The sequence below is a fragment of the Melitaea cinxia genome, chromosome 28 (assembly GCF_905220565.1).
Source record: "Melitaea cinxia chromosome 28, ilMelCinx1.1, whole genome shotgun sequence".
Taxonomy (NCBI): Eukaryota; Metazoa; Arthropoda; class Insecta; order Lepidoptera; family Nymphalidae; genus Melitaea; species Melitaea cinxia.
The window spans coordinates 6,662,272-6,734,360 of record NC_059421.1 but is presented as its reverse complement, the minus strand read 5'-3'; the positions used below and the strand labels follow the sequence as shown (position 1 = coordinate 6,734,360).

Sequence of the window (72,089 nt, the reverse complement as noted above, 5' to 3'; positions counted from 1 at the left end):
TACATTTCATTATAATGGTATTACAGCAAGTAGTCCAGATAGTATAAGCCAGTTATACTCCCAGCATTTCAGATCAGTTTTTGGACCAAACAATGTTCCATGTGACTTCGACGTAAATAATATTTCTGACGTTAATGTAAATTCAGATCTTAATTTAACAGATTTATATATATCCGAAACCGATATCTTGACTGCATTGCGAGCCTTGGATGTCACTAAAAGTTCTGGTCTGGATAATCTACCTGCTATTCTACTTAGGTCCTGTGCTTCCGTCTTGTACCGCCCGATACATCATTTGTTCAATTTAAGCCTAAGTGAGGGCGTTTTCCCAACAATTTGGAAGTCCGCTAGAATCACACCAGTCTTTAAATGTGGGGATAGGTCAAATGTTGAGAACTATCGACCAATATCAATACTGCCGGCCCTGTCAAAGCTCTTTGAGAAACTTGTTCATAATGCCATATACCCTTCGCTGCACAACATAATAATTCCTGAACAGCATGGCTTCGTTAACCGTCGTTCAACCAACACGAATTTGTTAGTTTATACAACATACTTATTTAAAAGCATTGATGAAAATAAACAGACCGACTGTGTTTACACAGATTTTAGGAAGGCCTTTGACAGAGTTGATCATAAAATCCTTTTAGAAAAGCTGGCAATCAATGGCATTCGTGGTAATTTATGGCGCTGGTTTAAGTCTTACATAACTAATAGGACTCAAAAAGTTGTTTTCAATGGTGGTGAGTCAGAATTTATTTTGATAACGTCTGGTGTTCCTCAGGGCTCGATAATGGGTCCCTTACTCTTCCTACTATTTGTTAATGACATAAAATACTGTTTTGAGTTTTGTAATATCTTACTATATGCAGACGACTTAAAAATTTACCATACTATAGACAGTTTTAATGATCACATCAAATTTCAAGCAGATCTTAATAGATTTTCTACTTACTGTATAAACAACAAAATGGAACTTAGTATAAGCAAGTGTAAGCACATCACTTTCACGAAAAAGAAATATGTTAGTCGCTTTCAATATGAGTTATGCAATGTACAATTAGATTCTGTTAAATCCATCAGAGATCTTGGAGTCTTGATGGATTGTAAGCTACATTTTGATATGCATATTGAAAATATTAGAAGTAAAGCTTTCAAAATATTCGGTTTTGTTATGCGAGCATGCATTAATTTTAAACAGACATCCTCTTATATTACTCTATAACCAACAACGCACGTACAAACGCTGGTAGACGATCTCCACTGCATCGAATACTTAGTTCTTATAACGATCTATTTAACGCAATCGATATTGCTGTGACGAGTCCCCGCACTTATAAAAAACTTGTATTGCAATGTTTGAATTAATTGGATTTACCTTGTAATTATAGCTGTTTGTCTTGTAACTGTGATCGACTTATTTTTAATATTTGAGGTAATCCGTGGTAAACGGTGTTGGTATTACGATAAGTACTTTTTGTATATATACTGATGTTGTTGATACCCATTGTAATACTGTTTGTTTTCCCAAATAAAAAGAAAAAAAAAAAGTATAACTTAACATATAAACTTAGAACCGTTATTAAAATAAGAATTCTGTATCAGGGATCGGGAAACACACAATGCACAAGCACAATTGGGCAATTGCCCAGATTCGACAATTATATATATACAAATATTTGTCAATATATAAACAAAATCGTAACAACTTCTCTAGCCGGTTGCTAAGAAGACTGCGCCAAAGGGATGTCGGTGTTTTTAAATTTTATTTTGGAAAAAAAATGTGACGTAAGCATTAACCTTTTGTGAAAAAATTATGAAACACGCTTAGCAGCATGTTGAATTGTAGTCCGACTCTTTTTCTCCACAAGTGTAAAGAACTTTTCCCAACGGGGAACCCTCCCAAATTTTTACAGTAACAGTTAAAGTACTAATGACCATTCTCAGATTAAAAAGCTGTCCACTAATTATAAAAAAGTAAATACATAAAAGCTCCACACTCAACATCCTCAAATAGGATTTTCCATGTGTCAGAATTCCAGAATCACACAATACAAAATCACAAACGCCCAGACCATGACAAACATCTATATGGCCAATACAAAAGTTTATCATGAGCAGGGATCAAGCAGTACTGTGACCGCTGAGCCAATACGTCCTCAACTATTAAATAGTCAGATAAAAATTTAAATGATTAAATATTCTTCATCATTCTATCTTAGGACATCTTTTCTTCTTAATAAATTGAGGCTCCATCAATTGACACCTTTAATTTTCAATTTGTAGCGACATCTATCTCGCCACATACAAACTAAAACTGACATAGTCTACAATGCGATATTAAAGTTATCCGAGCAATTGACGATATATCCAAGAAGCTGTAAAACAACCGTGGGGGCAGTAGCCCACCAGACGCAACACCCGTCTGGTTGGAGGATCCTCCCTTTTCAATCGTGGATGGGGTGACTTTAGACCCTATTCCTCACATTCCCAAAAATTGGTGGAGCTTTAATTTATAAAGAAGAAATGTCAATTGTTTTAAAGACTAAAATTCATGAATAAGCAATCCGAAAATCTTAACAAACATTAAAATGCTTTTTCAAAAATGGAAACCAAGATTAGTATAATAAATTATTCAAAAACTATTTGGTATGAACACTATTCAATAATTGACAGAATCTTTTTGTAAGGTCCTACTCCTGTGCAAATCTCCTAGTCCGGATAAGAGAATTGGAGCTTAAATCACCTTGTTGTTCAATTACAGATAGGCAGACAATTGTCTAACTAAAATAGTAACGATCGCTATCAGGTGTTTATTAGAACAACCGGGACCACTAAACGTCTCTGAAGCACAATGTGGCCACTCATTAGAACGAACACCCCAAGCATAAAACAATTATTTGTACAAATACATACAAAAGGACATAAACTACTGATATCGAGTTCAGATCACAATTATAGCTAAGTAAATAACTTACCTTCTTTCTACGAACATCTTCAACATAGAGTTGAGAACCATTCAGAATAAAGCCATTTAATTTACTTATAAGTAAATTAGCGTCGCTCTCATCTGCTACACCAACAGTAACACGTTTTCCTTTGCCGTCGTTGGTAAGATTATCCAAAATAAGTTCAGTAAAACCACATCTGTCACGTAGCAAATTCTTAATATCGGCATAACGCAGCTAAAAGTTATGAGATATATCAATAGAACCAGAAAATGTCATACTACCGTTATAAAATATGACTTACATTATGAGGTAAATTTCCTATAGTTATAAGCATCTTCGTAGGTAAGTTTTTCGATATATTTTTATTGAATTAAACGTTTATAACTTTCACTGGACTGGAATATCAAGAAGTGAAAAATATGATTGTAGTTTACATCGATAGATAAAAAAATACCTTAACTTCGTAGGTACCATAGATTATACACTTATATACTGGTCATCGTACTCTTTGAAAACTTACCAAAAGGTACCTACCCCACCCCAGCCTGCAAAATAATGATACTTGTAATAAAAAAAATACTAATCGATAGATTTTCAATAGCTCAATTCAACTACGTTGTCCTTTTAAATTGCTCACCTTAAATTATTTAATTAAAAATTAAAAAAGTCGTTGAAAAATATTCATTTATCAATTTTTTCAAACTCATATTTCTTTTGATGTATACAATATTTTAAATTGCTCAAAGTGTTAATAAACTGCTCAAGTTGCATTTATAATTGCTCAAGTACAGTTTGGAACAGTTCCACTTCCCTTCATTTTTAAATAAATATATATAGTTCGAACAAATTTAACGTTTATATCATAAGCCAGATGAGCGCTGCGGATGCGCATAGACAATGGCAATGGCAAAAAAATTGCGGATATTCGTAATAAAAAAATACGAATCGATAGATTTTCAATAACTCAATTCAACTATATTGTCCTTTTAAATTGCTCACCTTAAACTATTTAATTAAAAATCAAAAAAGACATTGAAAAAAAATCATTTATAAATATTTTCAAACTCCTATATCTTTTGATTTTTTGATATGATATTCAAAAATGTTTAGAATTCCTAATGTGTGGTAACACAAAAATAAAATCGTACATATTAAAAATAGCATGGTGTCGTCTCCTGTCAAAGATTTTCATTGTAATATGAAACTTTGAATAGTTACGGGTCTCTGTAAAGAACTCACTATAGACGGCGCCACGGTTCGCTTAAACCGAAAATAAAAATCATCATATCAAAAATTTTGCTCTAGTGGATACATCGTTCCATAGCTTAATTGGCTAGAGCGCCGACACGGTCAGTCGGAGACGCGGGTTCGAACCCCGCTGGACCGGTCAATTTTTGATATGATATTCAAAAATGTTTAGTTAACTAAGTTAAAAATCAAGGTATTTAACATATTTATTTTTAAAAGTCCTCTCAGTCGCCAAGAATTGAAAATAATTCTTTACCATTCATATCTGTCTCGACCATCAAATTTTGACCTACCGATGATGATATTGACAGCAATATGGCAGTAGATGCATCACCTTCTTCTTTTGAATATTTATAGGAATACTTTTTATTTTTTCCCATTTCCACAATTACTTCTTCTGAGAGTTACTTCTTCTGAAAGATTACTCAAAAAGTAGTTATCAGATCTCGATAAAATTTATACGTGACCACATGATAAACATCAGCTTTCGATTAAATTAAAAATTATCAAAATCGGTACACCCAATAAAAAGTTATTGCGGATTTTCGAGAGTTTCCCTCGATTTCTGTAGAATCCCATCATCACATCCTGGTTTTCTTATCATGGTACCAACCTACGGATATCCTCTTTCCAACAAAAAAGAATTATCCAAATCGGTACATCCAGTAGAAAGTTATTATGCGGTATAATACAACGTAGGTCGACCAAAAAAGGGTCAAGTAAAAACGCATTATTAGATATAACTCGAAAAGCAATTGTTAGATCTCAAATAAATTTAAATGGGACCAAATAACACACACCATCTTTCGATCAAAAGAAAATTTGTCGAAATCGCTCAACCCAGTCAAAAGTTCATACATAACATACATAAAAAGTAAAAAATAAAAAATAAAAAAAATACAGTCGAATTGATAACCTCCTTGTTTTTTGGAAGTCGGTTAGAAAAACGAGTAAGCTTTAGACTACACGACTGAAGCGTTATGAAACATAAGTCTCTTTCTTTCTACTTTCACTAACTTAGGTGTCCCTCTCAACTTCCGTTCGCCTCGATCGATCACACTTTTCGTAACACTCTCATCACGTATTTCCCAGTTTACTCCCCAAGACAAGCGTGTGTAACGAAGTTTTACTTCAAAAAATCGAGTGTCGATATTTGAATTTCATTATCGAACTATCGATAGATCGTCCAAAAAAATATTAGTAATAAATATCGATATTACTAAATAATAATATCGATATTTCTAAAAAATAATATCGATATTTTATCAACAGACCTAATGTGAGATTTGTAACCAAAGAGTAAAATAACTTGTGTAATATACTCCATAGATAAGTATAATATGGTGTAATATACTCTGCGCCAATGGTACAATTGAAATTCTTTAAACTTTTAAAGCATTTATCCACGGGGGTGACAGCTTTAGTTCCAACAGAACAGTTTTGGCGCTGCAGTCGCCACATTCTAAGCCTGCCAAGTGGTTTATATGTGTGTGTTTAAAGTGACATTTAACATGATTGGCTGATTCCTGACATTTGTATTTTGAGAATTGACATATTGTTAAAATCTTGAATTTATTCGTTGTTGTATTTAGAAACGATACATACTTGCAGTATTTAATATCAGGGCTTCCAAGTAAGAGTACGTAAAAATACTCTCCTCAAAAACCAGGTTTTAAAATACTTGAAAGTATTTATTAGTAACAACTACTCTGCTATCGCACGCAAGAATGGCGGCGTTCAAATACAAGTGTTGTGTTGGTGATTGTGATGCAACAAGCTCCAATTATAGACTTTTTTGCATGCCCTTAAATGTTAATTTAAGGAAACTATGGCTATCGCTATTGGTTCCGACAAACCCTAATTTACTCGGACTAACCGAGAACCAGCTGTTAAAAAAACGTGTCTGTGAAAGACATTTTGACGAGACTCAATTCGATAAATCTGGCGTTAGAACCCGCTATTCATATCCATGTCTTTTTACGGAAATGGAAATTGCTCATGGCATACCTCTTGCTAAGGGTAAGCATTTATTACTCCTAGCTTACAGTTAGTTATCACCTTTCAGATATTGTCTTGCAATAGCAGTCTTATTTTCTTACTACAAGAGGTACAAAAAATGTTCAGCTTACTTTACATCCAATCTTCTATTATACTTTACTAATTTATGTCATCGGCCTTTATGCATTCACTGCTGAATTAACCTCTTTCAATGAACGCCAAGTCAGGCAATACTTTCACATAATAAATCATGAAATAAATTTATTTAGTATGATTAAAGTGCTTTGTGAATAGAGACCTTGTAGCTTTTCTCCGTAGCTGATAAAGATGGTTGATCCCCTACTCATAGCATCAACTCAAATCAGCTACTACTCGGATGTCTGTGTTGGTTTGAGTTGAATGCTAGAAATCATCCAAAATGAATCTTCATGTTGTCTTGTACTTCATTATATTAATATTAATGTATATATTAATTTTAGGTTGGAATTTTATGGATGACCATAGTTACTGTCAGGGCTATGAACAAGAATCTGATAATTCAATTGGTGAACCAATTACAATGACAGGTATGTAATATTAATAACCATTAATTTTTTTCTATATTTAGTATAAGGTAGTTAGGCTATTACTGCATCGCTGCTGAGGCTGTGACCTTGGAAGTACTCGCTTAGCACTGTTGTGATCGCTATATTGTCACATTTTGTGAAGTTGGCACAACCGAAGAATGTTTCTGGTTTGTTTGTACCACATACATATGATATATATATACATATTATAAAGTTTATTTAACAACAGACACATATTTGTGTGTATTTTCATATTGTTATTGTTCTAATAGCATTTATTTATAATTATGTTTTCACATATTTCTATCAATATTACTTGTGCTAAACAAAATCTAACATTTAATTTCAGGTAATATTTTCGACATGCATAGGTATTCACTCCCATCAACCAGCTATTCAAAAGAAGTTATAGCACAACATCAGGAAATAGGTAAGTGTTTTTTAAATGCTTTAATTTATTATAGGGTTTTTACAATTGGTGGTTAACTCCCAAAAATTAAGTGTCTGAATAATGTACTGAATGTATTGTATCTTAATGTCTCATATTAATTATTGTCCTATACAATGATTTTGTACCCTGTTTGTAAATGATTAAGTAATAAGACTGTATTTTAGGAAAGTTAAATGTTTTTACCATTGTGTATATTATATCTTTGTTACTTTATGAAGAAAATAACTTTTATTAAGAGCATATTTTATTAAACATACATACATATTTTTTAGTCTACCTTCCATCAAGCAGCTGCTTTTTGAGTTTACCTACATGTGTTCAGAAATTAACTTAATATAATAAGACCTATTAGGGTGTTTATTAAGGGATATTGTGAAAATAGCTGTTTGTAGTTAAAACAAACTTGTGGATCACATACAAGTTATAGAGATACATTCCCAGTGATTATGTCAGTATGATAAGTTCAAAAGTTTTATTTAATTGCCCTCCTCAGTTTGTATTATTTTTTATTATAGATGTATCCTCTGGTATGGTTTCTGTGACTGAGAAAAATGAACACAAAGTTTCCAAGACACAAATGAGCACAGGTATCATATTTCTTTCTTTTTTGCAAACAAGGTGTCTTATCACCTTATATTGAGTGTCTACTGATTCCCACAGACACCCCTACAAACAAAGATTCATTCCCAATTTTTTAAAAAATCATTACCAACTATCTTGTCTAATGAAAATATATTCCTAAAATCGTTGAGAATAAAGAATCTTCATAAATATTTGCAAAGATTTCACAAAGTTTTTCCAATATATTATTAGCATTAAAAAAAATATATTTATTTCAGGAAAGTCACTATGTTTTAATAAGGAAATTCGCAATTATGTTAAAAAATGTAAAAAAATTGCTGTAGATAATCAGAAGAAGACAAATAGTCAGATTCTACAAAGTGCACAAAAACAAACTGAAAATCATTTGTTTATGAAAAATTTTTACAAACTTAATAACAAAGCCCAAGCATTCTTGTTATTGCAATTAAAACTTGCAACTAAAAACAAAATGGCAAGAAGATTTAGTTTAGAAGACAAATTATTTGCCCTTGCTCTGATGAAGCAAAGTCCAAAAGGATATAAATTACTGGAAAAGATGTTTGCTTTGCCTAATAAGAGGACACTAGTTCGAATCTCAAATACTATTGATTTGGAATGTGGTATTAATGAAAATATTTTTGAATATATAAAGAAAACCACAAAAGACTGGACAATTAGTAAAAAGCTTTGCTCAATAGTTTTTGACGAGGTGGCACTGACACCACATCTTACATATAATGAAAGCAAGGACAAAATTATTGGCTTTGTTGAAATAGCAGGAGAAAGAAAGCCAAAGTTAGCTGACCATGCTTTGGTTTTCATGATCAGAGGCATCTGCTCTTCATGGAGACAATGCATTGCATATTATTTTTGTGAAGGAACTGTTTCTGCTGCAGAATTGCAAAACATCTTGCATGAAATGATCCCCGTTATCGCCAATACAGGCTTAAAACCAGTGGCACTTGTGTGTGACCAAGGGTCAACATTTAGGTCATGCTTTAAAAGGCTTAAGGAAGCGACTGCTAGACTACGTAGTAATCAAGGAAGAGAAAATGGTAAGTTTCTATTTGTATCAACTGTTATTACTTATGTATAAATATAATTTTACAAGTATTGATGAGTTACAGTTATTGATGAATGTCACCACCAGTTTGGTTTTTTTAGGGTTATAATAGTGAGTCTCTACACCAGTGCTCTACTACTGTACTCATTGAGTTAAAGGACGGACAGAATTTGCGTGATTGTCTGTTACCTATTTGTAATAAAATTAATTTGTAAAAGTATCTGTTGTTAAGTTGTTGATTGAGGGACATAATATAGGAAACACAAGAAACAGGGATTTTATAATGAGATTGATTTTAATTTTGTGCTAACTTTAGATATTATATATTTAAAAACACTATTTTTTTATCCATCGCAATCCCTTGTTCATCACTCTAATTTTCATTGAGGATTTTAGTGATTATCAAATGGATCCTTCTAAACTTCCGAGTTTTGAAACATTCATGTACCTACTGATTTTTTTTTTTCATCCTATGAATAACCATTTTGTTTCAACTGCTAGCTGACTCGGCACTCGTTGTTTTGCCATATAAATTATTCCCCCCCCCCCTCTTATGACTTAGGGGGATGAAAAAGAGATGTTGTTTGATTCTCAGACCTACCCTTCTCATGAAATATGCACACAAAATTTCATGAGAATCGGTCAAGCCGTTTCGGAGGAGTTTAACTACAAACACCGCAACACGAGAATTTTATATATTAGATTATTATTGTATTAGTTAATTATTACCGAATTATATTAGTTAAACCCAGTTGTATATATATTTTATGCTATATTATGTTGTTTACAAGCTATTATATTATATATTTACTATTTCAGACCTAAAACACATTGGTTTTTTAAGAGCCATTTCACAAAAATCGGTAACAATCCGCGAAATTGTAATATTTTGACGTCGTTAATCTCAGTGTTGGATGCAATAATGTAATTTATATTCTTGAAATATAATAGAGCAACCTTTGTTGTAGTCCATAGTCCGATCAGAATTTTGATTTATATTATGTGTATAAAATTATTAACCTTTTCATCAGCCTCCTCCCTGGGTAAACGGTCGCAATGTATACTTTGAAGTCCTACTTTTCAATAACCTCTACGCTGAAACCATTTTAAAAAAATATCATAATATGTGGAATATAATTTTGTTGTCCACTATCATAGATTTTTATTCCATTTGTATCTCTATTAAACGATAAAAAAAATTTAAAGTTACGAATATTTTCCAAATAAGTACAATTTTAAAAGCGATATTTCTCTTAGAAAACTAAGAAATTTTAACGAACTATCTTCATCAAAGTAAACTTACATCATTAAGGAATACAAAAAAAAAATAATTATAAGATGTAATTATTTTTAATACATTTTATATTAAATAATAAAAAGATAGTATATATTGCCACGCATCAAGCCCGGTAAATCAGTCGAGCGCTAGCGCTCTTAGAGGTAAGGTCCACGCCAAATTCTGCGCAGCCGTCTCTTTCGCTCACACGCGCCAAGCGCCTGTTGTTATAGCGGATAAAACGCATTTGATACTTTCATAATAAAATATAAATAAAATAAACATATTACGAAAATGACTGTAAAATAATATAATGATAATTTCTGTAAACAAATGTATAATTTAATTTTCTTTTCTCACACTATCAATACAAATAGGCATTTCAATCTGTTTGTCTTGTTATTTGTTAATTAATATGTTTGTCGGTGTCGATGTCATTAAATGCTTTTTTATTCATATCGTAAATATTAGATTCATTCGTAAACTGAAAAAACTAAATCAATTTAAAAAAATTGTTTCATAAAATTGATTTTTTTAATTTTATTTTAAATTTATTGACTGTTGTTATATAACATACTTGAAATTTTTAACAAATTAATTATGTAAAAAACATTTTATACCATAGTTATAATTTTTATTATACATCAGAAAATGATCACGATGGTCTTTCGGTTGTCACACTATACGTACTAACACAAAGATCGCGCGGCTCGTACGACTCGCGCGATGCGACCAAATTTACCTAAACTTGCAGAGCGTAAAATTGTGAAATGGCTCTTAAATGCACATTTGCCTTTTTTAACTAATAAAAAAAATTGTTTCAGATTGTACAATTCACATAGCTGGACAAGATCTCTTTCTCTTTCATGATCCTCCACATTTACTAAAAGGTGTTAGGAATAATTCCCTAACAAAAGATATTATGTATGAGGGCAAAAAAGCGTCATGGTCAGATATATTGTATATATATGACTTGGACAGCAAAGGGGGGCATACCAAGGCAATGCCAAAATTGACTGCACAGCATGTGAACCCTAAATTAATAAATAAAATGAAAGTTAAAACAGCTGCCCAAGTGCTAAGTGCCCGTACAGCTGCAATGCTTAATTATACTCATGCTCTTCGTAAGTGTATATTTACTAGTTTTATGTTTGATAATTAAGATGCTTTTGATCTACAGTGAATAGAATGAGTCGTCATGGGTTTCATCCTGAACCTATGCACCATTGAAAAGAACTTTCAAGAGAACATTCTGTAGATTTTTTTTTATGTATGCAATGGCACAAGTGCAGTAGGAATAGATGTGGCTACCAGACTTAGGCAAAACCTTAATACCTTAAATTTAATCTTCAATATTGTAAAATAATAAATCATTACTGTACAAAATACTCATGGCATTAACAAGAAATATAGTAATATTCATACAAAATAAAATGTTTCAGATAAGAGACTCAACACTCCAATGGAGACTATGAAAACAACTGCAGATGTGGTCGAGTTTTTTGACAATTTGTTTGACAGTGTTAATGGATCTTCAGGTGGCACAAAAGGAAAATTAAGATGTGCTGTTAAACCTTCTTCACCACATCAGCAATTCTGGCGGAAATCTATTAAGATAATAAAAAATATTAGATATATTGACACCAACAGTAAATTAGCCAAACAGGCAGCGAAGCCTAGACATGTGCGCGTTCCGTCCTTAGATGGATGGAATACTACTCTAGAAAGTTTTCTAGGGTTAGCTAAATTATTATTCGCGCAATATGAGATTGAATTTTTTTACCCAAGATTATTAAACCAAGATCCCCTAGAGAATTTCTTTGGACGTATAAGAGCGATAAATTACCGCAACACTAATCCCGACGCCAATACGTTTGTGTACGCCTTCAAATCACTAGTTTTAAGTAACATATCGAGCCCTCACTCAAAATTTTCAAATTGTGAAGAAGACGACGGTGCTACTCTGATAGATTTAAATTTTCTATTCCATTCATTAAAAAATGATAATTATGATGAAAATACATTTCCTTGTCGAGAGTTAAACGCACCGCCCTCTTCAAAAAGCCCCTTGGACACAGAGGGAAATATCCTTCAAAATGTTATAAACGAGAAAGTGAGGGTTCAAACATCAGCGTACACTGCAGGATACATCTGCAGAAAGCTAACAAAAAAATTTAACTGCAGTGTATGTGCTAAAACCTATACTACTAAAGAAATCCAGGGGATTCATAAATACATTCAATATAGGGAGTACAAAAGATTAAAAAATAATAATTTAGTATACCCTAATGAACGAAGCCTTAGATTATACAGAGAGAATTCCCAAATTATTCACAATTTTTTAAATACATATAGCTACCAAAATAAAATAAAGAAAAATATTAAATATTTTATAGAAAAAAGCGACATGTCTTGGTTGGGATGTCAAAAACATTACAAAAATGTAAGAGAATATTATGCTCGATTAATAAATCGCCTGCAGTGCCATAATTGGTGCAATATTAATAATAAAATATTGTGTGGCAAAATAGAAGAAAAGTATGTTGTAAAAATGCATACAATGCAGCAATTAATGTTAAAAAAATATAAAACCCATATATTAAGGCAAAAAAAAAACTAATTAAAATATGAAATGAACTGATTTTTTATTATGATTGTAATTATATTATTAGATTAAGAGACATCAATGTATGTAGTCCCAATTCAAGAGTCATCCAAACTTGCCTACTGATTTCCTGATGAATGAACAAATGAATGCTTGCTAAATAACAAGTCAATTCACAATATAAAATATATTGATGGCTTTTAATCTATGAATTTATTCCTTTTCATATTACTGTCTTTGCTTTGAGCGTGAGACGGGTTTTATAATCAGAAACGGATGAGAAGTAGTAGCTGTAAAAACAGTCTTGGGATTCAAACAAAGATAATAACAAACTAAGATACTAAAACTAAAGTAACGTATTTTCTTATCCTACTCATCAAGAATAAACTGACTACTAAATTAAAGAAGCTAAAAAAAAGTTTATTGCTTCTGAGAAGTGGAACCAAAAAATACGTTGAAGACAAATCTAGATCTAAAGGATTTTGTTTGTTAGGAGTTTTTTAAATTGGGCTTTTTATTTAATAGGATCAGAAAGTATATCAACGGCTCCAAATCTACCAGTATATTTGTTTTGTTTGAATCTTGTACCAATATTATCCAGAAATCGTACAAAATAGATAGTTGAACAAAGCGTTCTCAGGATTCAAACAAAGATAGAAATAAATGAACAAATATACTGGAAGATTAAGAGCCATTAACCGATTTCCTTACACCTAATTTAAAAAATCCATCTCATATCTGCATATCTCTCCATCTCGTCTCCAAGTTTTCAAAGCTAAAACAATAGAATTAACTTTAAAAATAATAAATCATGAATCTAGAAAAATCAGTTACTAGACACAACTCCATTGAAGAATAATTCTATTGTTTAAGTCGCTGACCTTTTGATTAAATAGAAGAAAAAATGATAATGTTGTAAAGTTTACAAATTAAACCGATAATTATAACAATGGAATTTAAAAAATACAAGTAAGAGTATAAATTGAAATAAAGGATTATAAATTGAACTTGTTTTATTTCTTATTATTTTAACTAATATTTACTTTCTGGAATAACTATTAAATTATTAATCCCTTTTATCGACATACTGTACATCACTAAAAATATCGATATCGACAATTGGATACCCTTGTCAAGCACTACGTCTTTCCATGTGTGCGTAAGTCGTTTACGTATACAGAATTTATTGACAGACGACAGCAGCGCCAAAACTGTTCTAATGGAACTAAGCGAAATTTCACTGTCACATCTGTAGCTAGCTACATATATACTAATCTGTGCATTTATCCAATCAATAAATCAAAGATTGCTTTGTTATTTATTGAATGTTGAAAAAATGTATTTCTATTAATTACTACCCTTAAATCTGTTTTTTCATAAAAAACATTTCAAGATGATGATCACAATACACGGATTACCTATTACTGTGAGTAAACGACTTAAATACTAAACAGTAAAAATGTTATTGAAACTGTTGCTAATAAAATATGTAATGTTATTTGCAGACTAAGTATCAGGATTTGAAAATATTAATCAAGAAAGAATGTGATATAAATGATTTTATCCTCGATTGTCTGGTTAGTGAAAACGATGGAACGAAAAAGGTTAGAGTCGGGCTGACGGACGACTCCGACGGGAATCATGTTATGAAATGTCTTAATGGCTATCGGATGTCCGGAAATATTCTTAAATTAATACCCGTGGGGAAATCTGCTGTAAGTTATTTTATATATTTATCATGTATTTGACTCAGTAACTGCAATAGAATGTTTAATTCTGACTCTTTTATCTAATCGGTTTGCCAAATTGAACTGATACTCAGCTTTTACTAATTTCGCACTGAAATACGAATGGAGTGAATTTATAAACAATACAGTAATAACAGTAAATTGTTATAGGAATGAATTAATTTTGGTTTTTTTTTTTTTGTGTAAATTAATCTTGAAATTTAAGTAAAGATATGATTATTATTATGATACAGTTTTATTAAAAACATTTAAAGTATTGTTGTCATTAACACTTGTTTATATAGAAAATAGGATATTTATAATGTTGTTTGATTAAACTTCCAATTTTACAGTGATTGCAGTAATGCACTTCTTTTAAAAAAATATTCTGTTTTATGTATACTTTTTTATATATTTTGGTAAACTAAAATAATTTCAAATAAGTCTTTAATCATTGCTAACATTCCCAAAATAGTCTGCCAATATACCACAACAGAGATCATTTGAAGCAAGGGATATTTACCAAGCAAGGAATGAGTATCCGAGTCAAGGATTTAGTGACAGGAATAAAGCAGTTGAGCCTCGAACAGCACCTTGGGCAGTTACTAACCAATGGTCTAACCAACCCGCACATTCTCAAATACCGAGTAGTTATAGTCATCAACAACCTACAAATACTGCTTATGGACAACAAGTAAGGATTAATTTTAATTAACTTACAATTATTATTTCTAGTCTTAAAAATATTATTAAGTTTGTAATCTCAACCTCGCCAAAGAATCTTTATGAGCCTTCTATGTCCTATTGGACACTGGCAAACACATCCATTAATTCAAACGAACGAAACGAATATTTGAATGTACTAAAAACAGTTTTTCAATCTTTAATCTTGATATTCTGGTATGGCTAAATAAACTTGTCGAATATAAATTGTCAAAGTATAGTACTTTTTTCTCATAATATATTTGAAAAGACTCATTCATTAAAAGAATATTGAATGTTCAACTGTAACAATTTCAGATCATCAATATTTAGTAAATTTTTCCTCATAATTGTTTCTAACACAGTCCACTTTTTAATTATTATTTTTTACTTTCAGGCAAACCCAACAATAAAACCTCAATTTGAACCTAGAATAAATATATCCACTGCCCAAGTACCACAACAGGCTCCATCTTATGGTTACAATCCTAAAAGCAACTTAATTAGTTTAGGAGTGAGTACAAAATATAAATAAATATAATATTTTGAGGTTAGAGCACAGCAGGAGGATATATCCTGATCAAAATCTGGAGTGGCCCGACTGGGGAAGTACCTCGATCTTACAGAAAATCACAGCTAAATAACACTGTTCTTAAGTAGTGTTGTGTTCTTGTGTAAGTAAGGCGACCAGAGCTTCTGGGGAGAATTGAGGGTAGGGTCAGCACCATGTTTGTTATGCTTCTGGTGTTGCAGGTGTCTATAATCTAAGGTGTTACGGTACGGTACTGTGTGGCTACAGGAATAAAGAATATAGCCACCTCCTTTCTTCCTGTGAGTGTCGTAAGAGGCGACTAAGGGATAACACAGTTCCACTACCACCTTGGAACTTAAAGCTAACCGATGCTAATGGCAGTATAACCATCCAACTGATGGCTTTGAAATACACAGGCTGAAGACTGGCAGCAGCGTCTTCGGTGCGACAAACCTAACCCTGCAGTCACCAACCTGTCTGCCCAGCATGGTGACAATGGGCAAAACACATGAATTCACACTATTTTTAGCGTGAACTTGTGGAGGCCTATGTCCAGCAGTGGACTGTGATAGGCTGAAATGATGATGATGATGATGATGATGATAAGCTATGGTAAACCCTTATTGTCATGTGAGCGGTAGACAAAAAATTGTTAAACATACTAATAGCCATTATTTCTTAAGGTTAAATAACTTAATACCCGTGTTTTAGGTAACAGCCAGCTTTAGTAGATCATTTTTTATTTTATTTTTTGATTATATGGATTAATATATTTTTTAAATTTAAGGTATTTTTTATTGATTTTTATTTTAATACAGCCTCAAAGAAACTTACCACCTACACTGAGAGAAGTTCCAGAAGCAAATCGACCCATCCAGTCCAGATACCCAAACCAGAACTATGAAAATCAGTCTGAGAAACCCGTATGTATCTAATTTTTCATTTGATTAATTTTATCTAGAATGTTAAGAGGAAATTGTTGTGTTGAAGATTCGGAGAAATCTAAATTGATTTAAATAATTATTTTACAAATAAAAAATTTAATTACATAGTTTATTTACTTACTTATTAGTTACGACGACCGTAGTGTAACGGTGCTTGTGTCGTGTCGGCAGCGCCTAAACACCGAGGGTTGTGGGTTCGATTTCCACTCGAGAAGGATATACAAATATTTATTTCCGGTCTTAGAGAGCACGTTAGGCTGTTGATCTGGTTTGTTATCATATACACCTGATAGCGATTGTACTACTCATAGTAGGGACTACGTCTGCCAACCTGCATTGAAGCAACATAGTGGATTAAGCTCTTATCCTTGTCCTACACTGGGAAAGAGTTCTATGCCCAGCTGTGGTTATTACAGGTTGAAGCGTAACGTAGGAATAGTGGTTGTAAAATATGACTGCAAAGTACACAGCAATAGAATCATTTCGACACCAGCAATTTATATTAAGCTAACTCATAAAACTGAACTTTACAATAGAGGCTTATAATAATAGAGGAAAAATGTGATAACTTTGTGATGTGATTAATTAAGAAACTTATTTGAAATTTGGTATCTTTAATAGTTAATTTATTCATTGCAATTTCACATTATTTTTTTTAGTACAATATATATGAAAACATTTATTATCAAGTTTGGTTAAAAAAAACCAACTTATCTAAAATTCGAGTTGGCATAGTATAAATCGTTGGTGTCGATTTGTGAAGTAAGTCTTTTTTTTCACAGTAATGAAGTTATTTTATTGTTATTGTGTGTAAATCCAATATTTATTGAATACCAAAATGTCTTTTTATTCCTATACTAAAAATTATTCATAATTTTTTTTTTATTTTATTTAACTACTGTCTTTATATTAATCTTGTCAAGATATAAATAAATTATCCTATTTCCAGTATTATTTGAAACTGGCTACAGATACATATATCAATTCTAAACATATTCTAGGTAGTTTTGTTAATGATTATGAATTATTTATTTTTATTGTTTACTGTAGGTAACAATAATGAAAGACAACTTTCAAGGACCTGCACAATACAATGTGGCTCCCCACAAACAAGGCTCAGGCACCTATCAGACTCATAATCAACCATCACCGTGGGCTTTTCAGGTATAACCTTCTTTTAAATACATAAATATAAACAATAAAACACATAAAATTAACATATTGTGACTGATTCCTTACTTAAATTTTTTATGTATTCCATTTTTGGTACTCTGACACTACTAAAATTGTACTAATATTTTTCTCACAAAACGTCTCTGAATTCATTCTCTCATTATGAAATGAAATTAACAAAATGCAATCGCTATAGATTTTATGTTATGAAATTATTAAGATGTGAAGCTTTTGTATGGTCTTATACACTTACTCATAGTTAACTCATGTTATGTTAAATTATTAAGAGCCATTTCACAAAGATCGGTAACAATCCGCGAAATTGTAATATTTTGACGTCGTTAATCTCAGTGTTGGATGCAATAATGTAATTTATATTCTTGAAATATAATAGAGCAACTTTTGTTGTAGTAAGATAGGTCAGAATTTTGATTTATGTTATTTGTATAAAATTATTAACCTTTTCATCAGCCTCCTCCCTGGGTAAACGGTCGCAATATATACTTTGAAGTCCTACTTTTCAATAACCTCTACGTTGAAACCGTTTAAAAATATAAATCGTTTTATGTGGAATATAATTTTGTTGAATACTAGAACAGGTTTTTATTTCATTTGTATCTCTATCAATCGTAAAAGTTACGAATATTTTCCAAATAAGTACAATTTTAAAAGCGATATTTTTCTTAGAAAACTAAGAAATTTTAACGAACTATCTTTATAAAACTAAACTTACATCATTAAGGAATAAAAAAAAAATTAAAATATGTAATTATTTTTTATACATTTTGTATTAAATAATAAAAATATATATTACCACGCGTCAAGCCCAGTAAATAAGTCGAGTGCCAGCGCTCTTAGAGGTAAGGTACACGCCAAATTCTGTGCAGACGTCTCTTTCCCTCACATGCGCCAAGCGCCTGTTGTTATAGTGTTATAAAGCGCATTTGATACTTTCATTAAAATAAAAACATATTACGAAAATGACTATAAATAATGTAATGATAATTTCTGTAAATAAATGTATAATTTAATTTTTTTTTTTCTCACATTATCAATACAAATAGGCATTTCAATCTGTTTGTCTTGTTATTTGTTAATTGATGTGTTTGTTGATTTGATGATCTACTTTCATCCAAATTCATATCGCAAATATTAGATTCATTCGTAAACTCAAAATATTAATTATGTAAAAAACATTTGATACCATAGTTATTAATTTTTATTATACATTAGAAAGTGATCAAGATGGTTTTTAGGTTGTCACACTATACTAACTCGCACAAAGATCGCGCGGTTCGTAGGTACGACTCGCGCGATGCGACCAAATTTACCTAAACTTGCAGAGCGAAAAATTGTGAAATGGCTCTTAACATAATGTACAATAATGTTAAATTTCTTTAACATTTTTATTTATAGCAAGCACATAAGCAACCAGCACTGTTAGATAAAAAACCATATGATGATAGAAAGTATCCTCAACCAAATCAAATGAAACCAATGATGGAAACACCGAAAGAAAGTGCATACCAAGGCTATGATAAAAGCAGACAATATTCACCACAACGCAGAGCTTATGAGAGAGATATACAGCCAGAAAGACGAGCTTCATCTAACGAGAGACATACCTCACACTCTGGCCGAAATACTATGCCAGGCCGAATGTCGCCAACTAACAGAGAAGCTTACGATAGATCTAGACGAAAAATTTACTCTCCAGATAGACAAATATCACCTAATAGAGCAATGCATCCTGGCCATATTTCGCCATCTACTAGACACATGGTAACTGATAAACGAATGTCGCCTTCTGGTCGAAGAATTTCTCCTGGAAGACACGTTTCTGTTTCTGGTAGGCAGATTTCACCTTCTGACAGAAGAATGGCACTTTCTGGCAGAAGAATATCACCATCTGGCAGAAGAATTTCACCTTCTGGCAGAAGAGTTTCACCTTCTGGCAGGCCTATTACTATAGATAGAAATGTACCACATGGTAGAAAATTTACGCAATTCGAGGAACACATGCCATCAATGAGAGCTATGACTCCTGGACGGAAAACATCACCTTCTAGAAAAGTATCGCCTTCTAATAGAAGGTTATCTCCTCAAGCTAAAAAAGAAGATTATACGCGTAGTAGAAGAATATCACCGCCTGCGCATTCGCCAAGTATGTATTTGATATTTATGTAGTGCTAAAAAATCAGTTTTTTTTTGTTTGAATACATAAAAATTTTCAAACAAATACACCTTTGATTTTTAATCTTTATCATATGTCGTTAACGATTCGAATTAATGTATAAGTGAGTTCAGGTCCATCTCTTTTATAAATAAGATTTGTGTCCAAAAGTAGGACATACAGGTTGATTCGATCAGCATGTGTCAGAGTCTCTCAGAGAAATTCTGAGATAAATATTTCATTTAACCTGCAGTAGAATTTATTTTCAGCCCTTCTCTTTTATGTTAGAAGAGGTCTACTTTCATCTATTGACTAACAACATCTAAATCTCAATCTACAATACACATTATTTTTAACCGACTTCAAAAAAGGAGGTTACTCAATTCGACCGTATATGTGTATGTTCGGGGATAACTTCGTCGTCTATGAACCGATTTTGATAATTATTTTTTTGTTGGAAAGGTGATATTCTAAGTGTGGTACCATGATAAGGAAACCAGGATCTGATGATGGGATCCCAGAGAAATCTAGGGAAACCCTCAAAAATCCGCATAACATTTTACTGGGGGTACCGATTTTGATGATTTTTAATTTAATCGAAAGCCGATGTTTATCATGTGGTCACATTAAAATTTCATCGAGATCTGATTACAACTTTTTTAGTAATCTTTGATAATGCGCATTTAAGGAATCTCAGAGAAATAGAGGGAAACCCACGTAAATCGTAGTGATGACTAGTGCGGTTGTTAATGTTTTCGTCTACTTACGTTGTATTACTTGTCGATGTAATTGAAGTCGGTTTCTTTTTCGTTTGCCAGCAAACACAATCATATTATTAATCAGTTGATAATAAACATAAAATTATTACTGAACAGTGGATAGGCGTATGCCAAGCCGTCAGTCTCCTAACAGAAGTATTCAAAGAAGTATTGAAACTCATAGCAGACAGGAACCGCCCAGAGGACAAGCAAGGTATTTTAAAATGTACTAATAAATATGTAGTACTATTATTTAAATAATTTCTTATGTAGTAATTAATATGTGCTGAGTGGCTACGGCATTAAATAATATAGCCACCCCCTCTTCCCGTGGAAGGTCGTAAGAGGCGACTAAAGGATAACACAGTTCCACTACAACCTTGGAACTTAAAAAGCCGACCGATGGCGGGATAACCATCCAACTGCTGGCTTACAAATACACAGCACCATCTTCGGTGCGACAAAGCCAGCCCTGTGGTCACCAACCGGCCTGCCCAGCGTGGTGACTATGGGCAACACACAAGAGTTCACGCCATTTTTGGCGCGAACATGTGGAAGCCTATATCCAGCAGTGGACTGCAATAGGCTGAAGTGAGTGAGTGAATTAATATAAACGTATTATGGTTTCTCCAAAAAAAACCGTGTGATTGTGTTGTGAAAAATTGTGTGAAGACCTCAACGCAACAGAAGATCACAGCTAAATACTACTGCTCTTAAGTAGTGTTGTGTTCCTGTGGCGAGTAGGATAGCTAGATACCATGATTATGGGGATATGCTTTATTGAATATAGTGGTAGGATCATCCTGAAAAACCAGAAGTATATTAATCAACGCGTTTAATATACTTCTGGTGTTGCAGACGTCCATAAACTACAGCAACATACCATCAGGCGAACCGTAGACATGTTTGCCTACCAATTGATATTAAAAAGTGTAAATTTAGTTTTCGTACCACTTGCTCAAAAAAGTGACATTCTATGCCACAAAAAGCGAACATAACAATAGTCATTTTTAATCTGTTAAAAACAGGGAAAGAAAATTGTACTGAATTTCATTCATCCTCTAGGGGGAGAATGTGATTTAAATTTCGAATACTTTCCGAAATTTATTCTGAACTACATCTGTGTTTACACCATTGAGTTTGTATATAAAGCATTATACATCTTTTTGAAAAAGGAATGCGCATTTATTATGCAGTTATCTTATATATAAAAATGAATCGCAAAATGTGTTGCTAAGCGCAAAACTCGAGAACGGTTGGACCGATTTCGCTAATTCCTTTTTTAAAATGTTCCTTGAAGTACGAGGATGGTTCTTACGGAGAGAAAAATTCTAAAAAAAAAAAATTAAATTTCCTGAAAAAGTCTAAAAACAACACTTTTCTATACTCCCATACAAAAGATTTGTGATAATACTTAAAAGTCAATTTGAACTTTAATACCATACGATAAAGTTTGTGTTAAGCGATACGAAGTTCGCCGGGTCAGCTAGTGATTAATAAATAAAATTACGAAAACCGACGAGGCCGTATGAACTTGATGCCTTTGCTTTTCCGACAAAAAAATATTAGTCTAGGAATTTGCCGCGTTTTTGTTTTCTTCAAATACATAAACGTTAAGTTTATTTTAATTTATTTTTATAAATAAGTTAATGTTTTAAAATACGTTACGATGTTAAATCAAAGCGACAGTGACAGTGAATTGTCGGATTCCATCAGTGCAAATGCAGCCAGAGAAATACTCAAGTCAACTCATCAACAATAAATGTACCAAACAAAAATGTAACTCTCTCTATCAATAATTGGACCAATGTTTCGAATATTAACTTTAACTTTTAATTTTCATTATTTTTAATAAATGCTTATCTCATATTATTATTCTGTTAATTTTTTCGCAAATGGTACGAAAAGTAGAGTATTTTCCTCGGTTATAAAGCTGTCTTAGTCTTGGGTAAACTTAAATCCTTCGCTACACTCAGGACTCGTCTTAAATCCCTCGCTTCGCTCGTAATTTAAGTTTTTAACACCCTCGCTACGCTCGGGAGTAAACCTCGAGGCCTTCGTTACGCTCGCGATTTAAATCGTCACCCGCGACAGAAGACACTGCTTTATCCCCTTGGTTAATAATCTACTATTTTATTGCCATACAGGTACTCACCATCTCATCAATTTTCTGATAAGACTAAAGACTATCCAGAAGACCGTAGATCTGGCAACATTAAAACTGTTAGACCGGCTTACGAATCTCCGACACAAGTAAGTTTTAATTCATTTTCTGTTTACTAGGTAAAACAAAACTTAAAAATATTAGTTTTAGTCTAAAAATGCGAGCTCCAGGGTTGTTGTAAATGATACCACTTTGGCCAACATACAGAAATCCCTTACAAAAACTGTTCTGGAAATCTTAGTTAGTTATCTTAGCTTTAGTTTAGTATTAGAAAATAAGATATATCTTTTTAAGGAATAGTTTTTTAGATAAACTGGTCTGATACGAAGATTTCTTAGTATTTGTGTCGAAATTGGAAATTAGTTTTAAGAAGAATCCAATAGTTCAAAATTAGTCAAAGAAAGGAACTAGATTAGAAAAACAGTTGTGGTGTTACTGGGAATTATTTTTAAAATGTTGGAAAATTTACCAATATCATCTTTAAGTTAAAATAAATAATGAAGTCTAATATAGTTGACTTAATTTTGCTATTGACCAAAAGGCGGAACTTCGAAGGTATTAGAACATATTTACGTTAGCTTGAAGATTTGGTAACATTTGGGCAAAGTCTGTCGGTTGAAGAGTTCTGTTTTACAGCATAGCTGTTTTAAGCAAAAGTTTGGACTGTATTGAAATATTTAAATAAGGAAAAGAGCATTGAATTTGGCTAAAAATACAGCATAAAGCTAAATTAGTCGACGCATTTTCTTTATACAGCAGTATATAACTCATTAAGAAGCTATATACTTCAAGACAAATTGTAAAAATTAAGGAAGACCATATTTATATACATAAATTGTGCAGATATGAGATTAGATGGCAGTAGCCAAATGATTTTGTTTTCAACAGTATGCTATGATCTGCACTGCAGTATGAAAACTCAGCGTGATTTCGAACGCATTTGGTTTATTACTTGTAAAGTTGCTTCACGACATGCATTATGAAATTAGAGAATTAAAAACAACAAGGACACAAGTCACACAAGGAAAAAAAAATATTTCCTAGGAGCTGTCGCACACAAATATTGTCGTGGAAAAAAAGATTTTACTAATTCCGACTAACTGCTGCGGTTGCTGAGATCATTGAATACTCCTTGTGCGAAGCCGTAAGGGGTTATTAGTTTACTAAAAACCTAGCCCTTAATCACAATCTTATATGACAAAAAACGAAGATGGGATCAATGTGATAGTGCGCTTTTTGAAAAACATATTAAATCTTTTCTTGAACATGACTCGAGTAATCGTAATTGAAAATTAGCAGACGCTGGCGTTTCATACTCGAGCGATCAAAATATTTTATACAAAAACGTTTGGTTGGATTTTGACCTCATAAGGATAAGACTGCTCGTAGAGTTTTGCTATTCTGTAGCTGAACGTCGAAGAAAGTAGAAGATAGGAGTACCCTCATAATTATAGTCAATATCGAAATTTACTTTATTCTATTAATCTTCAAATGTAAATTTTTTGAATTGTTCTACAAAGTAGGTAACTAATTATAGTTTATGTGATGATTTACTGCGGGACCAGAATGTCGATTCTGCTAATATAAAACGGCAAGAGACGTTGACTCACGACAGACTGTCATGTCTTGCAAGCACGACGTTCTTCTTCACCTCTAAAAAATTAAAAAAGGGGTACTTGGGCAAAAAGGGAATTCCCTTTATATACATACACTAGCAGACCCGGCAGACGCTAAACGGCTAACCTAATTTGATTGCTTGCATACCGATAGCAGCGCCAACTGCCGGGTCCAATTGAGATAACTACCCTACCTCCCAAGTTGGAACAAAGTACAGATGCTTACAAAATTTGATACAAATTGATTCAGTAGTTTCGGGAGTTCATCGCTAACATACATCGTGACATATATTATACCTAGACATATATTAAAATTGTGGTGCAAAAGAAATAATGTCTAAATGAATTAAAACTGTGGGTGCATCTGAGATATTTTAAATTGTTAACCTACTTATTTTGAAGTTTAAATCATAGAAAAAATTATCACATGGATTTATTTGCAAACTACTGTATGTTGTTGTTAGTTAGTTTAGCGTTATACCCAGTCTTGACACATATAAAAGCGTGAAGGCAAAGAAACTACGTGCACATGGCTTAAGCATCGCAAGATAAAAATTGGAAAAGAAAATTTACCAAATGTATTATATTACTAATATATTACTTAAGTGTTTAGATATTTTAATTTTTAAATAGATAATATTTTGTTCATTTTTAAAGGCTACCTACTAAAAGCAAGTATCAGGTTGTAATCATGATGCATCGATTGTCTGTATTAGTAACATCAATTTTATTGAAGAATTTCATATAATTGAAGAGTACATTAAAGTATACATTAAAGTATTCTTATTACTTTGGATCAAGTCAGGTTGAGAACTATTATAGACTTATGCGATCTGGTTTTCTCTGCTATATGATTGAAAAATTAAACAAAATTAAATCAGACGAGAGAATATATGGAAAATCGATAGTATTGTTTAGATAGTTTCACTTACGGTGGCTTTGAAACAGTCTTGGTGCCTAAGTTGCTGTAGAATGATATTCTATTTTGAAAAAATTTTAGTAGCTCAAAGTTTCTACGCAGAACAAAAATATCGATATTTGGAAATAAAAATTTAATCAGAATCAGTAACACGGCTCAACAGCCAAACAAAGAGCAAAAATATCCAAAACAGATAGTATGTTAATATACTGAAAAGGACTATATTTTGTAATGTTTGGTAAATTGTATTAAATAATAAATAAATAGGCAGATATAAGTTTGAACGCGCAGTAGAGACAGCACGCCGTTCTGTATTGTTATGGTTGGAAAGCAAAGATAAGTCTTAAGATGGAGCGTGTATAGTAGTGGAGGAAGAGATTTATGTTATGTTAAATATTATTGCATATTTTATGAATAACACCAAAAACTAACATAACGTCAATATTGGTCTGAATAGCAAAATATGTTCTGTTAAATCTTTAATGCACAATATATTACGGATGATAGGAGAAGATTCATCAAAAAGTAACATCGTATACTGTTATGACTACGTTATCAAAAAAGACATGAACGGGTAATAGGCATTAGAATTCCAGTGAAGGCCTTGCAACAGCAACATGTCCAGGGCGAAATCTTGGGAAGACGCAATCAAACAATTATTCTTAATCTTGGACATATTTTTAGTACGTATATCGCATTTGAGAGGCTGCACCGTCGAAGCTTCTTCGGACAAAATTTAATCCGGACTTATATATAGCTATATCCTTGCTTGTTCTTGTTATTTTGGATCAAGTCAACAATTGTAAGTCTTCACAAAACTTAAATGAGCTTTCACAATAATTAGTAAAGCAAATCTAAGACACTTTTTCAGTCTGGGCTTAAAATAGAGAAAAAATTCCGATTAATCTCTACCCTCTACTTTCACAATTTTTATGATCTTATCAAAAGAGAACCACTTCAAAGAAAGTTTTCACCTTAAATTTGTTACTGCTACTGGAGTCAAAAAACGGAGACGGAAGAAATAATTCACATCAGTAATAATAACAGTTTTTACTTTAGAAACAACGTATTGATTTATATTTTAATATATGGTTGTTTAAGGAAATTGATTTTAATCTTAACTGTCATTTATAAAAAAATGTTTCTAAAACTATTAAAATACCCTTTTCGTGTTTGCATCTTAAATTTCAATTTACAGGCGTCAAATGAAGCTATTTACTCAGGTGGTTATCGTCCCAATGTACATGACGTACAATACCCGACCACACGTACATTACCACGACAGGATTGGCAAGATAGGGAAAAGGCGTTCCCACCCAAAACTATCATCGAAGATAGGGAGAGAAGAGATGTTCCTAGATTGCAGAAGTTCGATGTACAACGGATTTCGGATCAACAAAGACCAATGGAACAAGAGACAAAAAGATCTAGATCTCATTCGTCTAGGTCTCCTAGGCGAGATAGGTCTCCTATACGTGATCGCTATAGACGCCATTCACCGTCTCCTCGGTCTCCTCGACGCTCTTGGGCGCTCGAAAAACGTCGTAGCCCCGAAACACGGGAAACTCCACCCCCACCTGTGTGGCCAGGAAATAACGCAGAAGATTATCCGCAACAGAGCAGACAGAAAATTCCAGCTCGCGAAGTCGAGAAACATGTTCCAGTCTGGGAAACTAGAGACAAAAGGCGCGATGACTACCCAGCTGAAAACCGACGGGATTTTGAGGAACAGATAAGAATTAGGAAGGAAATTGAAAAATGGAAGCCGATTCCTCAGTCGAAAACCCAAGAGTCGTCTAGGATGATGGATGAGGATCGTATGCACAAAGAATCTAAGTTTGTTAAAAAGGACTTCGAAATAAGACGAGACTACCGTGAGGACGAAATGCGAAAATCTCATACTGACAGACTCCAAAAACAATATCAACGACAGGATCGGGAAGATATCCGCTATAAATCCGTACACGAACAAAAAGATGACATTCCGCGCAAGAGAGAAGAGTATGCCGGACGGATAGAAGAAAAAAAGAAAGAAATATTACAAAAACAAGAGCAACTGCAGAAGGAGATCGACGAGGTCTACAAAAGAGCTGTTGATTTTACAAAAAAAGCTGAACTGTATAGAAAAACTGAGCACAAGAAGGAATCATACGACAGCGACAGGGATCGAGATGGGGTTAGTGGACCTAAGCACAACGAACGTTACAAACAAGATTCTCACGAAAAACAACAAAGTCGCAATGTTCCATTTAAAGAATATAAAAGGTCTTACGCTTCGAGAAGTGATGTAGAAGCCGAAATTGAACGAAGTAAGTACGGTGAACTACCTGCAGACGTCAGGGCCAAGAGAAATAAAGCTATATTAGAGATATCTGAGAAAATTATGCACAAGTATGGTAGTACGTTGCCCAGCGAGATGCATAAAAGGATCCATTCTGAATTAAAATGGACTCTGAACCGGCGATTAAATGAAATGTTTGGGAACAAAGATGTATCATTCATAGAGATAATTGTTAAGTTTAACTCAAGCCACAGCGCGAAAGATGAAAAAAACATGTTCGATGAAATAATGTATAGCATGAGTGATCATGTAAGAAACGCGAAACGAACAGCTCAAGGTAAGATTTACAATAGTATTCCTTTTTCAGATGTAAGTGTTTTTGCTACACATTATTTTAAACCATTTTTAAATATTTAAAATAACATTTGTTTAATCCGCAAGGTAAATAATAAATCGTTAAATAATATAATTTAATATAAAGTCTTAATCGCGATGTAACAGTATAAAAACTAAGTGTATCACACAAAGTGTTTTAACACAGACTCTAATATCTGTATTGTGTTATAGATGATTCGGGTGTTCCTGCAAAAATGCCTAGGCAGTCTCCTCAACCAAACTTGAATAATGGTAATTAATCATTTGTATATCATATATCTTATTTGCATGCTTCACTAAAAGTAAGTATAATATAAGAAAGTTATCATTTTTCTTTCCCAGATCAAATGCCTAGAGCACACGACCAACAAAGTAAGTACTTTTTACTTTCATAAATTTATATGTATTCCATTTATTTTAATGTTTTAGTGCTATAGCAGACTAACAGACACATACGCCGATTCAATGTTTTCAATTAGTTTCAGATTGGAGCATAGGTACAGTAGGTATGATACCACTGAATATTGCGAGTAATCAAGGATTATTTTTAAACGCGCCCTTAATGGTACCGACGCCTAGTCAGTATCAATTGCTTCCGTCGTACCAGGAACATCAACCTACTCAAGTCAAAGAAAATGAAATTGACGGTTACAGTTTATATTTGTGTAAAGACGATTTTCAGCCAATAGTCGATTTCGAGACAGCAAAATTAAAGGAATTTTTGATTCAACAACTCATCAAAGTCACGGAAACTACTCAAGGTTGGGCCCCAGACTTTACACTAGCCAAGCAGAACAGCATCCATAGGCACGAAGTTATTACACGCGATGAGAGGTCAAAGAATTGGCTTTTAAGTTTAGATTTCAGTGATTTTAAGGAATTTAACGTTCTAGTTTACACGCCAGAAGAATTGTGGTACGAGAGAGCGGCTATTTGGTTGCCGGGTCATTCCAGGTGTAGGAATATTGAGCCTCTAACGAAACTCAAGTTACAGAACAAAAAGTTGGAAGGCGTCAACATAGGTAAGTGGAAATTGGTCAAAAAGGTAGTCACCGATAAAGGTACCCGTGTTTATGTGGATATGCCGCCCTCGTCTGCTAGAGCGATGGAGAAACACAAAATGATGTTGAGCTACGAACTCCAGAAAGTAAACGTTTTTCTGAAAGCCGTTGCTATAGATAAAAACGCTTTCGACGCAGGCCTAAACGAACCGTCGATAACCATTCTTCCTTCTCCGGGTTCCTGCCCTATGCCGTCTCTTGACCAAAACCCAAATATCATTAAAATAGGTGTAAAAGGAAATAAACCTCTGTCTTTGGTATTGGCGCGAAAACTTAAAGATTTTATCATATTTAAATTGTTTAAGTACCATCAACTTGAAGGGAAGAGTCGAACCGATTTTATTAAGTACGGTTTTTGTCAGCCGGGCTTTCTAGGTATATTACCTGAAAATGAAGAATCGAGAAAATGGATTTGCTCCCTCGATATTGGTCAATTAAACCGTCAGCAGCTGTTTATAGTAGGGGCGGATGATAATAAGACAAAGTATTTTACCATGACTATCTCTATACCCAAGTATTCTAACCTAAATACGGCGGTAGTAACTGAACGCTTGCGTCAGAGTAATAAAGGTGTTAAAGGCGTTAACTTTTCTTTATGGAGAAACCAAAAAGTTTTAAGAGATAAAACGGGACAAGTAACATTTGAAGTTGAAATGGATTTAGAATCGGTCGAGACTATTTCCAAAATGAACTACCAGTTAGACTACGTAGCTGAGGGACACGACATTAGAACTTTGTCTGTAGATTCTAAGGTTTCTCGCATTAGATTAGAAGAAATGATCGCTAAATATAAAGCAGAGTTGTCTGACACCTATAATGTAGAAAATATGGAGTTAGCGTCTTCAGATTCGGAAGATGACGTGGTTTGTCTCGATTAATTTTCAGTTTGTTGTATTTTAAGATTTAATTTTTGTCATGTTTCAAGCTTCTTTTTGGTAATAAATGTTTTATTCAGCCTTATTTTGTTTTTGTATCACCTTATGTATGAAAGTTTTAGAAATTGTTCCAAAAGAACGAAAATATAGCGAATGTATTTCTTCATTTAACTCTTTTGAGGACGGCGAAGCACCACACTGCTTATCCGATTTTCGAAGGACCAAACACTGTTGAGGTTGCAAAGCTTCTTAATTAAACTTCAATTATTTCCTCGGTTCTTATTTCTTATTTCTTCCTTGTTCTTGTTTCTTGTTTGAGTGCGGCTAATGTTCGTTAGAGAGTGACTGGCTGTTGCTGGGAAACGTGTTATATAGCGTTTCGCACACCCTGGTAACAGCCGCGTAACAGGAGAGATGGCAAGTACATTTCCCGCGCCTTTGCAACGGGCCAATGGCGGTAATCCTTGATCCCGCCATTTGCGTTGACCAATCACAGACCTGCTTCTAGGAGAGTGAGCAACCTAACGGACATGTTGGCGACAAGTACCAACCTAACCGACGGTCAATAACGGTAGATGTCGGTCCCCGCCCTTTGCGTAGTACCAACCTAACGGACCCGTTTGATAAAGGTATATCTTGGCCCCGGCCTTTGCGTAGATTACATACATTCGTCTTACTCTTACATTATTTTTACAATACGATTACATAGCTTAATGGCTAAGATATAATTTACTTACATCTATGTATCTTAAGTACTACTTCATACTTTATTTTATTAGCCTACTTATAACTAACAAAAACAATCAATGGTGACGTAAGCCGTCCGTAACAAACTCTATAAAATGATTTCCATATTAAGCTTATTTAACACTAAAAAGGTAAATGCTTAAATGATCCTTGTCAATGAAAAGTCTACGATAAAAAGGTAAGTAAAAAAGGTTATTTAATCATAATATGTATATCCTTTTTAAAATGTCTTAATTTTTCAGTGTTTCAGATATTGATGTCCGAAAATGTTTCAGGACTGGAAAAACTGGGGATAAAACACCAAAATTTCGCGTGTACAATTATGAAAATATAGGTTTGAAGAAAAATATTGCGCGATTCATCTGAAAATGGTAAGAATAAACGCCGATCGCGTACATATTAATTAATAGATAATTTTTCACAAATAGTAGAAAGTGGACATCATCTAAAATTGACTACAGGTAATCAGCCGAAATATCAACATCGTCCGTAAGTTATTTAACATTAAGAGGTAACATTATTTAAAATATAATTAGCAGCAACATTGAACTCGTCAAAGTAAGGTCAACGGCTTTTGGTCTTAGCCCAGTTTCTAAAAGTGAGTATATTTTCTACTTGATACATTTAGTGACGCGTGGTCTTTATTTCAGACAATATTGATATTTGTGTGTTATTTTCTTATTTATTTACATGACATATAGCTAGATCTCCACGCAGAGTTGCAACGCTCCTAACGTAGGCGTCCATGGAACCCTTCGCCTCTTTGACACTTTATTGACTGAAAAGTTGATCTTTAAAAACCCTCATTTGTTATTTGAGATCAATAGTACTTCCAGATTTTGTCTGCTGTTTTGTGAATAGCCAGTTCGTATATTATTCACTAATACACGTGGTAACTATTTTCTCCGTGTGTTCTTCTGAAATATATTTTTAATTTTTTTTTTTTTTTTCATAATCCTCATGCAAATAATAAGACCTTGCCCTTTTTTCATCATTCTTTATCTAATCTTTTGACTGATAATAAAGATGATTTTTTTTTGTTCTACTACTTAAATGCAAAAACGGTTATTTTTCTGAGTTTCGCAGCGTATTTTGATGATATTGCGGGTAATTTTGTTGATTATATTTTCATCTTAGAGTTGTTTAAAACATTGAATGTATCTCCATTTGTGCTGTTAGCGGCGGATGCAGCTTATTATCTTAAAAGTCTATGTCTACAATTTTATTTCAGTTTTTGTTCATCTTCACATGTGTTCGAAAATGAACACCATTTCAAATAGGTTGTCAAAGGTTTGGTCTCATTTTGGTGATCATTTGATTTTGACACAATTACAGCTTATTTAAGTTGCTTTTATAGTAACTATAGCTGCTGCAGTAAAAATGGGGTATTCGACAATAAGTTTCAGTTTAAATATCTTTAAATTTGTTATTATCGTATGTCTAGAAATCCTAATAGAGTTATGCTTCATTTAGGTGCTTATCCATGTCTTCTGTTTATAAAACCTTGAAAAAAAATGAGACATTGTGGAATTTTTTATTTAGACTTCCAGTGAAATGAAATTTAAATTACGACGAAGACTTTACCAGTGTGCAGAATTTTATCGTCAAGAATATTACATATATTGTTGTGTAGTTTTTAGGTTCATTATCAGGTTTTGTGTCTGTCCCCAGTTCGGTGATCAATTGATTATATTATGTGATCATGATGACGTTCAACACAACCAGGTAATAACAGTTACGGATATATATTTCTAGCTTGATATGCAGCTTGAAGAAAATCTTTGATGGCGGGCATGCTCGATCGTCTTCATGTTAAAATATTATTCAATGAGGTTTAGATTATTTCAGTAAGTACTTACAATAGACGATTGAAATATATCTTTCTATAATTAATTATGTACCCTTTACCTTGTTTGAAATTCATATAAATTTTTACTAGGTTATTTTTTTTTTAATTATATTCGTGAAGAAGTGAATATATATCATCTAAAGACTTAAACTTTCACAGTCACTGACCCATTACGCTTCAGCCTGTAATATCCCACTAATCAGAGCTTAATCCACCACGCTGCTCCAATGCGGGTTGGCCGATATATTCCCTACTATGAGTAACCATACCCATATGTATCATTATTTTTTGATTATGATTTTGAAAATCCCGATATTTCAGTGACGTTGCAGATACCATGATCACAGTTGACTTATGAGCTGCAAGTCGCCAAAATATCCGTTTTGTTCATCTATATGCATGATTTTTGTTTTTGTTTTTTTTTGTTTGCTTGAAAAGTAGTTTAATGTAAAGTTCCCTTGTTACAGAGCCTCCTGTCAAATATCGTGAAAATCCGAAACCAAAAGTGCACCCAGAGAAGAAACAGCTGACAGCCCCTTCAAAGTCTTCTGAAAGAACACCTTTGAAAGGAAAATCAGAAAAAGAAGATAAAGGTTAGGGAAAAGATTATTGTTGTCTTATTTTATTATCAAATTAGATAATAATAAATGTTAAATGTGTTACCGCTTTAGTGTTAATTTTTTTCTGTATTTATTTATTTAAATATACTAAAAATATAGTTTTTTTAAAAATCAGCACAATCAAGTAAAGTCCTTATTATATTATATATCAATAACTACCATACATAACATTGAATTGAATCAGTAAATAAAATTGAGAGAAAGGTCATGATATTTTGTGGAATATGTATTAATTTATATTTTCATTCAGCACAACGCCAGTGCGAACTTACAACACACAAAGCTCAAAACAAAACCATTAATTTAAAAAATGTATCATTACAAATATATTTAAATAAATGAACAATTTTCTGTGACAGAAGAACAGAAATCATCGAAGTGTAATCAAGAGGATGAAGAAGAAGAAGAAGGACAATTCGAACTAAACGAGCTCATGACAAGAGTATTAAAAGAAGAATTACAGGCTCTTATGATTGAGGTGAGAAAATGAAAAGAAATTATTCAAAAGGCGTTACCAAATAAAAAAAAATACTTTATCCAAGTAGGCTTCATAAAATCTTTTGAATCATTGTTTTAAAAATTAAAATTATATTCGTTATAATTAATTAATTACAGTTAAAGTTAAGCTATAACAGATTCGGAATTCAAATTCTGCAGAGAAGAATCTGCAAACTGCAGCTACTCGTTAAAAAAAAATGTGTCAAAATAAGTCACGTTTCCAACTACGCCACATTTAAGTTTTAAAAAAATCAATATTTCTAGTAATCTACTTTTTTTAAGAGAGCAAACTTAAAATTATTTTATAGAAATTGTACAAAATTTGGTTTTGAAGCAATAAAAATCTGTCCCCAACTTAGAAGCTACTGAAAAATTTGCTTAAAAATTTTAATTTTGTCACGGGGACCAGAAAATTATTTTCTGATTTCTATCTGTTTATATACTCCCTTTTTTAGCCTTATAAGTGCCGATGTTGTGGAGATTCAATACTAATGTAAAACACTTTAATATATATATGTCGAAGAAGTGTGTGGGCAGTCCTAACTCGGTAGGTCTTCCTCCATACTCGAAACGTGGGGAAGTCAGATGATATGTCAGCACAACCTTTCTGTATGCCGTGCAAACGAGAAGTGTGTCGCATCACTCGTCCTCGCTATTTAAAAGCGGCGCGTCGATCACCCCTCTACTCTAACGGCTGATAATTGACAACTGACATTATCTGAATACACCCAAGTCAACACTTGACGTTCCGTATTCATACTCTGCGACATATACAAATAGGCAAACAAGTTAAAGTATTACTTACCTGTAACCATACATGTATTGTATCAAATAAGTTAACATTTTATGTTTTTCAACAGGTTTGGCGAACGCTACCAGATGTGGCACCAACAGAGACAGAACAATATGTTGCGGAGAAACTGCGTAATGAAGCGAGTGATGACCTCACAAACGTAAGGCAGATAGTTGTACATATAAATAATAATATAATAAATAATATAGAGCATGTTTTACTCCCTGGATCCTATTGCTTAATTAATTTGAATAGACCTGGAAACTCCACTATTCCTACCCACGTCTATGAGAACTGTATCATTTTATAATTCCTACATAAATATAATAAATAATTAAAATTTAATGAATCGATAAAAATCATTTTGCATTCGAAAGATTGTTGCTTGAAAGATTGGTTGACTCTAAAATATGCTGTAATCATGAAAGCTAATCTGACGAGCCATCTAGTTTATTTAATATGAAATTATTTTACAGGTCCTTGGACTCAACATCACCAAGAGATTACTGAACGTGTATAATCCACTTTTTGTTAAAGTGAGTAAAATAGTAATAATTTAATGCCTAATAATTCCATATTTAAAATATAATAATCAATAATGAACATCTTCTAGTAAGTGGATCCCTACTGGGAATCCTGCAATCCTGTGTTGCTCTAGAAGCATACAACACAATCACAAATGCCGAAACACTACATGCGTATTATACACAACACACAAATAAAGCCTAAACAAAATTTTACTACCTATGTATTAATGGATTTCCAAGAACGAAAATCCTATCAACTTTATTTATAACTAATATAATTTTTACTGCAAAATAATCTGATCCTGCTCAATTCAGTCTATAAAAAGAAACCTAGCAAGAAATGGATCTGGATCTCCCCAGATGGGATAAATAAAAACGAAATTCACTATTATAACAAATAAAAAAAATGCTTCAACAACAGTCATGTGATACAGACTATAGATATCAATATCAACCATCGCATGGTACGTTGCCGTTTAAACTAATCATCACTTCACTCATCATCACCACTTCACCCTATCGCAGTCCACTGCTGGCCATAGGCCTCCACAAGCTCGCACCAAAAATGGGTTGGTGACCGCAGGGCTGGCTTTGTCGCACCGAAGACGCTGCTGCCCGTCTTCGGCTTGTGTGTTTTTCTAAGCCAGCAGTTGGATGGTTATCCCGCCATCGGTCGGCTTCTTAAGTTCCAAGGTGGTCGTGGAAACTTGTTATCCGTTAAAGGCCTTCTACACGGTCGGGATCGACCGCCGACCATAGTGTCCTCGGTCGGATTGATATAAAAATGGACAGTGTGGAAAACGGTTGACCCGACCAATATTTGGTTGATGTCAAACGGCCTTGGTTGGTGATTTGCCATGTCTTTGGGACATTGGATCCGATTTATACAAAGAAAAGAACCAAAAAACTTCACTTCACTTTAGCATAAAAAAGTTATTGCCAAACCGACCTTATGTTGCTTTAAAAGGCAAGTAGCCATCGCTTCAAATACCAAAGAAGAACTGCCAAGTTGAGTCAACCACCGACCGTGTAGAATGAATACTAAAATTGGTTGACCCGACCAAGAACACGACGGTCGGCGGTCGATCCCGACCGTGTAGAAGGCCTTTTAGTCGCCTCTTACGACACCCACGGGAAGAGAGGGGGGTGGCTATATTCTTTGGTGCCGTAGCCACACAGCACTACTAGCAAACTAGCAGATATTCAATCCATATTACATCTCATTACACAAAATGCAAAGAGGTTTTATAATGGTCTCATTAGTGATAATGCAATAGAAGACGACATAGATGGAATAAATACGGTGGATTTCGAAATCTAATTTGATGATAACGTCGAATAAAAGTATCTATATGTAGAATTTAATATATTTTTTTGGTAATTAAAGCTATATAACGATATTATGAATACATAGTTTCTATAGTATCAGTAAATCGCTGGGGTGTGGTTCTTTTTTGTATATGAGAAAAGCTATCAACTAGTACATGTTAAAAGGAACCACTTGCAGATTTTCTTAATTATCTAGAAAGTTTAAGAGTATTCAGACCAAATTTGTATACACATACTTTAATTAGTAATTTATCCACGAATTTAAATAAAATATATATATTAATTTAGCTTCATCAAACAGAGCTGCATATGTTTTTGTAAATCCTTTGATATCTCAGAAGTTCGTTTTTTCTGGGTGGTTCCTTTTTGCAAAAATACGGACAATTATTATTATTATTATTGTATAGCTCCTGATGTGTTTTCCATTGTTATATGTTCTTTATTAGACCCGAAACACAATAATATAGAATTTTTCGAAAAAAAATTCTAATGTGCAATTTTTTATCAATAATATTTTTTTCCTATAGCTTAATTTCTCCTGTCGTCCCGAAAGCGGTTGCCTGACGAAGTTCCTCGACCAATACAACATAATAAGTTTCAAACGTATCCAAAAAGAAACAAACACCTTCGCAGCCCGACTCCGCTCGATAACTGACTTCGACAATATCTGTGCCGCTAAGAATATCAAATGTGGTAAATATATAATATAAAACTACCTTTTTTGTGGAACTAGGTCGGCAAACAAGCGTACGGCTCACATGATGGTAAGCGATTACCGTAGCTTATAGACGCTTGCAACACCAGGTGCTCTAGTCATCTTACTCACCAATAAGAACACAACACTGCTTGAAAACAGCATTATTTAGCTGTGATCTTCTGTAAGGTCGAGGTACTATCCCAGTCGGGCTGCTCCATATTTTGAGCAGCAAGTTTCCTGTTGTGCCTTACTTCAGTTAAAAACCTGAATAAGATAGGGATACCGTTTTCACCTAGAGTTATAAAAAAATAGCCTAGGATCTATTTTAGAGCTACCAAATACACATAAACAAAAAATTTAAAAATTTAATAAAAAATCGGTCAAGCTGTTTCGGGGGAGTTCTGTAACAAACACTGTAATTAATAAATACTTTTGTTACTTATGTATTGTAGTGTTATACTTGGTCCTTTATATATCAAATAAAATAAAAATAATTTTAGTTCTTTGTGACTAACTGAATCAAACAAAATTGCAGAACGTACTAAATGATAAGGTTGATTTTAACTAGAATAAAATTGTTTTGTACAAAATATTCTTCATCTGTTATTATAAAATAGAACTCCACTGGCACCATTTTTTAATTTTATTTTTATTTTACAATAACATTTCATAAAAAATTAATTTACAGGAGGATCAAGGATAACTGTGACCCCATGCTACAAATTTACTTTATGTCCAAAGAGACTTAATACTATATTTGCTGACAAAGGTGAAGACGTGATCAAAGACAAAAAAGAAGATAAATCAATACATGAAAGTGAAGGAGACGAGAGACGAGTAAAAAATAAAGTTGTAAATTCAAATAAAAATGAAGAGAAATCTACAAGTGTCCTGAAAGAAAAAGATGTAATCGAACCTAAAGAAACACCAAATAAACATGAAAATGAAGTTAGCGAAAAAGTTGCACCAAAAGAAAAGCAAAAGGAAGACATAGTACTAAAATCTCCTGAAAAGAAAAAAATTGAAAGTCCTAAAGAGATCACACCAGTTAAACCTAAACCAACTGTAAAAGAAACTCCTAAAGAAAAACAGACAAAGGTACCAAATAAAAAGTCTGAAACAAAACGTAATATTGAAAGTGAAGGTGAAATTAATGAATCTGAAATCAATAAATTCAACGAAGGTGAAGAAATGAATGATGAAGAAATACTTGCTTTAATATCCAGCGGTGTCATCGTTGACGAGTGCATGGCTTCTGATGGGGAATAATATTCTTTATGTAAATATTTCGTCGATAAGGGGATATAATATAAATATTTTTAAGTTTGATTATTCTTTCTGTTCTAGTAACCAAACCCATGGGTTATAATTTATAAGAATACTTACAATGTTACCTTATTGGTTTTTAAACTGTTAATAAATAATTTAAAAATATATACGTTTTTATTCGACTTTTAAACCTTAAGTCTTTAGCTATTGAAGCGCAGTAGGAAATATATCGCTCAAATCTGGAACAACCTGACTACTATACTGCTCTCGAACATAATTGTGTTTCTGTGAGTAAGGTAGAGAGAGCTGGGGAGGGTAGGAGGTAGAGTCAGCAACACAGCAATACTTTTGGTATAGCGGGCATTTATACGCTGCGGTATCCGCCTACTATCAGATGTACCGTATATTTGATTGTCGTCCTAATTTTTTAAAATTTACATAATTAAGGAAAATATGAAAAAAAAAAATAAAGTTACGAGAAATTTATTTATTATAAAAGACAGACAATTTTAATCAAGATGAGTATTTACTTTATTTCACCAGATTCGATGACGTCATCCTCCACCTACAAACAAAAAAATATATATAAACAGTTGTCTTGCAAAAAAATATATGAATACAGCGTTTGTTAGGATACTACATATTACAAAAAAAAAAACCTTAAATTTATTAAAATTAATTTAAATTATACTTTATTACAAGAAAAAAAACCTAACCAAACGGTATTTGTTATTTTTTTATCACTACGACCTACTTACAGTTGTGTATGTTAATTTTCCATCGATTTCAATAAATACTCAACAACTGATAAAAGTAAAACAGTGATATTTAAGAATTAATTTGTAAAGTAATAAAAAATAATTATCTATATTTTTAATAAAAACCTAATTTCACAACTAATTTAAAACTAATCTACTTTTTAACTGTCTGATATCTATACAGATGTATTGGTAACTCGTATTCTTCGCTTCAGCCTGTAATATCCCACTGCTGGGCATAGGCCTCTTGCCCCATGTAGGAGAAGGATCAGAACTTAATCCACCACACTGCTCCAATGCGGGTTGGCGACTATATTCCCTACTATGAGTAACAATCGTTATCAGGTAGACATAATAACAATCGAGTCCGACGGCTTAACGTGATCTCCGAGGCACGGTGGAGAGACCCACAAGGACTGAGTAAACGCCCAGATCACGACAAACATCTGTATAGCCAACAAATGTTTTTCATGCGCGGAGATCGAACCCGCAACCGCCAACGCAACAGTCACAAACCAGTCCTGTGACCGTTGCGCCAACGCGTCGTCGCGCGTCGTCGATATATTCTTGGCTCAAGAACACATCAAATTTGTTGCATTTTGGCTCGTTGAGTTTGTTGTTGAGAAGTACGTTGAGTTACCAGTAATACTGTATATTAGTCTACATAAATTTAAAAATGTATAGGTAACAGGCATATTTCATAATTGTGCGGCTCTAAGAAGCGAAGAGGCTCTTCTTTTCTTCGGAGCAGCAGCTTCTTTTCTCTTTCGCTCAAGTTCTATTTCATCCGCTTTGTCATAAACATCTTTGGGCGCAACCTATGTTAATAATTAAATTACTAATTTATAATAAAAAGGACTAACTATTAGGGAATGTTTTACCAGTTGCTAATTATAAATATTTTAATTGTATTATTAATCATTATAATTATATACTCATTTGAATATTCGAGAATTCTGGAGTAGATAGACATTTTAAAACTTTTGCCTATATACTCTAGCAACATTAGAATATAATAACTGTGTGGTACACGAAATAATCATGAATATTAGTTTAAAAAATAACTTAAAAAAACACGCTCTTATAAATAAACCAAACTAAAAACTATTTGAATGTAGACATTTGTATGTAAGTTTATTATACATCTACACCACCTACCCAATTTAGATAAGAAGTTTCCTTTCTATGTATGGGTTGTCTGGAAGAAATGGCTAATTAGCCATAAGTCCGCCCACTGGATTCAGAGGGGGCAATATTCTTTAATGCCTTAGCCAAACAGCTAACAAACAAACAACAACAACTAGACAAAAGTAGGTACATTAATTTTAATATCGAATAAAAAATTCATTTATGAGCCTCCTAAATATTTTTGTATTTTAATTTAATTATTTATTATTAAAGTAATACAACTGAGTAACCCTCTCTTCGAGACTTTTCTCTTTCGAACTTCTCTTCTTGTAAGAGGCGACTAAGGGATAACTCAGTTCCACTACTACCTTGGAACTTAAAAATCCTACCGATGGCGGGATAACCATCCAATTGCTGGCTTTGAAATACACAAGGCCGAAGACGGGCAGCAGCGTCTTAGCGACAAAGGCAGCTCTGCGGTCACCAACCCGCCTGCCCAGCGTGGTGACTTTGGGCAACAGGCCTATGTCCAGCAGTGAACTGCAATATGCTGAAGTGATGATGAATAATGAACTGAGTAAAATAAATATAACTGAGTATTTACTGAATACTTCAAATGCCTCTACCTGTTTCTATTATTAATATCGAGCAAAAAGGGCAAAAAAAAATCGCGTTTGTTGTATGGGAGCCCCCCTTAAATAGTTATTTGATTTTGTTTTTAGTATTTGTTGTTATAGTGGCAACAGAAATACATAATTTGTAAAAATTTCAACTGTCTAGCTATCTAGATTTTTTTTTTTTTATATTTGAATTGATTGAGTGAACGGTGAATTGCGGTTTATGATTTATTTAAAAAAAAACTACTTACTAGATCTCCTTCAAACAATTTTTCGGTGAATGGCTATCATATATTTTATTTTGTTTTATCATTCTCTTAATTTAGAAATTACAGGGGAGAACACACACTTTATCACTTTGAAAGTGTCTCTCACGCAAACTATTCCGTTTAGAAAAAAATGATATCAGAAACCTCAATATAATTTTTGAAGACCTATCCATCGATACCCAACACGTATGGGTTTGATGGAAAAAAAATTGAGTTTCAGTTCTAATTATGGGGAACCCCCAAAATTTATTGGTTTAACCGACTTCCAAAAAAGGAGGAGGTTCTCAATTCGACTGTATTTTTTTTTTTATGTATGTTACATCAGAACTTTTGACTGGGTGGAGCGATTTCGACAAATTTTCTTTTAATCGAAAGGTGGTGTGTGCCAATTGGTCCCATTTAAATTTATTTGAGATCTAACCACTACTTTTCGAGCTATACCTAATAATGCGTTTTTACTTGACGCTTTTTTCGTCGACCTACGTTGTATTATACCGCATAACTTTCTACTGGATGTACCGATTTTGATAATTCTTTTTTTTGTTGGAAAGGAGATATCCCTAGTTTGGTATCATGATACGGAAATCAGGATCTGATGATGGGATCCCAGAGAAATTGATGGTAATTTTTGAAAATCCGCAATTACTTTTTACTGGGTGTACCGATTTTGATAATTATTTTTTTGTTGGAAAGAAGATATCCTTAGTTTAGTACCATGATAAGGAAACCAGGATTTGATGATGGAATCTCAGAGAAGTCGAGGGAAACTCTTGAAAATCCGCAATAACTTTTTACTGGGTGTATCGATTTTAATAATTTTTAATTTAATCGAAAGCTGATGTTTGTCATTGGTCACATATAAATTTTATTGAGCTCTGATAACTACTTTTTGAGTAATCTTTGATAACGCGTAGTTACTTGACTATTTTTTCGTCGATCTACGTTGTATTACTCGTCGATGTAATTGAAGTCGGTTTTTTTTCGTTTGCGAGCAAACACAATTATTTTTCTATTTTTGTATAAAATCTTAATTCTATTTACAGAATACATCTACTTTCCAAGTTTCAACAGTATAGTTGTTATAGTTTCGGAAAAAAGTGGCTGTGACATACGGACGGATAGACAGACATACATGACGAATCCATAAGGGTTCCGTTTTTTGCCATTTGGCTATGGAACCCTAAAAATGTATTCTTTAAGTTAATTGTTAGTAAAGTTAATTGTTAATTCTTATGAGAATAAATATCTTTGACCTGAATTCCCATTTTTCATCCTTGAATGGTAAGACTTAGGTCCGCAGTATTCGCAGTTAAAAAAGTTCGACAACTGACCGACGTTGCTACTGCGCGTTTAATATATTTTAGCTATTCCCATAGTATTGTCTTATGGTCTGTTACTGTGGGGCAAGGCTACAGATATTGTGACTGTATCTATTTTGCAAAAAGGGCTATTCGCGGCGTATATGATCGTAGAGCTCGAGTCTCCCTGCGGGGTGCTTTTTATAAGGTAAACATATTAACAGTTGCATCACAATATTTATAACAATATTATGTATATTCACAAGAATATGGATTGTTTTTATATAAAGAGTAATAATCGCAGTATAAACACGAGAATGAGTAAGAAAATTGTAAATCCATGTTTCTGACTGCTCAAAGTAACCGTCTCCTTTCTGGGTTACAGTATTCGCATGTACTCTCAAAAACAATTTTATAATTGTCGCTACATAAATTTAAAGTTTTTATTAAAAAGATAAAGCATATGATTATTAAAAAGAGGTAAAGTTTCTAACTTTATATGTTTGTATGGGGTAATCCTTGCAAATACTGATTCGATCACGAAAGTTCTTTCACTAATAACAAGAAAGCTACACTATTCAGGAATGACATGAGCTATATTTTATTGTGATTGAATAAAATATTAAGTGAAAAATCTTCTTAAATTTATTTATTTATTTAGGATCACCAGTAATTGTTAACACTAATTACACAATAACGTAAACCTAATACCTAATATATAATAATAAACCTAATAAATACTTTAGAGCTAAGTGTTACAATTTATTAAGGTGAACACCACATGCAAAAAGAAGCGTTACATTCCAATATAAAAAAAAGATAAACATATTTATTAATATATTTATTAATACATTTTATGTTTAAATGTATATAAAATTCTCGTGTCACTATGTTAGTTACGATACTCCTCCGAAACGGCTGGACTGATATTTATGAAATTTTGTGTGCATATCAGGTAAGTCTGAGAATCGGCCTTCATCTATTTTTCATACAGCTGTTATAAGGGGAGGGAGGGGGTGATTAAGGGGGTTACTAACATATATGGCAAAATAACGTTTGCGGGGTCATTTAGTAGTTGATAAAGATGTTCGGACTTAGTGACGCTGTATTTCATGCAAGATATGACTAATTTTCTACTAAAACACATTTTGTACATTATTTTCAAAAGAGTAACTGCGGAGTTTCTTGCTGATTCCTCTCTGCAGAATTTACATTCCAAATGGGAGGATGCTTCACTTTTAAAAATAATAATCACTAAAATTTTAGTTTGTAAAATGACTATTCGAGGATGCTTCAACACAGTCAAAGAAAATTAGAGATTTAAAGAAATACTATGGTAAATGGTTTTAAGTTTTTAACGCTTAACTTTTAATTTTAAACATTATTTTTAAATTTTAACTGAACTTTAGGAACAAATATTTTTGAAAGATAGTAACACTACGTCGAAAATATATGTGTAATTGTGATTTGTGTCTGACTGTCAGTTGTGGACCATAAATATTAGGGCTGTTGATATTTTTTAAAATATCGAATTCTCGTTATAGTCAAACTTTGCCCTTGGATATGATGGATGGATGGATATATATAAAACTATTTATACTTAAAATGATATATGAGAAACTGCTATATTTCTGATTCTCACACAGTATATTATTACATTCATGTTTCTTAAAAACAAGTCCAGGAAGTAATTAATAATCTATGTTTAGTCTACGTTCTTAATATTATAAACTTCCCGGTGGCACTGCTAAGTCAGCGGAACAGTTTCGTACTAATCTGTATAAGCAAGTTATTTTACTCTTTGGTACTAATCTAAGACGGAGGGCTGGCGTGCATGCATAACTATATATCGATATTTTTAAATATATCAATATCGGAGTTTGATAAATCGAAAAAAAAAATATCGATATTTCGATAGATTAATATTTTTTCTATTGGATTTCATCGGCTTTGTTTTTAAAAAAAAAAACAATAACGTAGACTGTTGAAAATTTCATCAAGTATCGTCATATCGAGGCGAAGTGTAAAAAGCTTTTCCGTAAGAAGAAAAAAAGTAGTTGGATTAAGTTCTGTGAGTCCCTTACCCCCAGATCTCCCGCACACATAGTTTAGTTGAATCTTATGAAATTTCGTCGATCCATTAATTCCGCTTATCCCACATCCAATGATCTAGTGGCATGGCTTAAATTACCATATACTTACAATATATAGAAAAAAAAAATAAAAAGTTACTTGAAAATACGAGTAAGTTTTAGACTACACTACGAAAGCGTTACGAAACATAAGTCTCTCTTTCTTTCTACTTTCACTAACTTATGTGTCCCTCTCAATTTCCATTCACCTCGCCCGATCACACTTTTCGTAACACTCTCATCACGTATTTCCCAGTTTACTCCCCAAGACAAGCTTGCGTAAAAAAGTTTTACTTCAAAATATCGAGTGTCGATATTTAAATTTCAATATATCGCCCAAAAAAGTATTAGTAATAAATATCGATATTTCTAAATAATAATATCGATATTTCGATATATCGATATTTTATCAACGGCCCTAATAAATATATACTCTTTGGTTGTGGACACCGATACCTATATACTCTGGTTTGTCTTTGGACACCGACATTTTACTCTTTACTCTTGACTCTTACAGTTGTCGGAAAGCGTCGCGGACCGTGCTAATTAATTATTAACTTCGATTTGACAAAACCCCTTAGGTTTCTTTCTTTAGTCATTAGAAAAAGGGAAAAACAGTACATTAAATATCTACTTATAAAAATGAGACGTAACCGAGGCTATAATAACCCCCAGCCGTCTTCCGATGGACCTCTACTGACAACTCATCTTCGTGTAAGTATATAACATCCATCTTTAGATTTTAAAAATAATTTGTTTTCGAGCTTGTTTGCATTTGCACTTTAGAGAGAAACGATGCATGTTCTATGTTTCACATTCTGTGGTATTTAGTTGAGTAACCTGTTTCTCCAGTTGCGGATAACGCTTGACGGATGAATACACATTTAAAAGATTATGACTCATTATTCTTTTTCACCATCAAATTCTAATCAATATTTATGAGAATATTTCTATTTGCATATATTAATCTTAAGGTTATAGTTTATTAATTGAGATTAAACTGGTCCTAATGACCTATTCTGCCTCCCGCTACAGCGCGCTGTCAAAGTCTTATCTGTAACTTATCTGCAAGATCAACTTTATCCACAAACGGTGAAACAGGCCCTTAAACAAGTATAAACAATCTACATAGTATGTAATATAATTTGGACCAGATATTTGCATAGAGGAATTGAATTAAAACAAAAGATGTGTGACAATGTGACATGCTTTGTGGGTTTTCAATATACCAGACGTGAAGAAATTACGATTGCAACATACATAAATATATAATATTTAGTGTAAATATATTAATTGTTTATAGAAATCTGTTGCTATCACTAAATTACCATCATTTGTCAATATTGTTCACAATAGTCATCCTTCTTGTTTTCAAGCTTTTGAGATATGATTTTGATCTGGACATTTATATTTTTATTCATCCTGATTACAAAGAAAAAAAATCATGGCCAAGGTTTAACCTTAGTAACATTTGAATTTTCAGGTTATGAATTGAAATACCTAACAGTTAAAATATATAAACTTTTATCTTTTGGATTTTATATGTCTCATAGATATCAGCAACGGGTGAAAAAGCCCTCAGTGTGCCTAATAGAGTATTGGCTAAACTAACATTTTTAAATATTAAGATGTGACGAGATATTTTATTTCATACTAACTACTACCTATTTCCTATATACTTTTTAAATAAATTAACGAAGGTTGTAATCTTGAACGCACGATCAATCTCCTTCGTGTATTCTCCATTCTACGTGACATTGGCGAAATCATCTGTGCTTATTTGGCACTATTGAAAGCCATTTTAACTAGAAGAAGAAGAAGTGAATATCAACATTGTTGGATATGAATTATATAATGATATTTCTTTATGACGATATGTTGTGCTTAAATTTTTTCATACATAATCAATTTTATATATGTACTAATTTTTAATTGAGTGTTAAATGATCGTATGTTAATTAATTTATTTGTTGAAAGGACTTGGACATAGAACTGGAGTTATTGAAGCGTAAGCGAGACATAATCCAGCAGGAGCAAGAAATGCTCAACAGGCTCGAATCAAAGGTAATTTTAATTATAACCTTCACTGCAGTATTACTTATATAATATATTATATAAGTAATAATAATAATAATATATAAATACTACACTACATCCCCACAATTTAGGGACGTAGTGGAGTAATATCTGGATATAAAGACACTTCATTATGACGATATGTTGTGGTTAAATTTTTTCATACATAATCCATTTTATATATGTACAAATGTTTTAATTGAGTGTTAAATGATCATATGTTCAGGTCAAAGATATTTATTCTCATAAGAATTAACAATTCACTTATATGAGAAATACATTAGAAAGAATACATTTTTAAATATCTATAATGATCATATGTTAATTAATTAATCCCCAAGTTTGTGGGGATGGATAGATGTTTCTACACATTCAAGGAAAAACTACAAAACTTATTATATTGAAACTCGGTATATAGGTGGAAGTCCAGAATATCGCATAGTTTATTTTTTATCTCGACACTCCTACTGGGATTGGAAATAATGTGGGTGAAACAGCAAGGGGCAGGGTTCAGGAGTTTCAATATATTTCTATGTTGTTCTGTTTGTTAAATTTGTAAGTTCTTTAAAAAAAGAAATTGAAATTGTCATGAAAGATTTTTACCAAATTATTTTGCAGTTTCATTACCACTACTTAAAAAACTATTATTGTTAAATACTCCAGCAACTTTGCTACACAAACTTATTTAAAACGAAAATTAACATTTATAAATAATATTATTATTTTGTGTGTGTGCTGTGTGGCTACGGCACTAAAGAATTTAGCCACCCCCTCTCTTCCCGTGGGTGTCGTAAGAGGCGACTAAGGGATAACAAGGTTCCACAACCACCTTGGAACTTATGAAGCCGACCGATGGCGGGATAACCATCCAACTGCTGGCTTTGAAATACACAGGCCGAAGACGGGCAGCAGCGTCTTCGGTGCGACAAAGCCAGTACTGCGGTCACCAACCCGCCTGCCCAGCGTGGTGACTATGGGCAAAACACATGAGTTCACGTTATTTTTGGCGTAAACTTGTGGAGGCCTATGTCCAGCAGTGGACTGTATAGGCTGTAATGATGATGATGATTATTATTTTAATTATTTATTTTTGCGTACAGTGTATTGTGATGTACTCTTGTTTTATTTTCTACAATAACAAATAGAAATTTTTCCTTCTATGAATTTTGAAGGTCTGTGATATATTACCTCAAATGTTATATGCCAGGAATGTGATATTTTATGAGCATCTATTCTCACATTGAATAAGTTGATCAGTAAAATACCATAAATTCCATGGCTTATATAAGGGAGGTAATACTATATCAGTTCTACTTAGTTTTTAACTTAATTATACAAGTTTCTATTGTAATTTGAATTTTTGATTAAATTTCAGAGGCAGTATGATTATGGGCAGTCCTCTAAAAGTTACAATCGTGGAGAACCTAATAATTATCAGTTTAGTACAAATAACTATTCCGATAGGTATGATGGTCCTAGCAGGTCTGGTAATTTCACCATACCTCAGGGCCCCAAACGCCAAACACCAAATCAATATTGGGCACCAGCCACTACTAACAAAAACTTTACAACTGCACCAAGAATCAACCCTTGGCAAACTTCAATACCAAAACATAATACAGGGTATTCTGCACCAAAACAAAATACAGGGTATTCTACACCAAAAAGGTTTCAGTCCCAACAACCCCATCCCAGAAATGTTTCAAATCCCATAAGACCTCTTATGAGCATTCAGCCTAGTATTAGCCAAAAAATTCAAAGGAAATTTCCACCTCGCAAAGATTTCAAACCTTCAAAAGTGTCCAAACCTAAACCCCAACAGGCTCCAAACAAACTCGCCAATTATTCTAATGACATAGCTAAAAGTTTAGTTTCCAAAGTAGTTGATACTGATGTTGATAAGAAGGCTGATTTTAGCCAAATCTTAAGGGCTGATAAAACACCAACGGTTCAAATGAAGGGACGATTGGAGTTGGCATTGGGTACGATCATGAAAGATATTAAGTCTGAACATTGCACCACTCCTGGCGATCTCGAATATTTCAATGCTAGTTTCGTACAACGTCTGATAAAGCATACCATTCGAACTCGTATAAGGAACGTAATGCTCGATCAAGTCGTTGGCAATGTTAGCGATATTGTCGCTAACTATCGCAAGAAATATCCGAAGAATACAGACATTGAATTAGTGCAAATAGCCAAGGATGCCCAAGGCTTAAGCACTAAGACAATAGGTCTCACACAGCTTATAGAATCAGGTGATATTATTGTATCTCTTCCATGTTTTTTTTATACAATTTACTCAAAAGTTTAAAAGGTTTCTTTTAAACTTTTGCAAATAAATTGGTTGTATCTTTTGAAAATCTATCGTGACTGTTTCATTGCAGTCATAAATCCATAATGTTGTTAGTTCAGTAAGAACTATATTTTGTATTTTTCTTATCTTTATTAAATATTAAAACAGTAGGTGAAATAGTATACATTTGTCAAAAAATATATTATTATTTATATTGGCAAATAAAGCTATTTCACAATCAAAAAGATAATTTATTTAAACAGGGAAATTGAATTATTTTCCTAAATCAAAACTGTTTCCCATTTTTTTCCTATTCAAGGCTCCTTTTTAAAATATTAATTTATTAGTTTAACCGAGTATTAAATATTTCAGATGATCCAGAAGAATTTTACAAGAAAAACATGGCAAAAACATTGACTAGCAAATTGGAAGAAATGTTCCAAAATGTAAGATTTTTTTTACATTCCATTTTAATTTCAATCTTCAACAAACAAATAGTTAATAAGTTACACAAATTATACCAATGTTTTTTTCAGCTGGAAAAATTGTACATGAATAAAGGAAAAGGCTTGGAGGAACTGGCTAAAAATATGCCTGAGCCGAAAAATATTGGTAATGAACAAAACGAAACTGAGGACAAGGGTGCAAACAATGCTGATGAACAAAAAGATAATACTGAAAATGTTAAAGATGATGACATTGCAATAGTTGAACCTGTCTGTGAGCAGTTTTCAAAAATGAAGTACTATAAAGATTTTATGGACGAACTTATCGAAGCTAGACTACCCAAAATATTACCTAAATTTAAAGATGTAAGTATTATTTTCATTTTGGCTTTGTTTTTTGCATATTGCGGATTGTACCCTCGACTCTCCCTAGGACTTTCTTGCTCACTACTAGAGTTTAACTCTAGTGTTATTTAACATTGATATTCTGTAAGGGTGAGAGGTACTTAGTCCGGCTGTTCAAAATTTTAGGCAAGATATTTCCCTCTGCGCCCTGTCTTAAAAACTTAGAACCTATTAACTAAATACTTAAACCATATTTAATTGTCGTAATTTTCAGATGCTATTGTCAATCATGCTCATGGACAGAGAATTCTTAGGTAAAAAAGCTCTAATTGTAACGGAGTTGAAGAAGAGGACAGGAAGATACATAAAGCCTAATCAACATATAGTAGATGAGGCAAATCAAGAACAATCAACTAAAGCAAATGATACATCATTGACATCTAATTCTAATGAATCTACAACTGCAACAGAATCTACAACTGCAACAGAATCTTCAACTGCAACAGAATCTACAACTGCAACAGAATCTACTACAATTATCTCATCCGAAACAACTTCAGAACGTACAAAAGAATCAAGTATTACGACTCCAAAAAAATCGGAAGTTGCAAATAACTTAGTTTCATCACCAAAATCATCACCTTTACCTGAAAATACTTCAGTGATACAAAGTGAAGTTCTTGCAAAAGACAAAGTACCAGCTTCTCCTAAAACACCTGCATCATCAGAAGTGTATTATGTTAAGGTAACATAACACTATTTTACTTATTTACCAATACTTTTTGCTATAAGTAAAGCAATCTATCATAAGTGTTATAAACCAGAAGCTGTAAAAACCTTATTTTTACATACTGGCTTCAAATGTCAAGTAAAAATGATATATCTTTCATTAATTCAGTAACTGTCATCTAAATCCATATTCTTTGTCCTTTTACTGTAAAAAAAATAATATTTGCATGTCATTTTAGTGTAAAATGTTTTTACAATAGCAAAAGATAACAAAATAAATATTTCTTTACAGTTGATCAGTCGTCCAGCTCTGCCGGCTAGAGCAGTTATCTACGATTTTCTTAATCAGTTTAATCCAACATCAATCAAGAAACACAAAAGCATCAGCAATCTCCTTGTCATTGGTTTCAAAAACATTGAAGATTACAATAAAATTCTTGCAGTCAACGAATCTGTTGTTGGTAAGTAATGTTACATTATATATTTAGTTAATTGTTAAATTTTGTACAAATTATATATCAATTCGTTTTATTTTCAGATAATGCGACTATTGTAATTAAAGCCAGCGAAAATCAAGTAAGCAAACCAAAAGAAGCTACACCATCTGAAAGTGACAGTAATGAACATGGTGCGAACACCCCCAACCAATCATTGCTTAATAGCAGTCTCATTAGTTCAGATCTAGAAAACCAGATAACGGATTTACTAAGCACAATCAGAAAAACTGAAGAAGTAGCACAATCAAATGACAATAAGATTAGTTCAGATAAAACACCAAAAACTGATGTAGATTTAGTGGCAAATGAACCAAACAGTGACAAAGATAAAACTGACCAAGAGCTTAATACAGACTTGACTACAATTGGAAATGTTAATGCTGGAAATAAAGAGTCAAATGACTATGAAAAATCAAAACAAGAAGCTCTGGAAAATGCGAATACAACTGAAAAATGTGATACTCAAAACACAAACAATTATATTGACAGTAATAAAGATGATAACTCAAAAGAAGAAGATGCCAATCAAAAAGAACTTGAAACGATTGCAGAAGATACAGAAAAACATGATTTTGAAAAAGACATAAATTCAAAAGCTGATGACAGGATAAAAGATAATTTAAAAGAATCTGGCAGATCGACACCGACCAGAAGCTCATCACGTTTAGCCAACGTTACTCCTAGCACCATTAGGACAAGGAGAGCTAGTCGTTTTGCACAAAATAACTAACACACAGTCAACTCAAGTTAAATTTTACAGAAATAGCATTACAATTAAGAACAAGATTAGTTCTAAAAAATTAATTCATTGCATTGATAGGTTTTTAATGTGAAATAAACCCGAACCTTTGATTGATGACTTTACTCAATATTTGTTTTAAATTTGAATGATTTGAAAGTTTTTTTTTTTTAATGTAATAAAATTATATCAGTATCAAAGTAGTTGGTATTGTTCTACATATTTTTAATTATACACATATTTTTAATCAATTAGGTTATTTTTTCTTATTACTAAAGTTTCGATTGTTAAATGAGGATGAATAAAATATTCATTAAAAAAAATATATTATTTGCAACCATCATATTCCATAATTTAGGTGAATTCATTAACACAAAAACATATGAACATACATATAATAAAAAAATAACAAAAAAACATTTAACAAAATTACACATGACCTGAATAATGCTTTGGATAAAAGGTATTTGCTTTGGGGTTTGATGAACAAAGACAGAAAAATGACCTGTAGGTGGTGGACAGGTATGAATGTGAATATGGATGATAATTTAATATGTATAAAATTATGTAATGATGTGTGTGTGTACTAGCTTTACTAGGCAGTCACAGGACTGTCGAAATTCTAATGATAATGAATAGTTTAATAAAAGGCATGGGCATTTTGGGCCCGTGGATGTTTATTTAAAACTAAAAGGTACTGCTTTTCACTGCACTGGTGTACTGTCAAAATCGGATCATTTCTCCGGACTATTATAATCCACTTTTAGCATTTTTCATCAGCGAACAACTAATGGAGCCATAGTATGTAAAGAAGAAGATCGCTTTTTACTTGTAGTTGTAGGTTTTAATATAGACTATTTGTTTCAAACTACTCATTAGGTATATATTTATATTATTATTATAATAGCTTACGCGGCAAACTTCGTACTACCAATTAGTTTTCTCATAAGAACATGTATTTTTAATTTTCTTTTTTACGAATTTTGTCATGACAATAACGAAGCCAAAAAATTAGAATTATCCAACTCGGTGCAGTCAGCTAGTCATGAATATTTTAATAATTCTGTCAATTAGATACCTATATAAGCCATCTCATCATCGCTCTCGCCACGCATTCACCTAACTCGCCAAGTCATGCGTGCGTAAAGAAGTACGCGTTTTACTTCAACAAGCGTCTAGCTTATCGAAGATTGCCGTTACACCTAGCAAGCATTCGAATTTCGAACCAATTCTGTTGACGCAAGACGAAACCGATACGCTATTATTTATTTGGAGTCAGACGCGCTACCGTTGCGCCACGGAGTCCATAATCAAAGGTGGATTTATATTTGACTGTCGTGTCGTGTCGTTGCATGACGTGATGGATAGCGTTTACATTATTATGTCGTGTTCTGACGCATCAGAACGATATTTTGAATCAATACAGCCGCAGTTCTAGAAAAGGTCCATCGTTTGAAATGTTTTCCCTACTGTTAGTGCTTCCGCACACATACAATTAAGTTGGCCGAACGCCGTTACGACTAAATCGCAGAGTATACTAATAGGTATACATATGGAAGCCCGCACATCTTCTCCAACTAAGTTGTCCAACTAATTAATTGGATACCGATCGTATCAGAATCGAAATTCACTTCCGATCGACGTACAATTAAAAAGTTGTCCAACTTTTCCTTAGCACGGTTACCTTATACAAGCTCGCTGACTATCTCCAACTTAGTCAGTCGTACGGCAAGATGGAACATAGCTAGCTACATATATACTAATCTGTGATGGAACACAACTACACGCGTGCGCGTGATTTCCCTATGCCCGGATCTTCGTCGACGGATACGACGTCCGCGTCCCGATCAGTTGTTGCAAACGAAAAAGTAGAAGAACTTATAGATGAACCTTAATTTTAAAAAAAATTGCATGTTTTAGAAATAAAACAGGACATGGGTTTCAAAAGTCCGTGGATATATATTTATTATATTTAAAAAAAAAAAAATATTTCTTCAACGGCTATAGCGAGTCGAAAAGGTGTGTCCTGTTTGATTATTGCTGGCCCAATTAGATATACGAGTTCATCAAAAGACGAAATACTCATTCTGTAGTATGAAAAAAATTTATCTGGATAACATCTGAGTTTAGAATGCAATGTACGATGCTTCCCATATTCTAATCTATAACTTAATACAGGTGCACCCAAAATTTTCTTTTTTGTTTTCGTCTTCTTTTTATTACTAGAGCAATTAGAGCGTTTTTTTCCACATTTTCACGCACATGCACCGCGCTAGCAACACTGTCACTGATAAATCGACTAGTCTGCGGTTAACCAACCAACAAAATAAAGTTGATCAACTAAATTGTAAACATACGCAATTTAGTTGTTCGGTAGTCGGCCAACTTAATTGTATGTGTGCGGGAGCACTTATTATACAATGTACGTAAGTATTACTAGGCTCTGTGCAATGTACTCTGTGGAAATGTTCTTCTATGCTGTGTGACCAGATTTCTTTTAACGAATCTACTGCTTGTGGAGGTTAAAAACTACTAAATTCTACCAAAAGAGAACGAGAAAATACTAAAAATCTATTACATGTTTTCGCTGTTGTGTTACAACGAAAAAGCATAATATTGTTCTCTTGATTATAACGATAAAACATTAAGATGAACACAGAAAACACCGTACATTAGATAAATCAATGTCTATTACTTGAAATTAAAATCTACCGAAATACTACCTACCTATATAGGTATTATTAAATTGTGATCTAGTTATGGTCGGTTCTTTATGTTGGGTAACATTGTCATAAAGCTGTTTTGAGTTCATTAATTTGATTTGTAAGCCCTATTTCTTAGCATCTTTAACCTATTCTACTTGTTATTGAAATGTTGTGTTTCACTCGGAATTGATAACTGTGGGAAGCCCCTACATTCCAAGAACAATAATTTTCAATCCTTGGTACACAGTATACAGCTTAAATTGACTTGTTTAATAAGAGGCTCATATAAAATGCCTATGGTACAAACAGTGTTATTTTTTTTTTTTTGTTTTTTTACAAACCTCAAAAGTCATATAATTTAAGTTTCATGTGCTGAAATAGAGTAAATCGGGAAATATACCGTAAAATAATTTTATCGGTATTTGTTCACCAAAATTGCGAGTTTCACCGGTAAATCGGTAGCTTTTACATCACTGGCTCATGACACGAATGGTTACGAAAAGAATAAGAAGAATAAAAATTAAAGATATACCTACCTAATCAATTTTTTTCAATACATGTGGGATTCCCCCAACAGCTTTCCCTCTTGAATAATTAATATTAAAAAGAGATAGTTACAATCCAATCGATGAAAGGGGGAATACCCCGCATTTTTTCGATAGGTTTGATAGAAATAGAACATGTTCACATTAATCTGACGTGTCGTGATATATACGATATTTCAATGAAGATTAATATATTCTTTTTTATAACTAAATAGAGTCAATCAGTGACAATACATCTAGAGAGGTGAACATACTATATCCTAAAAAAATATTATTGGACAAAACAGTTGTTATGACGCGTAATGACTTTGTCCTTAGATCTAAGTCAGAATTTTTACCAAGTCTTATCGCGTATTCAACTGTTTGGATAGACCTGTGTACTTGTATACACTGAGTTAAAATTGAGAATTTCTGGCAAATATCCATACCCATGAACGTTGAAGGGTTGTGCTCACGTGAGCGGACCCGTGAAACAAAATTAAAAGATATCTAATGGTTATATATTTACACACTTTAGTTATACTTACAATAGTGATTTTACAGGTATACACATTATTATCAGTGTAAAGTAAGAGTTTTGGATAATAAATCTCATACTTAACGGCTAATATATCGATTTGCACCTGTGTCGAGAAACCGGAAACAGACTCATACATACATATAGGATTTTCAACTCCTAACTGCGTTCTTCCAAAAGAGGGATTCGGTGGGTGTTATATCACGTTCCACGAAAAAGCCTAGCCATTTTAAATATTACTTTATCTAAATATACGAACTACTCTGGTAACGAACTTCTGCAAAACCATACAATACTATTTTTTTTTAGCCCTAAAAATCGTCGAAATATTAATACTTACTGCCGCATACAACCAAAGAACCACATGTGGAAACGAATTCTTTTTCTCATAGAATGTTTTTATCGTTAATTATAGCCGTGCTTATGCGCTCCCGAAAAGTATTAAGCGGAACGAATCTATCAAAGTAGATCGTCTATTTAGTCTAATTTAAAAAAGGGCTAGCAATTTTTTTAACGCGGAACGTAATCTTTTACACCTACAACTCCCTCCCCGTTAGGATTAGAACCCCCTCTATAAATGTTTGACTTGTGCGTGGACTAAGCTCGGGAGCGCCAGCGCCAAAGTACCTCAAACTGCTGTGACCGTCGAATGACCTGTTACTTAAATAAAATATACAAATCTTTACGAAAGAAGAAAAAAAGTGTACATACCATCAGTTGGTTTATATAATACTCGTAAATAATAGTGTCGGTTACTGGATCTAATGCTGTTTGCATCATCTCCTCAAACTCCTCCTGTATAGTAATAACTTACTTTATTAATGCCCAATTTAAATATTGATAAAACATAGTCAAACTTTGTAGAAAAGCTGTTTGTCAGTATTATTCCTTCTTTTTGTAATCAATTCTTCATAGTAACTATTACGAGTTAAGCCTCATGAAGCTAGCCGAAGGAACCTACCTGAGTAAAAGGTTCTCCCTCCTGAAGCATAAGCTGTGCAAATTTTTCCTTAGTCAGATAACCGCGGTTTTCTTTGTCAAAGTAACGAAAAGCTGCAAGTAACATTTCCGCACTGGCTGGATAATATCTGAAAATGTGTTCTGTGTTCGAATTATAAAATAAAAATAAATATATTTTTTATCATTTATTTATTTATATTAACACTGACATGTGTGATTAAACAAATACATATTTCATACTCCTGTATATTTAATATAGGTACATCTATATATAAAAATATATACTAGAACAATGAACCTAAAACTAAAAATCTTAAAAAAATATAATATATTTTTTTTATCTGTTTATATCGGCGTAAAATCCATTAATCAAAAAGTATAGATTTTAATGTAGGTATACAATTTTAGTTTACAATTACAATTTTAATTTAGACGCCGCGTTAGCGCAACGGTTACAGCAACGTGTTTATCATGTGTGTTTCACATGATAAACATTTGTATTGGCCATACAAGTGTTTGCCGTGGTCTGGGTGTTAGTGCAGTCCTTGTGGGTCTCCCCACCGTGCCTCGGAGAGCGCGTTAAGCCGTCGGTCCCGGTTGTTATCATGTACACCTGATAGCGATCGTTACTCATAGTAGGGAATATATCCGCCAACCCGCATTGGAGCAGTGTGGTGGATTAAGCTCTGATCCTTCTCCTACATGGGGAAAGAGGCTTATGCCCAGTCGTGGGATATTACAGGCTGAAGCATACAATTTTAATTGTATCAGCTAAAATTATAATAGTGAACTCAACTCAAACAACCTGGAGTTATAAGTACATATAAGCACAACCGTCCACCGAATGAAGGCCATCTCTTTCATACAGGATAGAAACCCACTCCCAATGATGGTTGCTGGATAAATAATTATTTGTCCTACTACAAATACCGATAGCTTTACGTGTTCTCCGAATCACTATGGTGAGTCAAAAACATACACCAGACTAGGAAAAAATATTATACAAATATATATGAAAATGTCGACAAGTTAAAGTAAAATACGATGAAGTGAGTATAACTATCAATTGCATTTACGCCATCAAAATTAAGACAAATTTGAATTGACGATCATTTCCGGTTGCAATTAAAAATGCTGACTGCTGTTAATTAATCGTTTAGTGGCTCACTTGCATAATGTTAATAACGATTAAATTCAAATTCAATTGATTGATTGGTTTATTGGTTTAATGGCTTTCAGTTGTGCGTGTGCCAGTGGAACACGGTTAATTCCATAATCTAAACTCAAAAGTAACTGACACTTGCCATGTCGATGTTGTAACCGTAATGGAAATTGCAAATTACACACAATATCATGAATAAACAATAAAGTAAACCATTTAAAATAGGATCTTGGATTGTGTTAAAAAAATATCTCGTTTTGATCGTTACAAAAACAAAATCAAATGAAAATATTTTCTTCGAGATCTAAAACGACTTTGACTATAACGTTATTGACCTGTCACGACTCCGTGACGTTATCTATACAAATAAATAAAATGTCTATACAAATAAATAAGTGTCTGTGTGTATGTGATGTCTACACGATACATATACCAAAATAACATTTTTTACAATTTTTGTCTGTCTATCTGTCTGTCTGTTTGTTCCGGCTAATCTCTGAAATGGCTGGACCAATTTTCACGGGACTATCGCTGGCAGATAGCTGATATAATAAGGAGTAACTTAGGCCACTTTTATTTTAGAAATTTATATATTTTATAATTCTACAAACCGAACAATAACTTTTTTGTTAAGCGGACGAAGTCTCGGGCACAACTAGTTTATCACACGCTTCAGCCTGTAACATCTCACTGCTGGGCATAGGCCTCTTTCCCTATGTAGGAGAAGGATCAGAGCTTAACCCACCACGTTGCTCCAATGAGGGTTGACGTAGTTTACCATAATAAGCCTGCAGGCAGGTATATTCCGAGATCTGCCAGAGTATGGCGATGAGCGGCAACCCGGTTTGGGCAGATTGCCTCATTGCGAGGAATAAGGCCTCGCTGCGATCTGCGCAGAGGATGATCGCGGTGAGCGTGATCCGGGGGTACCGTACGGTATCATGGGCTGCAGCTACTGCTCTAGCCGGTGACCCCCCGTGGGAGCTCGTGGCGAAGGTCCTTGCCGAGACCTACTCATACGTCTCAGATAGGAGGGCTCTCGGTTAGAGCCCCACGTTGGACGGGATCCTATGGGTGCGCCGGATGGGGCAAGAAGCACTAATGCGGAGGTGGGGGTAGGACCTGACGGAGCAGCCATATGGTAGACGTTTCGTTTACAATATAAGCTTATTTCGATAAAGGTAAAAATTGTGGTTATAGATTTATATTACTATTAATCATTGTCACTACTGTAGATTTAACCATCTTTTAATAAAAGTAAAGCAATAGTTGCAGTTATAAAATGAGTTTGGTTTTTTGAAAAAATTGCTTCAAATCGTCGTGTTGTAATTATTGTTAATAAGTTTTAAAAAATTTGTGAATGAAATAAAACCGTAGTATTTTTACATATATAGGCTATAGCACCGTAGACCACATCCATACTGTTCGGCAGATTATTCAAAAGACAGAAAAATATAATCAGCCGGTCTGTATGGCATTTGTGGACTACGAGAAAACCTTCGACTCTGACGAGACCTGGGCCATTCTGGACTCTCTGCAGAGATGTCATATCGTCTGGCGATATATCGAGGTACTGAGGTGTATGTACGACGCTGTGACGATGACCATTCATGTCCAGGACCAGAGAACAAGACCTATTTCCCTCCGGCATGGGGTAAGACAGGGAGATGGAATATTGGATTTCTTTAAGACCTTAGATTGCGGAGAACGAGGCATAAACGTCAACGGTGAATACATCTCTCACCTTCGTTTCGCCGACAATATCGTCATCTTTGCGGAGACGTTGGATGAGTTAGGCCAGATGCTGGCCGGCCTAAACGGGTCCTCCCGACGTGTCGGTCTCTGTATGAACTTGGACAAAACGAAAGTTATGTTTAACAACCAAGTCATACCTAGACCGGTATCGGTCGATGGTACCCTTTTCGAAGTTGTTCAGAATTATATTTACCTAGGCCATACTATCCAACTAAGCCGCAACAATTTCGAGAAGGAGAGCGACAGAAGGATTTGGTTAGGCTGGGCAGCGTTTGGCAGGCTTCGTCGTGTCTTCACTTCGAAGATTCCGCAATGCTTGAAGACAAAAGTCTTCGAGCAATGCGACCTGTCTGTGTTAACACACGGAGCCGAGACGTGGACACTGACGAATGGACTGATCCACAAGTTTAAAGTCACTCAACGTGCAACAGAACGGGCTATGCTTGGGATTTCTCTCAAAGATGGGATTAGAAATGAGACTATTCGCGACAGAACGAAAGTAACCAACATAGCCAAAAGAATTAGCAAGTTGAAGTGGAGGTGGGCTGGTCATCTGTATTACAGGACCGATGACCGTTGGACCAACGATCTACATAAGATTGCCGGTGCAGGCTGGATGACAATTGCGGGAAACCGGGATGTCTGGTGCAAACTTGGGGAGGCCTATGTCCCGCAGTGGACTGCAATAGGCTGAACTGACTGAACTGCTGCGTGGTGGCTGGCAGTAAAGAATATAGCCACCCCCTATCTTCCCGTGGGTGTCGTAAGAGGCGACTAAGGGATAACACAGTTCCACTACTACCTTGGAACTTAAAAAGCCGACCGATGCCGATGGCGGGATAGCCATTCAACTGCTAGCTTTGGAATAGATAGGCCGAGACGGGCAACAGCGTCTTCGGTGTGATAAAGCCAGCTCTGCGGTCACCAACCCGCCTGCTCAGGGTGGTGACTATGGGCAAAACACATGAGTTCACGCCATTTTTGATGATGATGATGATGTGATGATTTTTATTCTTTATTATAGCCTTCTTCTTTAGGTTAAAAATACATTTGATCACTACAGTCCAAGACACTATTGCTCGTCACCGGTCAAAGTTTTATTTTAAATAAAGAACAAACCTGTGTTCTGTCATAGCTTTGCACATGTAAGGAAGAAAGTTAACCAAAGGAACGTTTCCAGATGCTTCTTTATTTTCTGTAGCAAGAATTACTTCTTGTATTTCAGCCTCTGTAGGACAACAGCCTAAAACAAGATTTACTCTTTTTACATAATTCTAATATTTAATTCTTATTTACTTTCCTGTATTATTTAAGATTTTTTTTTAAATTGTATTTTATTCAGTCTATTCAATTTTATAAGAAATAAAGATAATTCCTCAACATCTTACCCAGAGACCTCAAGATTGTTCCAATTTCTCGCACATCTACAACTTGTTTTCCTGAGTGGTCGAACACCTCAAAAGCTTCTATAATTTTTTTTTCTAAATCATTATTTGGTTGTACTGAAAGAAAAATGATTAAAAGAATTCAAAATAGTATTCACTAATCATTTTATTATTATTCAAATTTACTTTTGGGTTCTTCTTTTCGGGCCATAATAAATATTAAATGAGATTCAAAATAATATCAAAAATACAGGTACAGGTTTTAATCTAAAAATGACAATTATATGCAGAAATGACTAACGACATTGTTACTAAGCAACTACAAATCATAGATGAAGTAAAAAAAAGTAGATAATGCGCGGCCTTTGTTGTTACTGAAGCCACAAAACTCGGCTCCTTCAAGTAAACACACGCGCTCACGCACACATATGCATCAAACTACGCTCATTTTCGTTAGTATCTCACGGGGCCTCGTACAGTAACTTTGCCTTCAAAATGCCGTTCTTATGTAATTAAATGGTGCAAAAACAATACCAAAGTGAATAAAAAGTCTGAAGAAATATCGTTTCACACGTAAGTACATACAAAACTTTATATTTATTGTTATTCCAAAATAATATTGAGGTTATTCTGAACTTATAATTTCGATGTCCCGAAATGACGTACCGTGGGAGTGTTACCAGTAATTTTTATTTCCATTAGCCCAAAACGCGGGTAAGTAAATTGTAGGTAATCATAGAAAAATAATTAAGTAGAAAGTGGACAACATTATTGTTTTTTTTTTTATCGTGTGATTTTTATGTTTTTCCTAAATTGAAGTCAAGTTAAATATGAATTTTTAACTCGTTTTTTCTGTTTAAATTTGTGAATTAACTACTCATATTTTACTACTAAATATCATGGTTTTAGGTTTCCAACGAATATTTTAATAGGAGATGAATGGGTAGCTGCTTTACGACTGAGCCGAAATGAACTACAACGACAGCCATCCTCATCTAGTTGGTTTGTTCAAACCATTTTGATAAAGCTGACATGTACGGTACAAAACGTGGACTTCGCAGAGTACCATCAAGTACACACTGCTACTTACTACTACGTATTTTAATGTTATATTTTTTGTTCTAGGACCTACCGGATGAGTCTAAATCAGTCGGTAACCAAGATTCAATCTTTTATACACCTAGAAAACATAAACTAAGAGAAAAGTTAAAAAAACAGGAACCTAATTTAAAAAAAAAATGTAAAAATAAAATCAATTTATTACAGCAAAGAGTTAGACGTCTTTAAAACAGGAACTTGGAATCATGAATTACTTAAAAACGCAAGTTTTCATTGACACAGATTTATATAATTAAATAAATCAAAACACGGCTACAATAGATTTATGTAACAATTTGAATCGAAAAAAGGAGTAAATATATTTAAAACTATGAACAGGTTTTTATGTTCACCTACCCATTTTACCTATATTAAATTAATTGTTTAATAAAAAATTTAGGGACTTTTTTTAAAAAGTGTCAACACTTTACTCACTCACACATCTTTAAAAAAGTGGCTTCACTTTTCTGTTCTAGGTGCGTTATCTATTTTTTTACTTTATCTATGCTACAAATTTATTCTAAGGATACGTCTACAGTAGTATAAGAATAAATTCACGTATAATCTATCTATCAACCGTTCACGTAAGTATCCGTCTGAATGAGTTCGTTCCTTTGCCTTCAATTTTAGGACTGACGTAATCTGTATTCTGTAGTTATTGTAGGGATGTGAGTAAAGCTCCGACTAAGAATTGATTCTTAGTCCGAGGAGTAAAGGCTTCAAAAATCGATTTTTACGTAATCGTTTTTTTTTGTTTTGGTAATAATCTATTTTTGAACAATCGATTTTTAAAAGAAAAATAATCGTTTTTTTTTTTGTAAAAACCGATTTTTAAGAAACAAATTTTTTTGCCTTCATTAATCACAAAGATTAGAAGCAGAAAAAAAAAATCACCACAGGTTGCTAGGTAAAAAATGTAGGAACAACAATCTAAATATAATTACAAAATGGTTTGATTCAGATAACATAATAATATTATCGTGCGTAGGTAGGTTGGTTGGTTTGGTAGATGTCAATGTTTTCTTCATTACCTCATTAGCTATAATAATAATGAAATGAAATGAACTGAAAACGTTTATTTCGTCATTAGATGATATACACACTTAACGAAAGTCAAAATAATGTCATTTACAGAAATAATAATACAAATAAATTAAAAAAAAACTCGACAATAATAAAAGAAAGTTAAGGCAGCAAAAAAATCAAACAATAAAATAAAAATTTATATCTTAACATTGTGTACACAACAAACTTAGGAAATATACCCAGTATTATATGCAACCTTAACTTAGTCAAAATAATCAACATATTAAGTTACTACTTACTTTCTAATGTCTCGGTAGACATTACCTTCCTATTGTGTCCTCGGCTTAGTAAGAATATAAAAATTTACAATAAATAAGATAAACTAATGTCCCTCGTGTAGAATGAGAGAAACAAAAGCCGGAGGAAAAAAAACTCTCGGTACTCTTTTAAAAATTTAAACTCATATACAAAACAAAAAGTAGCAGTATGACCATGAAATGATCAGGACAAACACGAGACAGCTAATCGTGTGTGTCGAAACCACCACACGTCACCTGCTCACAATATTTTAACTATATCTATTTACAGATTGAGTTCAAAGACATAGCCTAGTCGAGCTTTATTCCATGCCTTTTCATCATTAAGATATTCATTGATGTTTTAATAGGCTTTACTACATAAAGTGCGCTTAATATTTTTTTTAAACTTCAGTAAACGCAGAGACTGAAGCGCAGCCGGAATCTTATTGTATAATAAGATAGACATTCCTATGAAGAAACTATTTTTTCCTGAGCCGGCATTTATAGAAGAATGTTTCCTTTCCATGTGCTGCATGAAATTTGTTGTGTTACTGCAAGTATTTAACTGCTTAATTGAGCAGTATTTGCACTTCGCAATGCTTGGTTTCTTGCTTGTCATTGTCGTTGAAAACAAAAACAGCCACTTAAAATCTCGGAACAAAATATCAGAAAATGAATTAATTACTTGACTCAAACAAAAAATAACAACGCAACGGAATACGATTGACATCTGCTGATGACTGACAACTTAACAAGAACAACATGAGACGGAGGGAGGATCTAGATCTGAGGGGATTCCCCATATTAGTGTTGCCATTGTGGTATTATTGTTTGCACTAAATTAATACTTTGGGCGAATTTAGTATTACTGCTAGTTGATTAAATTTTTTTTCGTAGTTCAATGTTTGAAAAGATATAAGTCGATTAATAATCAATTTTATTAAAAAAATAATCGGTCACATTTACTTGATTTTTTGTAGAAATAATCGATTTTAAGAAAATCGATTATTTTTTAACATCCTTAAGTTATTGCACCGCCGCCATATTGGTTCGCTTGGCGCTTACTCCGTGATAGTTAATTATTGCGAGTAATGAGTGTTTTTGAAGAATATATATGATTATATTGTGATTATTAATTGTATGACTGTAGTGTGGTGACAACTTATTTTAATTAAAATGGATCCAGCGAAGATGAAAGTTGTGGATCTAAGATCCGAGCTTGGCGCTCTTGGCTTGGATACCAAGGGTAATAAACCGGCATTGGTGGAAAGGTTAAAGAAGGCTTTAGAAGCTAAATCGGGTAAAAGTAAGTACTTTATATTTCGAATATTATAAAATATTAAATAACGTACAATTAAAAAATGGTTATTTGGGTTTGACAATAGCACGTGTAAACCGCCGCTTCCACCATGTTTTATTTGGCCATGTTTATACGTATGACGTATTGGATTTTTTTCTTTTAAAATGGAAAATAACTTTATCGTTGATTTCATGGTATTTTATGGGGAAAAGTTATGCGTTGCAAAATAATGGCGCGATTTTTTCTATTAGCGTATACGATTTATCCAATTTCGAGTCACAGACGTTTATAAGTAAATTATCAATTTTCCAGTTTTGTAATTAAACAAACACTAAATTATAAATTTTCCAGTTTTGTAATTAAACAAACACTACTCCTCATTGTATAAATAATTTGAAGTCTAAGGAGTTGTACCTACGTATATATGTTTAATTTGTTTAAATTTTAAAAGTTGTGATAATATAATTTTAAAATTTATCACCTCGATTTTCTTTCTTATCATTTATGTTTTTAGACATTGTGACTGTTCAATGTTCTTAAAAATTTACGATTACCACCCAACTTCTAGTCTATTTAAAGTAAAACTGCATACATAGTAAGAGAGAAATGTTTTCAAATAATTCTATTTGGCTTGTCTTTAGAGTAAAAGCTGTCGAATTAATTTTGTAACGAAATTTAGTCGATAAACGATTAAATTTTGAAGTTAGATAGGTTAGGTTATTTTTTTATTTTTTTTTTTCTAACAAACTTATGCCAATAAACGGTCAAATTTTGGGCTTAGATAGGTTAAGTTAATTTTTTTCTTTATTCGACGGGTCTTAATCTAAAGACATTATATTTTTCTAACTCTCCAGTTGTGGATAATGCTACTTGACAGATAAAGATACAAATAGACTTTAACAGCGGGTGAGGCTATTAAGACCTGTTTTCTCCTCAATTAATAAACTACCTACCATTTTAAAATTAATATATGAAAATTGAAATATCTCATAAATGTAGTAGAATTTAATGGTAAACAAGAATAATGAATCAAAAACTTTTAACTCAGATACCATCATCTGGCAAATAAAATTATCACAACCTTAAAACAGGCCTTAAAAGTTGGTCTTTATGTATTAATTTTTTAAATATATAGATAACAAATACTGCTTTTATTTTAAAAATAAATAACCATAACTATAAATTTAGCTATATATTATCATTTTACAAAAGAATATATGTGGGCATAAAATTTTATAATTAAATAAGTAATTAAAAAAATGTAAGATTTTTGCTGCACATCCTTATATTTATAATTTTATTGTAATTAAATAATAACATATACTTTACACTTTATAGCCTTCATTAGGAAATGAATGCCATGTACAGACAACAACAAAAATTAGTTGTCTAAACTAACAATATTATGTCAGTCAATTTTTGTGACCACAGCACTGCATTATTACTAAAGAAAAGTTGATTCTTAAAGTAATTCAAAAATTGTTTATATATAAATTAATTTTATTAAATGTTTTCAGGTATCCCTGACACATCAATCTTAGATACATCGACAGAGGATGCGGAAGAGCTAGCTACGCCGAAAAAAGGTCCAGCGGCAAGAACCACTCGTAGAGCGTCCTCATCCCGACTGGCTGCTACACCGGCGGCCAAGGTAATATATATTATAAGACATAAATCTTGTCAAAAAAAATTTAGACTGATAATTATTGAGGTAGGACTGATATATCTTGCTTGAAATTTGGGATCAAATCTACTGGGGGACTACCTCGACTTTACAAGAAGATCACAGCCACATAATACTGGTCTCAAATAGTGTTGTGTACTTATGGTGAGTAAGGCAGCCATAGCTCCTGGAGAGGGTCCAAAAGTGAGACTGCTACATACTTGACATGTTCTTGGTGTCGCCCATGTGCTTTGGTAATCACTTTCCATCAGTCAGACATTATTGTGGTTTGCCACCCTAAAAGAATTTATTTCAGGAGTCATAATTGTAGTAGAAAAAAAGTAATTACTACAGTATATACTGTACAATAATCATACAAATAAGATGTTATCTTTTATCAATGAAACTAGTGCATGCTATTACGTTTGGCATTTTTTATAATTAAAGTGTATATTATTACAAGAAATAATTTCAAAACATTTGAATCAATATATTAATATGTGAAGCAAAAACTGATTACCCGTTTTTACGAATAGGCACGAACAGAGGTTATGAAATTTTGCACACTTATAGTTTATATAGAGCTAATTTTTTTTTAATTATTCATAAAAATTCATTAAAAAAAAACTAAAAAACATTTCACACACTACTGTGTATTTGACACACGCATGAATACTCTTTTGTTTATTTTTAGTCTGGTGAAATTATGATCGCTCTTGAAATAAATCCCGCAAAAGCCCTCATAAAAAATTAATAAAAAATTGCGGTTGAATTTTGACCACTGAGCGACCACTAGGACAAATAAATGTATCATCATTTTTGAAAGTTACTAGGATGCAAATTTGAAACACATAATATATTTATTTATACTTTATTGTACACCACAACTGCATTTGGTTTTTGATGCATGGAAAACTGAATCAAAAACGAAATTAGCTCAATTTTTAAATAAATAAAAGTTATTATTCCTACTAAGGAATAATAATAATAACTGGTACTAGCCAGGTTTGTCATTTTACAAATTATACAACTGAAAATTACTGCAGATACCCAAAGAGGAAGCCCCAAAGATAATAGAAGAGGAAGAGGAACCAAAAAAGAAGGAAGCACCCGCTCAACCTCCAAAACAGGTACCAGCTCCGCAACCTGTTCCTGTTCCGGTTCCCGAAACAAAAGAACCTGAAGTGTCTCCACAACCCGAGAAAGAAGTTAGTGAAGCTGATAAACCATCGAAGGATGAACTTTATAGCATAGATGAACAGTAAGTACAACTAAGATTATGATATAACTTGTAATATAAATAGTATGTTTACTAGAGGTGTAAAAATAACGAAAAAAAGCGCACCTGTATGTATTCTTTACTATAACAATTAGTACTTGTTACTATCATATCGATGGCTCCTAAGTATACTGAGTCAACTAACAATTTTTGACTATTTCATTATTTTAAGATAGTAATAACATTTACTTCATTTCCTATCTACCTATGTAACAAAAAAATAAAGTTATTAGGAGTAGAGTTGACTCAGTATACTTAGGAGCCATCGATATCTATATTACTTATATTATTACGTAATCTAACGACATTACTCCTTACTTCTGATACCTCATAACATGCTATGTTATGTTAGAGTAAGTAATCCAGTTATATTGCGTACGCGTATCATATGATATCGCGGCGTCGCAACATTCGTAATTTGTAGAAAACATACTTTACATTACATACCAAGTAGGGTAAGGTGCTTTTTTTCACTTTCCGTTTTGAACCAGACTTGTGTTTAAGTAATTCTAAATTTAGTTTAATGTGTACAAGTGAATTGTTGACGGAAAATGGATTTAATGTTTTGAAAATTTTAACCAAACATGTTACATTACAATAACATGATAATCATTATGCATTGATATTATAATGAAATAGCAACAAATAGGTGTCGAAAATTATTTATTGACAATAATCTAATATATAAAATACTCGTATCGCGGTGTTTGTAGTTAACTCCTCCGAAACGGCTTGACCGATTCTCGTGAAATGTTGTATGCATATGGGGTAGGTCTGAGAATCGAACAACATCTATTTTTCATTCCCTAAATGTTAAGGGTAGTGCACCCCTAATTTTTTTTTAATTTTTAGATCAATTATTTGTTTTATTTTTTTATGATACAATATTAATAAATACATACAACCCAAAATTTTCAACCCTCTACGATCAACCCCTTTTTTTAAATAGCGTTTAGCGGTTAAGCGTTAGGCGGTAACATTTTAACGATACATCAACATAAAAATATTTTTGCCTAGAATGAAATTAAACGTAAAAAATATATAACACATTTTAAATAAAAATTAAACAACAACAAAAATGTTTTATTCTTAGAATGAAATTCCAATTTATACTTGTTAACAAACGTCGCCTTTTGTAAACGTACGTTTTCAAATAACCGAAGAAGCGTGCGCTTGCGTAAAACATACGATCAGCTAAGGTTTCAGACACGTATCAACGGTATTTGCGTGAACCGAATGAAAAATGCGAGTAACGAAATGCAATCGTGTGTAACGTTTCGTTACTCTGTACTAGATGGCACACTTGTTACTCAGTACCGAATACATGCGGCTTGCTACAGCTTGAATGTTAACTGCATGGTACTTAATAATGTCAGATATATTTAGCTTATTAAAGATTATATGTATAGGTATGTCGGCGGCAGCGATGGCTGACCGATAGAGCTTTCTATGTCTCGCACTTGTTACTTAGTACGGAATAATGCGGCATGCTACAGCTTGAATGTTAACTGCATGGTACTTAATAATGTCAGATATATTTAGCTTATTAAAGATTATATGTATAGGTATGTCGGCGGCAGCGATGGCTGACCGATAGAGCTTTCTATGTCTCGCACTTGTTACTTAGTACGGAATAATGCGGCATGCTACAGCTTGAATGTTAACTGCATGGTACTTAATAATGTCAGATATATTTAGCTTATTAAAGATTATATGTATAGGTATGTCGGCGGCAGCGATGGCTGACCGATAGAGCTTTCTATGTCTATGTCCGGTGGTACCGGGTCCATCGAGATATTGTATCAAAATAAACTCGATGTAGGTACACCAAAGATTTGTAATTGCAAATCACAATCCACTATAATTAGGTATAGGTACTAGGTAGGTAAACCGACAGTTTCGCCTTGGAGGTGTGGGCTAGTCGGTTTCTCAAATGCAAGTCTTACCTACGTACTATCGTAACGGACTCTTGTGACGGACTGCTTGTACTCGACTTACGACTACGAACTTACATTGGGATGGAGGATTATTATAATTTTAAAACAAAAAACAATAGAAACAATGGACGATAGTATGTGAAAAGTAACAATCAACTCTTGAGCCTGCACTTTATTGGTAATTTATTAGTTAGTTACTAAGTGTTTTTATTTAGTGCAATCGGTTACAAAATATTCCCACACTTTCCAAGATGACTCTGTCCACGTGACTTCAAATGATGTCACCGCGTTTTTCCACAATAGGTATATATTTATTAGTTCACACAGTTACACTACCCTTATCACTGAACAGTAAAATTAATAACTTTATTCAAATTGAAAATTGAGAGTTGTGGATTTAAAAATTTGTAAAAAAAGAGATGCTTAAAATTATAGAAAAAAAAAAAATTAAAATCAGTTTTATGTTAAGACATCGTAGAGTTAACAAGTACATAATATTATATATATTTTTTTACAGGAGTCAATCCCCTGAATCGGAATCCAACCAAGATAGTGAAAAAGATACTCAACAAGATAGTCCTAAGAAACAGGACATTCTAAAAGGACAGATTACTGATAAAAAACAGGATAGTGATAATGTACAGTATTCTGAAGAACAGCAGGAATCTGAAAACGCATGGGAGACTGAAAAACTACAGACTGCTGAGAAAGAGCTAGATAGTGTAAAAGAACAAGATGAAGGTAAATAATAAATTCTAAAAGTGTAAATAAATATATATGATGTATATGGCTCATGGTTGTCTGTTATTATGGTTTGCAACTAGGCATTAGCCTGTTTTATGTTAAAAAAATGTACAAAGTGACTAATGTAGATATATTTTAAAAATAAATATACACATGATACATATATGTTCATTACAATCAAGCTTGGGGTGGCAACCAAACTCCCCAGAGCAGAAGTTAGCAAACTTCACCACTGAGCTAGTCAAAAGTCGTTTTATATAATTTTTTTTTTCTTATATAACTTAAATTTTGTAGTATTTTGTTATAATGTTCATAACTTAATAAAATATATTTTAAACTAAATATACTATATACAACAACAACAAGTTTCCGACTGCGCAAAGTAAACGTTTCCTTTCTGGGTCATGGTATTCACATGTATAATAAAATACCACAAACGATTTTGGAATTGTCTTAACATAAATTTAAAGTTTTTATTAAAAAAATAAATAATAGATAAAGCTTATTATTCGATGCAGGATTACATAGTTGATAAAGATGTGTGGACTTAGTGACGCTGTATTTCATGCAACATGTCTCTAATTTTGTACTAAAACACAGTTTATATATTATTTTCAAAAGAGTAGCTGCGGAGTTTGTTGCCGATTCTTCTCTGCAGAATCTACATTCCGAATCAGTAGTAGCTTCACTTCTAAAAAATTATAATTTATTTTTAAAGTTTTAATTTGTAAAATGACGATTCGAAAGTGCTCTTGGAGCCTATTTGAATAAAGCTATTTTTGATTTTGACATAAATAACAAGATATTACTTTCCATTCTGCATAAATTAATAATTGTTACCATCTACAATAAAAAACAGTTTTTTTTTTTTTTAAATAACTGGAGTTTTTTGCTGCAGAATCTACATTATGAATCATTGGTAGCTTCACTTTTAACTATAATTAATTAAATTAAAAGTGCTTTTGAAGCCTAAATGAATATAGTAATTTTTGATTTTGTATTTATTACTAGATGATCAAAGTTCCCAAGAAGAATTAAACAAATCAAGGGGTATTGAAGCTAAAGGACATGACAATCAGCAAAATGATAAAAACGAAGATGAGACGATGGGCCAGACTGAAGAAGACAAGAGCTCTAAAAAAAATGGAGAAAGAGAGAGAAGTGTACGTAATTTATTTTTGTTATTTCTACCATATTTTTGTGCAAACTTATTTCAACCATAAGATGTCATTTTAGCCGACTTAAAAAAAGGAGGTTCTCAGTTTGAGATAACTTTACTAAAGTGCGTTCACCGAGCCGAGATACCAAACGTAAACAAACCAAATATGAGGTCATTCAACTATGCAGGATTTTTAACCCCTTTTTTACGTACACAAATTTTTAAAATGTAAAATGAATTTTTATTTTGATAATTAATTAAATATAATTAATTAAATGTAATTATATAAGATTTGATACTTCTTAAATAATAATTAGCAAAATATAAAAATCACGTGAGCTTCAGGACACGGGATGAACTAAAAATAAATAATACAAAATCAAAGGGCCGCCCGCGATCCGAGTGTTTTCAAAGCCAGTTAAGAGCCATTTCACAAAAATCGGTAACAATCCGCGAAATTGTAATATTTTGACGTCGTTAATCTCAGTGTTGGATGCAATAATGTAATTTATATTCTTGAAATATAATAGAGCAACCTTTGTTGTAGTCCGTAGTCAGATCAGAATTTTGATTTATATTATGTGTATAAAATTATTAACCTTTTCATCAGCCTCCTCCCTGGGTAAACGGTCGCAATGTATACTTTGAAGTCCTACTTTTCAATAACCTCTATGTTGAAACCATTTTAAAAAAATATCATAATATGTGGAATATAATTTTGTTGTCCACTATCATAGATTTTTATTCCATTTGTATCTCTATTAAACGATAAAAAAAATTTAAAGTTACGAATATTTTCCAAATAAGTACAATTTTAAAAGCGATATTTCTCTTAGAAAACTAAGAAATTTTAACG

General features: G+C 33.0%; 5 protein-coding genes across 5 annotated transcripts; 4 read left to right on the top strand and 1 right to left on the bottom strand.

Annotated features, from left to right (window-relative positions):
* Positions 1 to 5,916: 5,916 nt before the first annotated feature.
* LOC123667449 lies at positions 5,917 to 8,258 on the top strand. The gene is made up of 5 exons (XM_045601345.1): positions 5,917 to 6,218; positions 6,677 to 6,763; positions 7,113 to 7,193; positions 8,054 to 8,183; positions 8,225 to 8,258. Exons 1-5 carry the CDS (start codon positions 5,927 to 5,929, stop codon positions 8,256 to 8,258), a joined length of 624 nt encoding a protein of 207 aa, XP_045457301.1. The 5' UTR covers positions 5,917 to 5,926.
* A 75-nt stretch (positions 8,259 to 8,333) lies between these two features.
* LOC123667448 lies at positions 8,334 to 12,772 on the top strand. The gene is made up of 3 exons (XM_045601344.1): positions 8,334 to 8,851; positions 10,960 to 11,259; positions 11,578 to 12,772. The coding sequence occupies exons 1-3, from the start codon at positions 8,353 to 8,355 to the stop codon at positions 12,753 to 12,755; spliced, it is 1,977 nt and encodes a 658-aa protein (XP_045457300.1). The 5' UTR covers positions 8,334 to 8,352; the 3' UTR covers positions 12,756 to 12,772.
* Positions 12,773 to 19,446: 6,674 nt separating this feature from the next.
* On the top strand, positions 19,447 to 38,534 carry LOC123667447. Its single transcript, XM_045601343.1, has 15 exons — positions 19,447 to 19,982; positions 20,867 to 20,963; positions 22,897 to 23,002; positions 26,434 to 28,066; positions 28,297 to 28,356; positions 28,447 to 28,476; positions 28,584 to 30,032; positions 31,038 to 31,140; positions 31,327 to 31,385; positions 33,104 to 33,229; positions 33,616 to 33,734; positions 34,615 to 34,707; positions 35,024 to 35,083; positions 36,931 to 37,096; positions 37,789 to 38,534. The coding sequence occupies exons 1-15, from the start codon at positions 19,466 to 19,468 to the stop codon at positions 38,367 to 38,369; spliced, it is 5,199 nt and encodes a 1,732-aa protein (XP_045457299.1). The 5' UTR covers positions 19,447 to 19,465; the 3' UTR covers positions 38,370 to 38,534.
* Positions 38,535 to 39,825: 1,291 nt separating this feature from the next.
* Positions 39,826 to 61,049, bottom strand: LOC123667446 (dynein regulatory complex protein 8). Its single transcript, XM_045601342.1, has 6 exons — positions 60,915 to 61,049; positions 60,732 to 60,845; positions 60,463 to 60,586; positions 56,428 to 56,554; positions 56,178 to 56,261; positions 39,826 to 39,945 (listed from the first exon to the last, which is right to left on the bottom strand). The coding sequence occupies exons 1-6, from the start codon at positions 60,937 to 60,939 to the stop codon at positions 39,826 to 39,828; spliced, it is 594 nt and encodes a 197-aa protein (XP_045457298.1). The 5' UTR covers positions 60,940 to 61,049.
* Positions 45,040 to 51,899, top strand: LOC123667521. Its single transcript, XM_045601408.1, has 8 exons — positions 45,040 to 45,285; positions 46,549 to 46,635; positions 48,023 to 48,905; positions 49,316 to 49,389; positions 49,480 to 49,755; positions 50,009 to 50,479; positions 50,756 to 50,924; positions 51,002 to 51,899. Exons 1-8 carry the CDS (start codon positions 45,214 to 45,216, stop codon positions 51,688 to 51,690), a joined length of 2,721 nt encoding a protein of 906 aa, XP_045457364.1. The 5' UTR covers positions 45,040 to 45,213; the 3' UTR covers positions 51,691 to 51,899.
* Positions 61,050 to 72,089: the final 11,040 nt, after the last annotated feature.

Excerpts from the sequence above, each read along its gene's own strand:
- LOC123667449 (XM_045601345.1), top strand. The coding sequence starts at position 5,927 with ATGGCGGCGTTCAAATACAAGTGTTGTGTTGGTGATTGTGATGCAACA. Across the intron at positions 6,764-7,112 it reads TGAACCAATTACAATGACAG|GTAATATTTTCGACATGCAT; the intron begins GTATGTAATATT and ends ATTTAATTTCAG. Across the intron at positions 7,194-8,053 it reads AGCACAACATCAGGAAATAG|GAAAGTCACTATGTTTTAAT; the intron begins GTAAGTGTTTTT and ends TATTTATTTCAG.
- LOC123667448 (XM_045601344.1), top strand. The coding sequence starts at position 8,353 with ATGTTTGCTTTGCCTAATAAGAGGACACTAGTTCGAATCTCAAATACT. Across the intron at positions 8,852-10,959 it reads TAATCAAGGAAGAGAAAATG|ATTGTACAATTCACATAGCT; the intron begins GTAAGTTTCTAT and ends AAATTGTTTCAG. Across the intron at positions 11,260-11,577 it reads TAATTATACTCATGCTCTTC|ATAAGAGACTCAACACTCCA; the intron begins GTAAGTGTATAT and ends AAAATGTTTCAG.
- LOC123667447 (XM_045601343.1), top strand. The coding sequence starts at position 19,466 with ATGCCAGGCCGAATGTCGCCAACTAACAGAGAAGCTTACGATAGATCT. Across the intron at positions 23,003-26,433 it reads CTTACGAATCTCCGACACAA|TACTGCTACTGGAGTCAAAA; the intron begins GTAAGTTTTAAT and ends CCTTAAATTTGT. Across the intron at positions 30,033-31,037 it reads TTCGGAAGATGACGTGGTTT|ATATTGATGTCCGAAAATGT; the intron begins GTCTCGATTAAT and ends TCAGTGTTTCAG.
- LOC123667521 (XM_045601408.1), top strand. The coding sequence starts at position 45,214 with ATGAGACGTAACCGAGGCTATAATAACCCCCAGCCGTCTTCCGATGGA. Across the intron at positions 49,390-49,479 it reads TGGAAGAAATGTTCCAAAAT|CTGGAAAAATTGTACATGAA; the intron begins GTAAGATTTTTT and ends TGTTTTTTTCAG. Across the intron at positions 50,480-50,755 it reads CAGAAGTGTATTATGTTAAG|TTGATCAGTCGTCCAGCTCT; the intron begins GTAACATAACAC and ends ATTTCTTTACAG.
- LOC123667446 (XM_045601342.1), bottom strand. The coding sequence starts at position 60,939 with ATGGCCCGAAAAGAAGAACCCAAAA. Across the intron at positions 56,555-60,462 it reads AAAGCTATGACAGAACACAG|ATATTATCCAGCCAGTGCGG; the intron begins GTTTGTTCTTTA and ends ACACATTTTCAG. Across the intron at positions 56,262-56,427 it reads AGGGAGAACCTTTTACTCAG|GAGGAGTTTGAGGAGATGAT; the intron begins GTAGGTTCCTTC and ends ATTACTATACAG.